Source organism: Dendrobates tinctorius, unplaced genomic scaffold (genome assembly GCF_039654945.1).
Source record: "Dendrobates tinctorius isolate UK_male_01 unplaced genomic scaffold, ASM3965494v1 ptg000022l, whole genome shotgun sequence".
NCBI classification, from domain to species: Eukaryota; Metazoa; Chordata; class Amphibia; order Anura; family Dendrobatidae; genus Dendrobates; species Dendrobates tinctorius.
The window spans coordinates 18,289,487-18,361,575 of NW_027361690.1; the positions used below are offsets into that span (position 1 = coordinate 18,289,487).

Sequence of the window (72,089 nt, forward strand, 5' to 3'; positions counted from 1 at the left end):
AGCGTCTTTCAGATCTAGGACCACCATGAAGCAGTTTTGAAACAGCATCTTTATTGCGGTGTTGATTGTTTCCATTTTAAATGGACGTACAACCAGGAATTTATTGAGGGCTTTGAGGTTAAATATAGCCCTAAATGAGTCGTCCGGTTTACGGACCAAGAACAGGGGGGAATAGAAGCCTTTCCCCCTCTCTTCCTCTGGCACTCTCGTCAGGACTTTTTTGTCCAGTAGCTCGAGGACCTCGGTCTCCAGGGCAGCTTGTTCTAGCGGGGAAGATTTGAGTGGAGTTACCTTGAACCGATCTTGGGGAACGCAGGCGAACTCTAGGTGCAGTCCTGTAGCTATCACCCCCAGTATCCAGCTGCTATTCGAGATTCTGGCCCAGGCCGGGTAGAAGGCAGATAATCTTCCTCCTACCGGAGCCACTAGTCATTGGGGCGGCTTCTTATTATCCCGTGATGGACCTTCTTGGCGCCCCCCTCCTCCATACATGAAGCCCGTACCTCTGGTTTTTTTGTTGTCCCATCTGTTCTGATCTCTGGCCTGTCTCCTGCGGGAATACCCTTTCCTAGAAAAGGGACGTCTCCAGGATGTATTCGGCAGACTCGGAAATTTCTTTTTCTCATCCCCGGCCTTCTCTAACAGTTCGTCTAGGACGGGGCCGAACAAGTATTCACCCTCACAGGGGATAGAACAGACGGGACCTGGCTTGGATATCTCAAGGCCAGCATTTTAACCAGAGGGCTCTTCGGGCCGAATTAGACAAACTTGCAGACCTAGCCGCCATTCTTACCGAGTCCGCCGAGGCATCTGCCAGAAAGGCAGCAGCATTCTGGATAATTGGTAGAGACTTACGGATGGAGGCTCGCGAAGTTCCATCCTTTAGCTGAGAGTCCAATTGATCCAGCCAGACCATCATGGATCTGGCTGCGCACGTGGCTGCTATTGCTGGCCTTAGGGCGCCTGCTGACATCTCCCATGTGCCCTTTAAAAAGGAATCTGCCTTTTTATCTAGGGGGTCTTTAAGGGACGCCATATCGTCGAAGGGTATAGATGACTTTGAGGCTTTAGCTTCCGCTGCATCCAGCTTGGGGGCCTTATCCCATCGACTTACTATTGGGTCCTCGAAGGGGTATCTACGTTTGAAAGCGGGCAGCATAGAACCCCTTTTTTCCACTCCCTGTCAATCAGCCTCTGGACTTTTTTGTTTAGTGGAAAAGTCTTTTGTTTTCTGGGGTCTAGACCCCCGAACATAATGTCCTGAGCAGACAGTTCTGTCTTTTTTTCTTCTACCCCCATGGTTGACCTTATGGTTTTAATTAATTTATCCATTTGGTCCAAGGGTAAGCAGAACCGGCTGGAATCCTCTTCGGAAGAAGAAGAGGAGGCCGAGGACTCTGAGGAGATATCTTCCTTTCTAGGGCCGACTGAAGACTCTGAGCCTGAAACACTAGCTCGTCTTCTTTTAGAAGAACCTTCTTTCGATAGGGCTTTTATTTCAGTACTGATTAATTGCCTCAGGTCTGTAGCGAAGCTTGGAGCTTCTTCCGCTACCTGTATAAATAGGAAAGAGTGTAAGAGTCTGATACTCCACTCACGTTCTACCCCTCATCTCCGTCCCTACCGTCTGTCTCACGCAAGACTGACACAATCTCTTGGGGTGGCCATCTGGTAAGGGGCAACTACAGAGGGCACATTCCTTGTGCTTCTGCTTCCCTGTGGCCTTCTTCCAGAGAATCAAACACATAAGGGGACACTGCATCAGGGTACATTCTCGCAGATCTCTTACCCTTGCAGATGAGGACAGGTACCGGATCATGGGGGGCTGCGGGAGGATCCTTTGACCTAGAGGAACTGCTGTGGCTCCGTCCACTTGAACGTCCCTCTTTCCTCTTAGGTTGGTCACTGGGGCGCTTTGCCACGGGCTGCACCTCTTGTGGGTCCATGGGGGCTTCTGTTGTGTCCATCGCTGGGCCTCCAGAAGCACCTCAGCAGCGATGCCTTCTGTCTTAAGAAGGCTCCCCCTCCGGATTAGCAGGACTCTGTCCGGTGTTCGGGCCCCCCATTGGACCGCTCCCCGCAATCCTCCCCCTCCCCTTCAGGTGCCCGGCCCCCTCAGGCGGCGGGCGCGCATCGGCGCGCGTTCACCACAACCGGAAGTCGCCGGCATCCGACTTCCGGTTTCGGCGCTAGGCCCCGCCCCCTTCGCCGCGTCACTTCCCCGCGCGGCAAGGGGGCTAGAACGGAACCGCCGCTCCCTTTGTGGGACACCGCCGGCGGCGCCCGTACGGACCGCACCCCCGGGGGAAGGAGACACAGGGGGACCCGCTTACCTCACCGGTCCCGTGGAGAAGGCGACCGCCGGACCCTGTCTCCGCCTGCTCTTACCACTGCCGTGGAAATCCTACCCGGACCCACCGTGGCGCATCCAGGGCCCCCAGCGAGACCGAGGTAGGAGAACCCCCCGCTACCTGAGTCGGTCCGCTGGCCTGGGATTCGGTTATCCATGACGGACGATCTGTAGGGAGTTCTGTCCTTGTTAGGAACAGGAAACCAACTGATGCGTGGGAGAGGTGCCGCCCTTTTTGTATCTGTAGGTTTTCCTGTTCCTAAGAAGGGCGGATCCCCTCTCTCAGGTGGTGCTGTCATGGACGACCGAATAAAAACACATTTTGGACAATAGGTAGATAAGGAGAAGTGTAGCGTGTTGTGCAACAAAAGCTGATTACAAGAGTGGTTAGGGTGTAGAAGTAGAGATATATATATTTTATATTTTAGGTGCCAGACAACTGCATTAAGCAATTAAAGCTGGCCATAAATGTAATATAGGAATGTAATTGTTTACTGGGGTGCCTAGTGTTTCCCCACAGACTCATTTGCTGACAATTACTTGGGAACCAGAAAGAATGATTCTTACCCTATTATAGGTTTGGGATACACCAAAGCTGGTGGCCAACTAGAAATAAGTAAAATTAAACATTTTCTGCAACTACAGAGCTGAATTTCCCTTGTAATAAATTAGGCTAAAATGTATTAACCCAGATCCCCATTTCAACCCTTAATCGCCCATTATGCCTGTGCAAAATTGTCAAGGTTATACTCCTCTCTAGTGGACAAGTTAAGTTTGTTACATCAGTGAAAAACTTGTTCAATGCAAGTCACATGTATACTTTAAAAAAAACAACAACCAACACACACTGAACAGACCAATATTTACCAGTTCCATTCAACCGATTTTATTTTGTCAACAGGGGATCGACTGTGCTGTGACGTCAAGACAAAATACAGCATTCGAACCCCACAATGTAGACTGTGAGAAATTGGCTTTATTAAAAACAGTAAGTCAATTCATATAAACTGAATGACTAGAGACATGGTGTTTAAAAATCAAAATATATAACAAAAAATACATTAAACACCACACTAGCACAGGCTTGCACTAAAAGTAAGGAATTTCTGCTCTAACAACGTTTACTAAAATGTATTTACCAAAAAGACGGACAAATGTGGGAATGCCACTGGGTAAAATAAGGAATTATGCATTGCGGTCAATGCGGACATCAATTTCTCTACCATTGATCTTTATTCCATTCATTAGTCTGCACGACTTCTCTGCAGTTTCTGGGGAATCATATCTTACAGTGCCACAGCCTTTGGATTTGCCATTCTCCGTTTTTATCTCCGCAAAGAGAACACGACCTAAAAGTAGTTGAGAATCGATTAACATTTAAAGCAAAAATCAGGACATTACAGTATGTGGAAAAACTATGACAGCAGTCCAACTTACCACACTGGCTGAACTTCTCTTTCAGTTTTTGCCAGGTCAAGTCAAATGGGAGCTAAAATTGGAGGAAAAAAATAAAAGTAAAAACCATGGTAACATAAGTTGAATACATCAACAATGATCAGCTGGCAACCCCTTACATTTCTAACAAATATTTGACATCCTTTATTTCCCCGTTCTCTTAAACCACTTCCTCCTAGTGGTGCGGAGCCAAACCCTCCAAATCCACGATCCATATCCATGCCTCTGTCCAAGCCACCTCCAATACGATCGAAACTTGAGCTCATTCTGTCCATTCCGAGCCCCATACTCATGCTATTCACAGCACTCATTCCAGAGCCTAGAAACAAGTTAACAAAAAACTGTTAAAGTATTGGTTCATAATATCCTCTTATGGAAGCTTTCATGACCTGGTGATTTTTGCATTTTTTTTTTTTTTTTCCTTTCCTACGCTGTAGATTGAATAATATGTCCATCCACTTAGCTGTATAAGCACTTGCTTTTGAGGGACAAGATTTGAATTGTTACCATATAATGTAATGGAAAACAGGAAAATTGAGGAAAGTGGGGGGTACATCTTGTAATCCAGATGTACCTCATCTTATACTCTGGCTGTGGAGAAAAGGCAGCAGAGCAGCAGGACACAGGAGGCGATGACTGCAGCTAACACTGCCCGCTGCTAAAGAAAATGAATCTTCACTGCTCCCACGCCAATAGTCCCTCCTATCTATGCACTGAAGCCAGCTATAAGGATATGTTCCCATGGTCAGTAAATACTGCGGGTTGGGCGCTGCATACATCCGAAGCGTCCAGATGTTACAGAATTGGATGGGATTTCATAAAATCTCATCTCCACTATGCGTACAGTGACGCCTCCTGCTTCCCTGTGTAGACGCACGTGCAGTGCGTCTTTACCGACCAGAGCATGTCTATTTATCTTGTGAAGACGCTCCGTCTCTGCAAGATAAAGTCACCCGTACAATGTAATGTGACGCAGCGAGTCCGAACGGTTCAATGAACACATGAGGAATCACCTGCGTTCAAAAGCCAGCACAGCCTTGGATGGAGCGGAGCGTCCAAAGCACTGCCGGTTTCTGCCCGTGGGAACATACCCTAAGAGGTGGGAGGGATTATGGGCGTGTGGAGCAGTGAATAAGCATCACGTGTGCCCACTATCCCCAGTGTGTCTGCTATTTTCTGTGATGAGAGTCACTATATGTATTCTTTATACAAAATCATTAAAAAAATAGAATAACTTACTCATGCCAGATCCTAGAGGACCGAGTGAAGAAGAGCCCATCCCACCAAAGCTTCCAACCATAGCACTACCTATGGAGAGAATAGTATCATTCACAGTGGATCAGAAGACCGATAAGGGAACTCACTGTTCGTGTTCATGCACGGAAGGATATCATAAAGTAGTTGACTAGAATGGCTATACAAAAAAATCATTAACTGAAAATTTTCAGGTCAGCGGTTAGATTAAACCTCCAGCCAGTCTGCATGCATTTTTGTCGGCCATTTTCAAGGAAATACTAGGTTTATTATACTGATCGATCAGTGCACTGCAACTTTCCCAGTTCATCAGCTCTGCAGAGATCAAAATAGTTACACATATAGGAAAGAAAAGCGTTACTTCTCACATTCTTGTTCAAAAGTCAATACTTCCCAGTAATGGGACATCCGTGCGGTGTGCAGGGGGGTCTATATGCAGGACAGACCCCGCATGACTGTCCGATTCCTGGGAGTAAAGGACAGAAGCAAGAATGTGGTGCAGCTTTTCTTTTTCCTACATGTGTAAGGATCAATAACCCCCACATAAAGAGGACAGACCTGGATTCTACAATTGGAAGCATTTAAAGTAGCATGTAAACAAATTATGCATCTAATGCTAAAAGTAGATTACTACTTTGGTTAGTTATATACAAGTGACAGCTCATTTACATCCTGCATTGTGAACACTGGAGATTATAGTTATCTGCGTCTTGTGATCCATTGATAAACTTCGAGTCTAGTACATGACATTATGTATAGATAGGTCACTACAACTTTCTGTATATCCCACCATTAGGTGAAGTGATTTCATTTTTTTTTTTTGCAAGAGTGGAAATACAGCAGGCGAGTCCATAAATTGAGTTAGCAAGATTCTAACCCCGCCCAAATGAGTCAATTACATTTTGCTGAATATTCTTAAGAGACATGGCAGTTACTACTCTACCCCTCCTCTTGTTTTTAAAAAGAGAGAGAAACCCATCACAGGGAGAACGGAAAGGCAAGGAGATACAATGACTTCAGTGCGAGTCAGGAAAGCATGTCTAGCCCCATGATCTATCAGTGCTGCCTGTAGATACAACATGAGAGAATCTGCTGGCGTGCCCCTAAGGCTATGTGCCCACATATGCATAAAATTTCTGCTTCAAAACCAGACTCCTTCCCAGAAAACGCACATTTTATTTCCACGAGTTTTTTTGCGGAAAAACCGCACGTATGTTTTTTTTCCAGCGTGTCTTCTGACTCATAGAAAATAGCTAAAAACACAGACTTTGCCGCAAAATTAATGAGCATGCTGCGTTTACTGCTAAGTGTTTTTTGCACGGAAAAAAACGCATCAATGTGCACAAAGTGCGGAATTCATTTATGATGCTTCTATGCATTTTTGAAGCGTTTTGACTGGGACAAACGCTTCAAAAACGCTTACGTGGGCACACAGCCTAAAAATACAAACAGGTATGAGGTCAACTTACTCATTCCTCCAAATGAATCGCCAAAGCCACGGCTCAAGCCAATGTCACTCCGACTGAATTCTCTGTCCATGCTACTTCCCATGCCTCCTCTGTACATGTCTAAATAAAATGCGTGTTAGATTAACAGACGCTAATTACAACCATGTAGTTCTATGTATATTTGAGCTCCTTACCTCCCATGCTGCTTGCCATGCTTCCCATTCCTGCCATGCTACTTGACATGCTTCCACTCATGCCAGATCCTATACTGCCCCTGAAGTCATCAACACCGCCCATTCCTAGAACAACATTCAGCAAAAGGAAGATGAAAAACATGGATCTTTAAAAGGAATCTGTCAGCAGGTTTTTGCCACCTTATCAGTGCAGCATAATGTAAAAAGAATCTGATTCCAGTAATGTATCACTTACTGGGCTATTAGTAAACATTGTTTTATCAGCAGAATATCACTAGAGGGCACCATCTAATCCTCATTCATGAGCCTTCTATAACACTGCCCACACCACTGATAGCCAGCTTTCTGCCTATGCACAGTGTTTACAGGAAGTTGCCAATCAGTGGTGTGGGCGGGGTTATACAGGGCTCACTCAGAATTCCTAGATCTATGGCACAGAAATCAGTTTTATTTAACCCGCTAATGACAGGGCCACATTTTTTTATTTTTAAATCTGACCTGTGTCACATTATGTGATAACTCTGGGAATGCTTCAACAGATCTCATTGATTTGGAGATTTTTTTTTCGTGACACATTATACTTTATGATAATGGTAAAATTAGATCAATATGGGTTTTTTTTAGGGATCTATCCATGTTTGAAGTGACTTTGGGGGTCATATTGGAAACCCCCCAAAAGTGATACTATTTTAAAAACAGCACCCCCTGACATTGAAAACTGCTGTCAGGTAGTTTATTAACCCTTTAGGTGATTTTCAAAAATGAATGCAAAGTGACATAACAGGAATGAAAAAGTTGATGTTTACAACCTAAATGTCAGTAACTTCTGAACTGACCGCTATAGCCGGCAGACTAAGGCCGCTCTTTGGCTATGAATTGCCAAGGCAAACATCAGGACCACACAATCATGATCTCAAGGCGCCGATGGGTATAAAGAGGGAGAAGCCACATCCTGTTAAACATTTATATGATAGTCACTATTGACAGCAGCATCTAAGGGGGTTACACAGATATGGATTGTGGCAACACTGATAGTGGCTGATGCAGTAAGTTGTCAGCTGCTGGGTTGTCGCCTGTATGGGGATGCTAGTCTCCTCTCAGTAAAAAGATGTATTGGCAGTCATTAAGGGGTTAATTGACAGCAAGCAAACCAGTAAGCGATAAAATAAAGTGTCTCTGCCCCTACATCATGCTGATCTCAGGTGGGGTAGCAAAAGCCTGGTGACAGATTCCCTTTGCCTAGCGTCAGCTGCATATTTACATTTCTATGAGAGCAGGCTTATAAACTAACATCTATGTAAAGCATCTGAAATGTTGATCACATCCATGCCTCTGTATTGTCAGTCTACACTCACTGGCCACTTTATTAGGTACACCATGCTAGTAACGGGTTGGACCCCCTTTTGCCTTCAGAACTGCCTCAATTCTTCGTGGCAGAGATTCAACAAGGTGCTGGAAGCATTCCTCAGAGATTTTGGACCATATTGACATGATGGCATCACACAGTTGGCGCAGATTTGTCGGCTGCACATCCCTGATGCGAATCTCCCGTTCCACCACATCCCAAAGATGCTCTATTGGATTGAGATCTGGTGACTGAGGAGGCCATTTGAGTACAGTGAACTCATTGTCATGTTCAAGAAACCAATCTGAGATGATTCGAGCTTTATGACATGGCGCATTATCCTGCTGAAAGTAGCCATCAGATGCCTGTTCTTAGCTGAGAGGAGTGGTACCCAGTGTGGTCTTCTGCTGCTATAGCCCATCTGCCTCAAAGTTCGACGCACTGTGCGTTCAGAGATGCTCTTCTGCCTACCTTGGTTGTAACGGGTGGCAATTTGAGTCACTGTTGCCTTTCTATCAGCTCGAACCAGTATGCCCATTCTCCTCTGACCTCTGGCATCAACAAGGCATTTCCGGCCACAGAACTGCCGCTCACTGGATTTTTTTTCTTTTTCGGACCATTCTCTGTAAACCCTAGAGATGGTTGTGCATGAAAATCCCAGTAGATCAGCAGTTTCTGAAATACTCAGACCAGCCCTTCTGGCACCAACAATCTTGCCACGTTCAAAGGCACTCAAATCACCTTTCTTCCCCATACTGATGCTCGGTTTGAACTGCAGGAGATTGTCTTGACCATGTCTACATGCCTAAATGCACTGAGTTGCCGCCATGTGATTGGCTGATTAGAAATTAAGTCTTAACACACAGTTGGACAGGTGTACCTAATAAAGTGGCCAGTGAGTGTATATCTGTTTTCTAGAAATCCATCAGTGAATGTTTATTCAAATTATCTCACAAAAGCAGGATGCTTGGCCTGTACTTACAGCTACGTACACACCAAGTGCTGAATTTAACTCCCATCATTTTCACCTGGTCACGCTACTCTCCGGAAGACCAGGTGACATTGATAAGGGCTGTCTTTAAGCACCTGGGAAAAGCGCAAACTGTACTGCTTTTCCCAGATGCCAGTACATGTCACATGGGCACACAGATGCTACACAGACCACTGATCTCACCTGTACATGAATCACCAGGACATGTGAATTTATCCATTTTCACATGCATTGTGGGGAAAAACCCTTCTTCAAAAACTGATTTATCCATGCTGAAGATGCACTTTGTTTTTCTTTAAACCCCCTTCACTACCTGGCAATTTCTCATTTATCCTCCCCTTCTTCCAAGAGCCATAACTTTATTTTCTGGCCATAAGAGTGCTTATTTTTTGCAGGACAAGTTGTACTTTTGAATGGAAAATAGTGAAACTGGAAAATAGTGCAGTTGCAAAATTGTGTTTTGGGTATATAATTTACTATGTTCACTATACAGTAAAACTGACCTGGAAATATGATTCCCCAGGACAGTAAGAGTATGCAGATAAAAAAAAAAAAAAAAAAACCTATACGTTTTGTAAGTGGTGAAAACTTTTTGGGAAACTTAAACTGGAGGTAACCTTCATGACGCCCTTGGCGATCTCATTGAGGTCTCCACAGTTCATCAAGCCACTCACAGTGAACTGAGCACGGGAATAGCTGGCTGTGACCGGCGGTAACCTTTATAACATAATGCTCGCCACTGAAGCTGCACCCCAAGCTCTGCTCAGTGTCTCCTGTATGTCAGGGTGAACGGTCGCATTATGACACCATTGATCAAGAGATCTAGAAGTAGCAGAGATTGATTACAGCATGGGACAAATGGATTCTCTTCTTGTAGGACAGGTGAGAACACAGTTTTAGATTTTCATTTTTAGAGTAATATATGGGGAAAAAGCTGGTCAGAGAATTTATTTCAAATAAAGGATTTTATTTTGGCTGTGTGTTTATTTCAAAATTTACTATGGGGTTAGTAATGGGGGCATGTTACAGACTCCCATCCATTACTAACCCATGGGCTTGATGTCAGGTGACAATTCAAAGGTGCCATCAACCCCATGGGAAGAGCGAGGCCGAATGCCAGTTTTGGCACATCTTATGGATGCGCCACTTCTGATGAGGCTGATGTTTGTCTGGGAGGTGGGTGTGTATAATATCATGCGTAAAATTCTTCATTGTACACAGCTGTAGTCGGTAAGCCAAACCTCAGACTCCTCAAAATTCCTCTACTATGACTCCCTTATACATACTTCACTGCTGAGCATGTACATAAAGTGTAAGACAGATTCAGCTCAACTAAAAGCCTAGATTCTTAGATCAGAAATAGAACATTTCACAACTTTCCCAAATTCGAGCACATACATAATTGCGTGCAGTAGTACAATGCAGTATTTTAAGAGTCTGTTTATTTTATTCCGACTTCACAGCCCTGCTGAATACAACTCCCACCATTGTCACCTGCTCGTGCTGATGAGACCCGGCGCCTGGGATCAGCACAAACCGCACCACTTCCCCCTCCACGTGTCCGTATTTGCGGTCCAAAAAAAAGTCGCATAAGGTCGGCTTCACATTGCAGAGGGCTGCGTATTTCCTCCGTGAAGCTCCGCCCACTGCCACACCTCTTCCTTCAGCTCTGCCTACGTCTGCATGCATCCTGCGTACCCATCTTTAACATTGGGTAAGCAGGCCGTGCAGATGTATGCGCATGCCTCTGCATGCATCGTTTTGACGCTGCGGCAAACTGCGTGGAACGCAACATGTTGCATCATGTTGCGGTCGCCGCATCGTAGAAATTACGCATGCGGACGCATCCGCATACATCAGTATGGCCTGCGTACCCAATGTTAAAGATAGGTACGCAGGTGGGGAGTGAATGGAGGTGTGGCAGTGGGTGGAGCTTCACAGAGGAACTAAGCAGCCCCCCGCAGCTTTGCTGAACGCTAGTGTGAAACTAGCCTAAACACGTGAAGGGGGCCTTCGAGACATCGGCATCTCTATCCTGGACACAATTCACAGGTGAAGCCTGTGTCTAGTGAATACATATTTACTCATTACTAAGGTAGGAAATGACAAAATGTGTTCATAACAGAAAACTGTTAGACTACAACTGGCAGCAGAATGTCTGCCCTAAAATGGAATCTCATCAGGTTTTGCCACCTATTATGAGAGCAGAACATAGCAACAAGAGACCCCGATATGTTACTTATTGGGCAGCTTAATCTAGTTTTGATAACTTAGCAGATCATTTGAAAACGAGTAAACCTGCTTTGTGTACACTGTACATGTGATAAAAGCTGCCAGTGATGTAGGCAGAGTTATATAGAGCTCAACTTTTAGAGCACTGATAGAACTGCAACATATAAAAGTGATACAATTGCCAGAATCTGTGTCTCTGCCCCTACCTACATTATGCTGCTCTCAGATGGGATAGTAAAAACCTGCTGATGTTGTAGCTATATATTTTTTGGTATTCTCATTTTATGATTCAAACAAGTTGTTTGCAAAAGTGAAAATACAGCTGTAAGAGTTCTACAATGCCTCCAGTTTTAAAAGAAATATACGCAAGGACAAATGCAGAGTTCATTATACCACTTGTAACCATCTTGATTTTAATTTTTTTTTTTAAAGGCAACTTTACATCAGCCCTAGCACTACTCTATTTTAACAAGCATTTGTATGTAGATTAGTGAATGCTTAATGTACAATAAACTTGAAAATCTTAAGGCGCCGTCACACATAACGACTCACCAGCGATCCCGACAACGATATCAACGTGTCAGGATCGCTGATGAGTCGCTACATGATCGCTGGTGAGCTACCAAACAGACAGCTTCACCAGCGATCAGCACAGCGATGCCGAGGGAGTGGCGTCGCTGTGTTCATTAGTTACCAGCGCGCTGATGCAGGGAGCTGGTAACTAAGGTACACATCGGGTATCCAAGGGATGTGCGTCCCTTAGATGCCCGATGTGTACGTTAGTTACCAGCTCCCTGCATCAGCGCGCTGGTAACTAACGTACACATCGGGTTTCTAAGTGACGCACGTCCCTTGGATACCCGATGTGTACGTTAGTTACCAGCTGAACGCTGGTCTCCCGCCTGTCACACGCAGCAATGCGTGCTGGCCAGTGGGAGACCAGCGACCAAAGAAAAGTCCAGGGCTTTCCTACAGCGATCAGCGATACCGGCAGGGGGGCCGATTGCTGTCACACATAGCGATCTCGCTGGTGAGATCGCTGTTGTGTCACAAAACTTGTGACTCAGCAGCAATCTCGCTAGCGAGATCGCCAAGTGTGACAGGGCCCTTAGGCTCGTACGATGCAAATAAATGGGCTGTTGAGAAAGGGGGGCATTGATTTCCCCACACTGATAGGGCGTGATTACTTATGTAATGAAGACTAATGGGCGCAAGTAATGAAGCGATGTCAGAGTCTGCCTCCAAGGAACGTACAATGAAATTTGGTACAGGTTCTTTGGCTTTCCTGGCACACACCCAGGGAGGCAGAACGTCTCAGACAGCAACGAGATCTGCAAAGAGTCAGGGGTGACATCACTACTCTGGGGACAAATGCTTTCTCAAGTCACCCAAAGATCTACATAGTGCAAGCAAAGGGTTTAAAGTTCACCCTGCTCTTACTCAGCAATCACTAAAGCAGCAAAGACAGGCTTGTTAGCCTGCAGTTAGTCAGGACAGCGGAGAGGTCTAAACAAAAAAAAAAAAAAAAACACACACACGACAGGTATAAATAGCATGATCTATGCTTCCCTAAAGTTTTAAAGAAATGTACAACACTTGACTAAAATCTGTTGTCAATTTTACAAGCTGAATCAAAATGAATAAAATACAGTTGAAGTAACCGCTGTCTTCATTATTTTAATTAAGCTATAATTCAGATAGAAAAGTAAAATAAAAATTGTTCATTGATGAAAAGTTGCTTGAAGAAATGTGTGTAAAATGTAAAGTTGGCATTTCCACATTATGGCTATGCCACAGAGCACCTACTTCAGAAAATATACAAGTATGAGAAACTAGGCACCTTAAAAGAGATCCGGTCATCAGGATTGTGCTCAGCAAATTACACACACTGTCAGGTTGGTGCCGTTACACTGATTAAAACCTGGATTTATGAAATCAGTCATGTGGTTCTTGTTTAATGTGTGTTCCTCCTACTTTAAATTATAGCAAATTTGCAGTTAATATTGTGGTCTTAAAAAAAATGGTCTCCAACAAAATGGATGTGGCACATGTGCAGTAGCATCTATTGGCAAGCAATGTTCTCAAACTGCGCATGCGCTGTCCACTATGTACAGAGGACAAGTGCAGGAGTGCGCACAAGAAGAGGACATCATCTCTGCGTTACTAGATTCAGTGAGTGACACATGCAGGAGGTTTTAAATTTTTTTTTAAACTACAATATTAAATGTGCAGGCGCTGTATTTAAAGTGGGAAGAAGGACACAATCAATGTTCAATGACCTGTCATTAAAGCCCAGAACTATGACAGAGGCCAGAGCAGGAAAAAAAAAAAAAAAAAAAGACCCGCCCACAGGCCACACCCAAAGCACGAGCACATCATTAACTCAAAACTTCAGACACATTAAATAAGAACCACAAGACTGATTTCTTCAACCCAGGTATCATTTTACTCAGTGTGAGGCCAGGGTCACACTTGCATGTGTAATGCGAGAAATTTGCACGAGTCTCTCGCATCAATACCCGGCACTGCCGCCAACACTCGGGACCGGAGTGTGCATGTATTTCTATGCAGCCGCACACTCCGGTCCCGAGTGCCGGCGGCAGTGCCGGGTATTGATGCGAGAGACTCGCGCAAGTTTCTCGCATTACACACGCAAGTGTGACCCAGGCCTCACAGCGCCAACATGACAATGCCTGTAGTTTACTTAGAAAACTCCTAATGACAGGTTCTCTTTACATTACAAGCACAGCTTGATTCTTAAACTATAGACCACATACCTGTCATTCGGTTCACACCACTAAATCCTGACATGTTACTCATTCCATCCATGCCGCCAAATCCACTAGCAGCTGTAAGAGTGAAGGAGTTCAAAAATTATAATCACCCACATGTTTTCACACCAATACTGCTGGAAAATGGTTATTTAACCACTTTGCGACACGCGCCGTACTAGTTTGGCACATGTCGCATCTCCACATTTGATGTAGGCTCTGGCATTGAGCCCACATCTTTCCCGTGTTATGTCAGCTGTTTTGACCAGCTGACATGTCCCCGCAATAGCCGTGGGTGGAATCACGATCTACCCAAGGTTATTAACCCGTTAAATGCCGCTGTCAAACACTGACAGCGGCATTTGACACACTCTTCAGGCCGGAAATCCGTCCACCAGTGACCCCGTCACATGATCGCAGGTCACTGATGGGTTGGCATGACAACCGGAGGTCTTCTGGAGACCTCTATGGTTGTCAGTGCCGGTTTGCTGTGAGCGCCACCCGGTGGTCGGCGCTCATAGCAAGTGACCAATTCTGCTATATAGAGGTGATCTTCTCATCGCCTCTATGTAACTGAGTCGAACAGGTTGTGGCAGCTTCTAGTCTCCCATGGAGACTATTGAAGCATTCTAAAAGGAAAAAAAAGAAAAAAAAAAAAAAAAAAAATGTACTCAATCGGTAAATGGCGTAATGGAGAAAGTCAAAATACCAGAATTCTATTTTTTTTTTTTGGGTCGCCACGACATGGAGTTAAAATGCAATAATGGGCGATCAAAAGAACGTATCTGCACCAAAATGGTGACATTAAAAAAAATCAGCTCGGCGCGCAGAAAAGCCCTCACCCAACCCGAGATCACGAAAATGTACACACTAAGGGTATCGGAAAATGGCTCAGTTTTTTTTTTGTTTAACAAAGTTTGGAATTCACCACTTGGATAAAAAAGAATCTAGACATGTTTGATGTCTATGAACTCGTGATGACCTGGAGAATCACAATGGCAGATCAGTTTTAGCATTTAGTGAACATGGTGGAAAAAACCCAAAAAACAAATTTGGGATTGCACTTTTTTTGCAAGTTCACCGCACTTGGAATTTTTTCCACCGTATTTGAGTGCACAATATGGTAAAACCAATGGTGACGTTCAAAAGTACAACTCGTCCTGCAAAAAAAACAAGCCCTCACATGGCCATACTGACAGAAAACAAAAAAAGTTATGGCTCTGAGAAGGGGAGCAAAAAATAAACGCAAAAACGAAAATGAGCTGTAGCGCGAAGGAGTTAAAATTGTTTACAACACATACCTCCCATTCTATTCATTCCACCAAAACCAGGGCCATCCATACCTTCAATAAAATTAACAGTGTTAGAATTCTCAATCTGTAAATCCTTTGGATTTCTGTTGTACATCGTGATGTGTACTTGCCTGATGGACCCATGTTGCCCATTCCGCCACCCATTCCCATCTGTGTAGCATTAATTGGTTGCCCGCCAGGTCCAAGTCCCATGCCTATACCTCCTAGGCCACCTACAAAATAAAAAGTTATAGAAGTCATTAAAGAATATGTGGCAAAAGACACATTTACAAAGCTAAACAAGATACTCTGTATCTGATATCATATGTGTGCCCCAAATTATAGACAAAGATTATGAAACCATGCCACACATCTACATTGGAAGAGACCTGCCTTATGACAAGGCCACTGGATCGTTCCAACACTACATGGCTAGAAGAGGATTTTACAATTACATTTCACAAAATCTACCAATAATATGTACGAGTAAAAGAAATGAAAACTAATTTGCTCATCACTACTAAATATATATATATATATATATATATATATATATGGAAAAACTTACATGCTGCAAATTATCCTGTCCCCACAAGATCATCAGCACATCCTTGTGTTGATCATGGCATAGGGACTAAATGTCCTTACAGTATTATGCTCTCATGAAAGTAGTAATGTAATTTTCTACTTACGAGGTAACTGAGGTGCTTTTTCCATAGCATGGAAGTCATCTGGAGGAAAAGACTTGTCGTCCTAATCAAAAGCAAAAGCATTGTTAATATATAACTGACTCGGTAACGAAAGAAGAAAGATTTTGTATGTTCTGTTTTAGCATTACCATTTTAACATGCATAGGACGATCGAACAAGAACTGTCCATTGAACATAGCTGTGAGAAGCCAATTAAGGAAGAGTCACAATACAATGGACTTCTGATTTATTTGCCCCCGGACCATACACATTCAGGAGTTGGCCACTAAGTCAGTCTACATTTGCAGTTTTGCACTTAATATCATCTGGAGGAAAGCAAGGTTGGAGGGGTGTAAAGTAGCAGATCGCAAAGCAACAACAACTAACCATTTGTCAAAGCGGTTCGCCCACATATTTTGCATTATTTAACCCCTTCACTACCAAGGGTGGTTTGCACGTTAACTACCGGGCCAATTTTTACAATTCTGACCACTGTACCTTTATGAGGTCATAACTCTGGAACGCTTCTATGGATCCCGGTGATTCTGACATTGTTTTCTCGTGACATATTGTACTTCATGTTAGTGGTAAAATTGCATTCAAATAACTTGCGTTTATTTGTGAAAAAAACGGAAATTTGGCGAAAATTTTGAAAATTTCGCAATTTTCCAACTTTGAATTTTTATGCCCTTAAATCACAGCGATACGGCACACAAAAAACTTAATACATAACATTTCCCACATGTTTACTTTACATCAGCACAGTTTTGGAACCAAAATTTTTTTTTGTTAGGAAGTTATAAGGGTTAAAAATTGACCAGCGATTTCTCATTTTTGCAACACCATTTTATTTTTAGGGACCACTTCACATTTGAAGCCACTTTGAGGGGTCTATATGATAGAAAATACCCAAAAGTGACACCATTCTAAAAACTGCACCCCTTAAGGTGCTTAAAACCACATTCAAGAAGTTTATTAACCCTTTAGGTGCGTCACAGGAATTTTTTGAATATTAAAAAAAAAAAAAAATGAACATTTAACTTTTTCACAAAAAAAATACTTCAGGTTCAATTTTCTTTATTTTACCAAGGGTAACAAGAGAAATTGGACTGCAAGACTTATTGTGCAATTTGTCCTGAGTACGCTGATACCTGATATGTGGGGGGGGAACCACTGTTTCGGCGCATGGCAGAGCTCAGAATGGAAGGAGCGCCGTTTGACTTTTTCAATGCAAAATTGGCTGGAATTCAGATCGGACGCCATGTCACGTTTGGCGAGCCCCTGATGTACCTAAACAGTGGAAACCCCCCCAAGTGACCCCATTTTGGAAACTAGACCCCCCAAGGAACTTATCTAGATGTGTGGTGAGAACTTTGAACCCACAAGGGCTTCACAGAAGTTTATAACGTACAGCGGTACAATTAAAAAATCATATTTTTTCCACAAAAATGATCTTTTCACCCCCAATTTTTATTTTTCCAAGGGTAACAGGACCCTAAAAGTTATTGTGCAATTTGTCCTGAGTACGCTGATACCCCATATGTGGGTGTAAATGACTATTTGGGAGCATAGCAGAGCTCGGAAGGGAAGCAGCGCCATTTGACGTTTTTGGCTAGAATTGAGATCGGACACCATGTCGCGATTGGAAAACCCCTGATGTACCAAAACAGTGGAAACCCCCCACAAATGACACCATTTTGGAAACTAGACCCCCCAAGGAACTTATCTAGATGTGTGGTGAGCACTTTGAACCCCCCAGTGCTTCACTGAAGTTTATAACGTCCGGGCGTGAAAATAAAAAAATCGTATTTTTTCCACAAACATGATCTTTTAGTCCCCATTTTTTTATTTTCCCAAGGGTAACAGGAGAAATTGGACCCCAAAAGTTGTTGTCCAATTTGTCCTGAGTACGCTGATACCTCATATGTGGGAGAAAACTACTGTATGGGCACACGTCGGGGCTCGGAAGGGAAGTAGTGACGTTTTGGAATGCAGACTTTGATGGAATGGTCTGCGGGTGTCATGTTGCGTTTGGAGAGCCCCTGATGTACCTAAATAGTGGAAACCCCCCACAAGTGACCCCATTTTGGAAACTAGACCCCCCACCGAGCTTATCTAGATGTGTGGAGAGCACTTTGAACCCCCAAGTGCTTCACAGAAGTTTATAACGCCTGGGCGTGAAAATAAAAAAAACATTTTTTTCCGCAAAATTATATTTTTGCCCCCAATTTTTTATTTTCCTAAGGGTAACAGGAGAAATTGGACCCCAAAAGTTGTTTTGTAATTTGTCCTGAGTAGGCTGATACCCTACATGTGGGGGTAAAACACTGTTTGGGCACATGGCAGAGCTTGGAAGGGAAGGAGCACCATTTGACTTTTTCAACGCAGAATTGGCTGGAATTGAGATCAGACGCCATGTTGCCTTTGGAGAGCACCTGATGTGCCCAAACAGTGGAAACCCCCAATTATAACTCCAACCCGAACCTCAACACACCCCTAACCCTAATCTGAGCCCTAGCCCTAACCCTAACCCTAGCGGGAAAATGGAAATAAATACATTTTCTTTTAGTTTTATTATTTTTCCCTAACTAAGGGGGTGATAACGGGGGGTTTGATTTACGATTTATGGCGGTTTTTATGTTTGGCGGCTGTCGCACGCTAAAAGACGCTTTTTATTGTAAAAATAGTTTTTGCATCACCACATATTGTGAGCTATAATTTTTCCGTATTTTGACCCACCGAGTCATGTGAGGTCTTATTTTTTGCGGGACGAGTTGACGTTTTTATTGGTACCATTTTCGGGCACGTGACATTTTTTGATCGCTTTTTATTCCGATTTTTGGGACGCAGAATGAACAAAAACCAGCGTTTCATGAATTTCTTTTGGGGGGGTGCGTTTACACCGTTCCGCGTGCGGTAAAATTGATAAAGCGGTTTTATTCTTCGGGTCAGTACGGTTACAGCGATACCTCATTTAGGTCGTTTTTTTATGTTTTGTCGGTTTTTTGCAATGAAAACTATTTTATATAAAAAATAATTATTTTTGTATCGCTTTATTCTGCGAGCTATAACTTTTTTATTTTTTTGCGGATGATGCTGTATGGTGGATCGTTTTTTGCGGGACAAGATGACGTTTTCAGCGGTACCATGCATATTTATATGCGTCTTTTTGATCGCGCGTTATTGCACTTTTTGTTCGGTGGTATGATAAATCATTTTTTGCTTCGTTTTTTATTTTTATTTTTTAAGGGGTTCGCTAAAGGGGTTAACTAATGGGACAGTTTTATAGGGCAGGTCATTACGGACGCGGCGATACCAAATATGTGTACTTTTATTGTTTTTGTTTTTTTTTATTTTGAAAAAATGGATTTATTGGGGAATATTTTTTTTTTTTTTTTTTTTACTGATTTATTTAGCGATTTTTTTAAAATTATTTTTAACACTTTTTTTTTTTTTTACTTTATTACCTTGTCCCAGGTGGGACATCACTGTCCTGTGACAGATCGCTGATCTGTCACATCACAGATCACTGTGACAGATCAGCGATCTGTCACAGGCACTGCTGCAGACTTCCTCATGCCTGCGCTTTGCAGGCAGTGAGGAAGTCAGCTCCCTGCAGGCCCCCGTCGCCATCTTGGATCCGGGGGCCTGTAGGGAAAGAGCCCCCCGCAGCAGCGCTGCACATTGCGCTGCCGTGGGGGGCTCAGGGAAGCACGGAGGGAGCCCCCTCCCTGCCGATGCTTCCCTTTAACCCCCGGTACACCGCGATCGCGTTTGATCGCGGTGTGCAAGGGGTTAACGTGTCGGGGGCGGTCCGTGACCGCCCCTGACACATTGTGGCGGGTGTCAGCTATGATAATTAGCTGACACTCGGCCGCGATCAGCGGCGCTCACCACGTGGGCGCCGCTGATCGCGATGACGTAATATTCCGTCCATGGTAATTAGGTCCATGGTCACATGGACGGAATATTACGTCAATTGTAGGTAAGGGGTTAACAATGAATAAATAACCGTAAACACAAGTTTTCAGCTGCAGTCATTAAAAGTAATGCAGCTAGTGCAGTAACATGCTTGTTATTGCGGCCCCACGCATTTGATTCCTGTGGCTGAACAGCCTGAGTGTAAGGGTGCAGTCAGACAGCCGTATAACAAGGATGACGACTGCCGTGCACGAACAGTCTATTGCGATGTGATCGTTGTCCGTGTTATACGGCCATCTGACTGAGTCATTCCAGTCAATGAGAATCAGTGCGCTAGTAGCAGTGATTTGTCATCAGCACAGGACTTGTGACATTGCTCTAGGAAGGGATTCAACATACCAGGGGACTCTTAATTGTCCAGTATGTAATATATGGCACAAGCTTTAAATTATCCCTAAAAGATTGTGAAATACAAATGAACAACATCTAGCCCCACTGTCCACATCCAACACTTAAATATTAAAGGATACAGATAGCTTGCACTGCTTCGATTGCTTGTTCAAAGGTAACTGTTCCCATTCCTCTGCTTTTGCCATCTTTATCCTCCTTAATATCTGCCCTTTTCACAATTCCAGCAATGCTGAAAACTTCTTTCAGTTTCTTCCAACCAACTTTAAAGTCCAGCTGTGAAAATAGAGAAACCCAACGGTAAAATTTGTTTGAATCCACCAAGTCAAATCTAAGGGCTCCTTGTCACCGATTACATACAAAGAAATTTACATTCATTATCACACATTTAAGGCTGGTTTCACATTCGCGTTAAAACAACGCTGCGCACTGCGTCGTTAAGCCCCGCCCCGGCTCCCTGCCCGCCCCATCCGGGATCAACGCCTACTTTCGCATTTGCACGCATGCGATCGGCGCACCCTATCTTTAGCATAGGGTGCACAGATCGTGCGCTGCCAGTGTGAAAGTAGCGTGCTGCGCACTTTTGACGGTGCGCGCCGAAATGCAGCATGTTGCATTCCTATGGGTGCGGAATCGCGGCAATTCTTTGCGATTCCGCACAAAAGAATGAGCATGCTGCGATTTTTTCCGCGATGTGATTCCGCCGCGGAAAAAAGCGCAGCATTAGCACAGCATGTGCGGAATGCCATAGGAATGCATGGGGGTGCGTTCTGTACACGATTTTTAAGCATTTTCGCGCCGAAAATCGCGGCAAAAACGCTTAAAAATCGCTACGTGTGCACATAGCCTAAAGGAGTATTTCCATCTCCATGACCCTATCCCAATATGTAGTAGGGAGTAATAATAGCAAATGCCTCCAAAAAGAATTTTAGTATAGTACCTTGTCCCTTTCCTCATGTGCAGGAACTTGGGTATCCATGGTTAGGGGCCCACTGATAGTGTGACAGTTAGCTAGTTGCTAGTGGTCTTAACCATGGATACACAAGGTGGTACAATACCTAGACATGAGTAAAGAGGCATAGAGAATCAAAAAGAACTATATATTTCTAACTGGAGGTATTTGCTAATGCTACCACTACATATTGGGATAGGATCTTGGAGATGGGAATACTTCTTTAAGCCAAGTATGAATCCAGTTCAGGAGCATAAATCACTTCATACCAGCAAATGCTGGTTGTGTAACATAGCCAGCATCTGCAGAAACTGAAGCTCTCCCAAATCTCTCTAGGTTAACTATTTAAATGCCACTATTGATCAACAGCAGGGGTTAAAGGACTTCATTGCCAGTCCATGTGCACCAACTCTCATTAGTCCATCGCGACGTGATGATGGGGAACCAGCGCGTTAGAACACTGCAGCCAGGGTATACTGAAGGTCCCGATCTTTTACATTAGTCATTCTGTGAATCTCAGCTATAGGCTGCGCTTCATAGCAGAAAAGCAATTTAGCTGTATATAGCAAAGGAGTGGTTTTGCAGTATATAAGAGGTGAAATAATCGCAGGTTCAAGTACCTTTGACAGGGGGGGGGGGGGGGCAGAAGAAAGAAAGGAGAAAAAAAAATAAAAGCACAGTACACCAGGATTAGTTTTTCTGTCGATACACCTCGGTATGCTTTGGGGTGACTAAAGGGTAAATCAAAAGACAGAAATCTCGAGTACTAGCATGCGTGTTGAGGTCTGAATAGTAGCAGCTACACAAGCAGATTACATCAACCTTTGAATATGGATTGAAAACCGATCACAACTGGTAATAAATTGTACAGAGAACAGCCAGGTAACATACATTTGCAACAAAAACCGTTGATCCAAGTCTTCCAGCTCTCAGTGCACTAATTAATTCTGGTGGGATGTTAGGATTGTTGACAATAGAAGGAGGGAGATTCATCATGCCTGGTCCCATGTCAGCGTTATGTGCCCCAGGAAACGGCCCTCCACTGCGCTGCAGAACTCTGCGGGCATTCTCGCCATCTGGATCCTATCAATAGAATTGTATACTTTTATTAAAAAGAGCTATGGATCATATAAGTTTGGTAATTGTGATTGTTCATCCTAAAAAAAAATATTAAGGGATTTAGAATCTTGTAATAGTTCAAAGCTTCCCACATGGCACGTTCATCTCTTATTCAGTGGATATACAATAAATGCAGATTGGACGATCCCTTTAAATTCTATTAAGCCAGTATCAGAGATGTGGCCATATTATATACAGCAGCGTTGTGTATACACACAGGAACATTAGCCAGCAGAGCCCATACTGTAATCTCAAGGTCTCCTTTCATAATGGGAGGTAACAAACGTTGGAAAAGACTGTTTGCATGAAGTATACAGGACTTCGCATAAAACCACTATGTACCAACATATCCCCATCAATGGAATCAGAAAGCAAGGTCTTACTGCTTTTATGTTAAGGGGTCGTCCGTTCAGATCGTGTTTATGCATGACTTCAATGGCCTTAGTAACAAATTCCATGTCTTTAAACTCCACCACACTGGAAGATAAAAAGAATGTTAGAAATTCGCAAAGCATATAATACAAAGTATTTACACAAAGTGAAAAAAGGAACACTTACCCACATCCCTAAATCCAAAACGTCACGAGAAAAAAAATAAATTAAAATAAAAAAATTAAAAAAAGACAATTAGTAAATCAGAAGTAGATGAGTGACAGTCCAGCAATGCAGTTACAGGTCACTAGAGAAGAACTTTGCTGCACATTTGGGGTATGACTGCTAAATAAAAACGGGATTGTCATTTACAAAAATTAACAGACATTTTGTCCTATATTTAATATTTATACAATTGTTGCATCAAAATTAAATTTACATATAATGTATACAATTTTTAGCAGTAATGTATAAAAAATTCCAAAGCTAAAAGTGATCCCGGGATACAGATTAGTCTCCTAAACCCTCCATACCCAATGACCTACTAGTCTCCTCAGAAAAATGGAAGCCTTCACCAGTTTATTCAGTTTCCATTTGAGAGTCTAGCTCAAAGACTCGAAACGTTTATATCACTGACAGTTGCGAGGCCCCACAAGCCACAACAGGCCTTTCATATAGTCTAGCCAAGTTCCGTACAATCCTGATAACTGGCTGATTTGCCAGTGAATTTTAGCAAAGAACAAGTTAAAGGACCAGCATACAGAACCGTACATGCGTCTGCATTGAGCTTTTGGCAGCAAACCAGAATTGTGCAAGAAAATGCTTGGAAACAATGGAAATGCAACCTCATGTAATCTGAATGGAGGCGGTGAGCCTTGGAACATTCAGACTGGAATACAGTATTGGAAAATGAAACTTACTTTCCAAATAAAAACTTGTACAGTGAAAACTGATGAGGGACTTCACACCTCAAACAGCTTGTTGCCCACGGCACTTACCCTTGATTTTCCTTCAGCATCCTTAAAGAGCTCCACGTATGTAACCTCACCAACTACATAAGACATACAAAGGAAAAATACCAAGAAACAAAGCATTTAACACCGGTAACTTTCTTTACTGTGCCCTGTGCACAGCTCTACAGAACAAATGACCTATTATTCACCAACACTCAGACACAGAACCAACATACCAATGGCTATTGTCATTTAGCTACTTGTCAGGATTGCAAAGCAGCCACATTGTCGAGAGCAATACAATCTACCAGATTTTTACACCCCATTACTGGATGTAGGGTTATTTGGTATGATATAGTTGGTGAACAAGTTCAGATATGAGAAGTCCCTATACAACTTGTTAAAATAAAGGTTAAAAGCGTTGAAGTTTTTCATCTGACTCACAACAACTGTTTTAAGGTGACTTTCTACCTGAATGTCTTCAAATGGTAAAGTTTGTCTTACGATCCAAATTAACAAAATCAATGTGTTTCACAGCAAGCTACAAGCAAAGAAATACAGTGAATAAAAACCAGTCAAATAGTCATGTCACCTTACAACAGAGACACCAGAGACAATTACAAGTGTTACAAAGTTGAACACGCTACCGTGAAACCAGGGTTTACGTTTTGGCTTTTAGCCATTTCCATTAAAAATCTTGCATGTCAATTGAATCCCGCCCAACCCAAATTTGGTAGAAATTAAGCCAATTTCACAACTGCAACAGGCACTAAACAAGAACTGCACAACGACAGGTCTTTTACATTAGAAGCAATAGCACCAAAATTGCCCCTTACAATATGTCACTACATGACAAACAGCAATCACTGCTTTTACGTTTATCAGAACATTTTACAATATTGGCCTGTTCCCTCACAGTAAATGCCAGACATTATGTAAGCCAACGCTTCAGTTAGCAGGCAATTTGATTATTGTGGAAGTTTACTTTACCTGGGTTACCTGCTGAATCAAGACTTTGGGAACAGTTTAATAATGCATTTATGAGTGGGAAAGCTCATTGATTTTAGACTCAACATTTACCTTTATCCCTCATGAGATCCTTGATTGCTTGCCACTTCATGTCATAAGGAATATTACTGATGAATACCCTATTCCGACTCAGACCCTTCTTGTCACCAGAGCCCGATTTCTCTTTTCCATATGGGTGGAATCTGTTTCCCTTTCTAAGCCCAGATTTTTCCTTTAGTGGCTTATCTTCTTTATTGGAATCTTCATTCTCCCTAAGTTAATGGGAAACAAGCAGATTAACATAAGTAATCCATAGTCACTGGACACGACAAGAGATATATTCCCTCTGAAATGTAAAGTGCTGTGGAATATGTCGGCGCTACAGAAATAAAAATGTATTATATATTGCACACACTAAAAGATTAAAGTGAAAAGAAAAATCCATCCAGAAAATAAGCCCCCCCCCCCCCCCCAATAATAAAAAAAAAAAAAAAAAAAAAAAAAAAAAAAAAGGAATTGTACCAGCCTGGAGAATCATCTTGCCTGATCATTTTCATATCATGAACGCTGTGAATCAAAACTGTGCGGAAAGAAAAGTGCGATTCCACCCTTGGAATTTTTTCCCCATTTTCTAGTACACCACGTAAAATGGATGGAGTCATTGAAAAGCACATCTTGTCCCGAAAAGTCAAGCCCTTACACGATTGTGTCGACAGAAATAGAAAAGTTATGGCTCAAAGAGGGGAAAAACCAAAGTGTAAAAATGGGGGCCAGGCACCATTCCAGCTGTGACAGGACTGGCTCTCCTAAGGACCGTGTGAGTGGCCACAGGAATTGTGTTACAATCAGTGGCCACTTCATTCTCCCTGCCTTTGGACAAATCACATGCATCAGCAGCTCTCACGTTCTGCAGATACATGAGATTTGTCCAAAAGGAGGGGAGAGTGAAGCCAGCGCTCACTGACTTCAGGTATAGCATGACATGTCACTTGGTCACAGAGAGCAAGTGCCAACATTGCAGGAAAGGCATCAGAGGAGAGCATAGGTGTTTTAGTGGACACCGACTTTACACTGAATATCGCTCTTCGGTTAGGTTCAGAAGACCGTATGTTTTCTCACCCGAGAAAATCAGGTCGATTACGCAAATCACTCGTCAATCAGAGCCTGAGCATAGTGTGATCAGATTCTTTCAGATGAGAAAATGGAAAAATAGATTCTTAATCTTCTTTATTCTGCAGAATTTGGACTGCACTCTGGTGTTTTCCACGCACTGGCTTGCCCCCAAAAAATATCAGATAGGAGTATGGGCCCCGTAGAACAACATGGATTAAGAATGCTCCAACGATTAAACGGTAGGTATAAACCTCACTTTTATTGCAGTGCTTTTAAAAATTGTGACAGACGTATCAGAGGCTAGGGTAGAGCAACACGCTTCAGCATTCAAGCCTTAACCCCTTCATGACCCAGCCTATTTTGACCTTAATGACCTGGCCATTTTTGGCAATATTGACCAGTGTCCCTTTATGAGGTAATAACTCAGGAACGCTTCAACGGATCCTAGCGATTCTGAGATTATTTTTTCGTGACATATTGGGCTTCATGTTAGTGGTAAACTTAAGTCGATAATGTTTGCATTTATTTGTGAAAAAAACGGAAATTTGGCGAAAATTTCGCAATTTTCACATTTTGAATTTTTATTCCGTTAAACCAGAGAGTTATGTGACACAAAATAGTTAATAAATAACATTTCCCACATGTTTACTTTACATCAGCACAATTTTGGAAACAAATTTTTATTTTGTTGGGAAGGGTTAAAAGTTGACCAGCGATTTCTCATTTTTACAACAAAATTTACAAAACCATTTTTTTTAGGGACCACCTCACATTTGAAGTCACTTTGAGGGGTCTATATGGCAGAAAATACCCAAAAGTGACACCATTCTAAAAACTGCACCCCTCAAGCTACATTCAAGAAGATTATGAACCCTTCAGGTGCTTCACAGCAACTAAAGCAATGTGGAAGGAAAAAATGAACATTTTAATTTTTCCAACAAAAATTTTCTTTTAGCATCAATTTTTTCATTTTCACATGGGCAACAGGATAAAATTGATCATAGAATTCGTTGGGCAATTTCTCCTGAGTACACAGATACCTCATATGTGGTCATAAACCACTGTTTGGGCGCACGGCAGGGCTCAGAAGGGAAGGAGCGCCATTTGACTTTTTGAATGGAAAATATGATGGAATATTTAGCGGTTGCCATGTCGCGTTCGGAGAGTCCCTGTGTGCCTAAACATTGGAGCTCCCCAACAAGTGACCCAATTTTGGAAACTAGACCACCCAAGGAACTTATCTAGATGTGTTGTGAGCACTTTGAACCCCAAGTGCTTCACAGAAGTTTATGACGCAGAGCAGTGAAAATAAAAAAAATATTTTTTTTTCCTCAAAAATGATTTTTTAGCACGCTATTTTTTATTTTCACAAGGATAACAGGAGAAATTGGACCAAAAAAGTTGTTGTGTAATTTGTCCTGAGTACACCGATACCCCATACGTCAGGGGAAACCACTGTTTGGGCGCATGGGAGAGCTCAGAAGGGAAGGAGCGCGATTTTGGAATGCAGACTGATGGGATGTTCTGCGGGCATCATGTTGCGTTTGCAGAGCCCCTGATGTGCCTAAACAGTAGAAACCCCCACAAGTGACCCCATTTTGGAAACTAGACCCCCCAAGGAGCTTATCTAGATGTGTAGTGAGCACTTTGAACCCCCAAGTGCTTCACAGAAGTTTATAAACGCAGCGCCATGAAAATAAATCATTTTTTTCCACAAAAATGATTTTTTAGCCCGCTATTTTTTATTTTCACAAGAGTAACAGGATAAATTGGACCCCTAAAGTTGCTGTTCAGTTTGTCCTGAGTACGCTGGCACCCCATGTGTGGGGGGGAACCACTGTTTGGGCGCACGGCAGGGCTCAGAAGGGAAGGAGCGCCATTTGACTTTTTGAATGGAAAATTAGCTCCAATCGTTAGCGGACACCATGTCGTGTTTGGAGGGGCCCTGTCTGCCTACACTTTGGAGCTCCCCCCCAAATCACCCCATTTTGGAAACTAGACCCCCTAAGGCAGTTCTCTAGATGCATAGTGAGCACTTTGAACCCACAGGTGCTTTACAGAAGTGTATAGCGCAGAGCTGTGAAAATAAAAATTTTTTTTTTCCCCTCAAAAAATGATTTTTTAGCCCGCTATTTATTTTTCACAATAGTAACAGGAGAAATTGGACCCCAAATGTTGTCCAGTTTGTCCTGAGTACGCTGGTACCCAATATGTGGGGAGGGACCACTGTTTGGGCACACGTCGGGGGCTCGGAAGCGAAGTAGTGACGTTTTGAAATACCGACTTGATGGAATGGTCTGTGGGCGTCGTGTTACGTTTGCAGAGCCTCTGATGTGCCTAAACAGTGGAAACCCCCCACAAGTGACCCCATTTTGGAAACTAGACCACCCAAGGAACTTATCTAGATGTGTGATGAGCACTTTGAACCCCCAAGTGCTTCACCGAAGTTTATAAGTCAGAAACGTGAAAATAAAAAAGTCATTTTTTTTTTTTTTTTCCACAAAAATCATTTTTTTAGCCCCCAATTTTTTATTTTCCCAAGGGTAACAGGAGAAATTAGACCCCCAAAGTTGTTGTGCAATTTTTCCTGAGTACGCTGATACCCCATATGTGGGGGTAAACCACTGTTTGGGCACACGTCGGGGCTCGGAATGGAGGGAGTGCTGTTTGACATTTTGAACGCAAAATTGGCTGGAATAAATCGTGGCGCCATGTCGCGTTCGGAGACCCCGTGATGTGCCTAAACAGTGGAAACCCCTCAATTCTAACTCCAACCCCAACACACCCCTAACCCAACACCAATAATAACCCCAACCACAACCATAACGCCAACACACCCCTAAACCTAATACCAACTCTAACCCTAACTACAAGCCTAACCCCCAATCCCAGCCCCTGCCCCAACCCTAAATGGAAAAAAAAATATTTCTTTTATTTTATTATTTGCGCCTGGCTATGGGGGTGATAAAAGGTGGGGTGTATTTACTTTTTTTTTTTCCATTTTGATCACTGTGAGAGTGTATCACAGTGATCAAAATGAAAAGTTAACAGGCAGCCAGCAAATTCATGGGCGCCGCCATCTTGGACAATGGCAGGCGCACTGCGCATGCGCCCGCCATTTTGCAAGATGGCGGCGCCCATGATCCGGACGGCGGGACGCCGGGAGCACCATTGGAGGTCCCGGGGGGGAAATCGGAAGGTGGGAGGGAGCGATAGGAAGGGGGAGCACATGATGACGGCGGCGGCCAATCACTGCCGTCCATCGGTGGCGGGGGCCGATCGGTGTCCAGCCATGTACGATGCTATTGCAGCATCAGCCATGGCTGGATTGTAATATTTCACCAAATTTCATTGGTGAAATATTGCAAATCGCTCTGATTGGCTGTTAAAAGTGAAACAGCCAATCAGAGCGATCGTAGGCACATGGGGGCTAAGCTACGCCCCCTGGGATTAACTGTAGCGTGTCCTCTGTGTGCGCGAGTCGGGTGACCTTTCAGTGACCCCAGTCACCCGACCCGCAGGGGGGCTATTTATAGCATGACGCCTACGTAGGCGTCATGGGTCGTGAAGGGGTTAACCCCTTCACGACCCAGCCTATTATAACCTTAATGACCTGGCCATTTTTAGCAATTCTGACCGGTGTCCCTTTATGAGGTAATAACTCAGGAACGCTTCAACGCATCATAGCGATTCTGAGATTGTTTTTTTGTGACATATTGGGCTTCATGTTAGTGGTAAATTTAAGTCAATAAATTTTGCGCTTATTTGTGAAAAAAAAAAAAACCCGGAAATTTGGCAAAAATTGAAACTTTTGCAATTTTCCAAATTTTGCGTTTTTATCCTGTTAAACCAGAGAGGTATGTGACACAAAATAGTTAAACAACATTTCCCACATGTCTATTTTACATCAGCACAATTTTGGAGACAAAATTTTCTTTTGTTAGGAAGTTATAAGGGTTAAAAGTTGACCAGCGATTTCTCATTTTTACAACAAAATTTACAAAACTATTTTTTTTTTTTTTTTTTTTTAGGGACCACCTCACATTTGAAGTCAGTTTGAGGGGTCAATATGGCTGAAAACACCCAAAAGTGACACCATTCTAAAAACAGCACCCCTCAAGCTGATCAAAACCACATTCAAGAAGTTTATGAACCCTTCAGGTGCTTCACAGCAGCAACATGGAAGGAAAAAATGAACATTTAACTTTTTAGTCACAAAAATGATCTTTTGGCAACAATTTTTTTTATTTTCCCAAAGGTAAAAGGAGAAAGTGGACTCCAAAAGTTGTTGTCCAATTTGTCCTGAGTACACTATAAACCACATATGTTGAGTGCACGGCAGGACTTGGAAGAGAAGGAGCGCCATTTGACTTTTTGAATGGAAAATTAGCGCCAATCCTTAGCGGACACCATGTCGTGTTTGGAGAGCCCCTGTGTGCCTAAACATTGGAGCTCCCCCACAACTGACGCCATAAGGAACTTATCTAGATGCATAGTGAGCACTTTGAACCCCCAGGTGCTTCACAAATTGATCCGTAAAAATTAAGTACTTTATTTTTTTTTTTTCTTCTTCACACAAAAATTTGATTTTAGCCTCAATTTTTTCATTTTCACATGGGCAACAGGATAAAATGGATCCTAAAATGTGTTGGGCAGTTTCTTCTGAGTACACCGATACCTCATATGTAGTCATAAACCACTGTTTGGGCGCACGGCAGGGCTCAGAAGGGAAGGAGCGACATTTGACCTTTTGAAAGGAAAATTAGCGCCAATCATTAGCAGACACCATTTTGAGTATGGAGAGCCCCTGTGTGCCTAAACATTGGAGCCCCCGCACAAGTGACCCTATTTTGGAAACTAAATCCCCAAGTGCTTCACAGAAGTTTGTAACGCAGAGCCGTGAAGAAAAAAAAAATAATCTTTTTTTCCCCCTCAAAAAAAAATAAAAAATAAATCATTTTTTGGCTCGCAAATTTTTATTTTCACAAGGGTAACAGGAGAAATTGGACCCCAAAAGATGTCCAGTTTGTCCTCCTGAGGACGCTGGTACCCCATATGTGGGGGTGAACCACTGTTTGGGCACACGTCGTGACTCGGAAGGGAGGGAGCACCGTTTGACTTTTCGAACGCAAAATTGGCTGGAAACAATGGTAGTGCCATGTCGCGTTTTCAGACACCCTGATGTGCCTAAATAGTAGAAACCCCTCAATTCTAAGGCCTCTTTCACACATCAGGTTTTCACCGTCAGGCGCGATCCGGCGCTTTTGACAGAAACCGGATCCGGCGAAATGCAATGCCGGATCCGGTTTCCCCCCCCATTGACTTGCATTTTCGCCGGATGGCCATGCGTTTCATCCGGTTTTCGCCGGATCCGGCAATGTGTCGCGATCCAGCGTCTGGAAAAATCGTCTACTGTAACGTTTTTTGTCTCCGGCGAAAAAGCCGGACACGCCGGATCCGGCGCGTCCGGCTTTTTCACACAATGAAAGCCTATGAGCGCCGCAATGCGCCGGATCCGGTTTTTTGGTCTGAGCATGCTCAGTAGCTCTGCCCACAGGAGATATATAAAAGCAAGACAATGGGACCCTCAGCCACACCCAACATGCCACCCAAGCCAAGAACCAGGAGAAGGCAGCAGACATCTGCAGCAGCAGCACCATCAGCACCACCCCAAATGGAGCAGCAAATGGAACATGCTGAGGGGAGTCCAGCAGCAGATGAGAGACGGTAATTATCAAATCCCCCATTCCTCCAAACTAGGGTCATGGAATATCAAGATATTCATTGGCCCTTTGTTTCTCTTTATTCAACAGCCGCCAAAGAGATGCAGCAGCAGCAGCAGCAGAAATGGCATCACTGGCAGCAGCAATACCCACAGCCATGGAGTCTGGCCATCAACAGGCCAGCACATCTTCTTCTGGGAGCCCTCCCTCGCATCGTCAGCGTTTGACGGTAAGTTTTTATTTCCAAAATCCATCATCTCTGTAATATATGTCTATTCATTGCCTTTTATTTCAAAACAGGAATCACAAGATGAAGAGGAGCTCCCAGAAGAAGAAGGAAGGGGTGGACAGACACCTGGAGTGGGCTCACAATTTGTAAGTTTTTTGCATCAAACGCAGAAACACAACATCACACTACACACAACACATAGAAAACAATGTTCTGCAGACAACACACAGCAAACAAATGCCTACATCCAAAGACATAACATTTTTTGTTTTCTTCTCTAGTCTTCCCAATCTGGTGCTCGGCCAAGAGGTCCTCGCAGTGCCTCCCAGGGTCGTCGGCGACAGCAACGCGGCGGTCACCAGCGTGTAAGTATAAATATTTTTGCATTTTTTTTTGCACTTTTTATTTCATTTCTTTTGTGGAGGCTAATTATGTAATTTTTGTCTTTTTCTTTAACAGCCTTCACAGCGTGCTCCCGACTCGGACGGTGAGGATGGAGGGATTGATGTGGACCGCCTCATCGATCTCGTCAGAGAAAGGGAGCCGCTCTGGAATATGGCTGACCGCCGCCACGCTGACCTGATCGTTACCCGACGACTCTGGGAGGAAATCTGTTCTCTCCTTGTGGGCCGCTGGGAGGACCTCGAAGCTCGGGCCCAGATTAAAGAGCGTAAGTATATACAGTACCGGTTGCTTGATGTAAACCAGTGTTTCCCGAACTCCAGTCCTCGTGGTCCCCATGGATCATGTGTTCAGGATTTCTATTTACTATGGAAATCCAGAAAACATGACCCCTGTGGACCATGAGGACTGGAGTTTGTGAAACACTGATGTTGTATACTAACCACTCCTTTCTCGTTTCAGGGAACAGAATTGTGAATCGGTGGCGGTCTGTGAGGGATCGTTTCAAGAAGGAGTTCAATAAAGAGATGCGGGCCCCGAGTGGATCTGGAGGACGCAGGAGCAAGTACAAGTACGCACAAGCCCTGTCGTTCCTCCGGGAAACAATGCTCACCAGAAGGTAAATATTACACACCACATGTGATAAAAATGTTAGATGTAACTTTTTTTTTTTCAGCCAGGGCCATACCATGTCAGTATTTTAATTGTTTTTTTTTCTCTTTATTACACAGCACGGTGAGCAGCACTCGGGAGCCTGCACGATTGGACCCTTCTGAGGCGATCCCTGAGGAGACCGGCACCGAGGGACACTTCGACCGCCCCGGTACATCTGCACCTTCCCAGCCTTCCCACACATTCGACCCATCTGTCCCATCCACCAGCACAGGAGCATCGTGGCCGCCTACATTACATGAAGCCGCTGGTGAGGAGATCGCTTTCCCTTTACCCCACCCTTCTGCCCCTACCACCTCTAGTACACCTGCGGGTACTGGGCGGCAGCGGCAGAGGGGTCAGGAAAAGAGTTATGCGCAAGAGTTCTTGCATCAGAATGCATCTTTCCAGAACTGTCTCAAAGTCTTGTCAGAGCAAATCTCCGCAGGCTTTCAGCAGATCAACTCCAGCATTCTGGAGGTGAAGACACTTCTGCAAACCATGCATTCAGAAGCAAGATCTTCGCCAAACCACACCTTTTTCAGGTCTGTTGTGGAGCGCATGGCAACACTATCTCCTACCCAGCAGATGCATGTAATGCATTCGTGCCACGGTGCTCTACAGCAGGTTACCTCCCAACCTCCACCTCCCACCACTGTAGTTCCTCCACCTGCACCCCCTCCAGCCACTTTCCATCCTCCCCCTCCTATTACATCTGCACCCCCTCCAGCCACTTTCCATCCTCCCCCTATTACATCTGCACCCCCTCCAGCCACTTTCCATCCTCCCCCTCCTATTACATACCAGCAACCTCACCAGTACCAGCAACCTCCCCAGTACCAGACATCTCCCCACTTCCAGCAACCTGCCCCGTACCAAACTCCTTCCCCGTACCAAACTCCTTCCCCGTACAACTTTCCATCAACATCATCTGCTCCTACAGTCCCTGCCCAACACTCCACCGCCCACCACCTCTTCTGCCTCCCACATGTCCACCCATTCTGTAGCTTTTTCCACACCTTCACCTCTAACTGTTCCTTCCCCACCACGATCCCAGTCCTCTCTCCACACACCCAGTGTCGAAGTGTCCCGCAGCCCCTCCAGCAGTATTTCCACCACACAGTACACAGATTTGTAATGTGTGTTTTTTGTAATAAAAATGCCCATTGGGTTTAAAACCTTTATTAAAAAAGTTTTTTGCACTTTAAAAACATTTTACAAAAACAAAAAAAAAAAAAAAATTTAAATAAAAGTTAAATTATCGTTTCACAATGGTTGTCTGTCATTTCTTTCTGCGGCGAACTATGTTTTAAAAAAAGGTTAAATACAGGGTATTTCAAAGGTAAAAAGGTATTCAAAACCAGGTATATAACTGTGGGTAAATTTTAGCTTTTTGCCACAGTTGTGTTCCTGGTTGTGTTTGAAGCAAAGTATTTCACCTAAAAAGTTGTGTTTATTGTTGGTGATTTCCTACCAATGTACACAACTTTTGTTAAAAGGTGAAATACTTTGCATAAAACACAACCAGGTACACCACTGTGGCCTAAAGGTAAAAATAGTAAGACCATGACAAGATAGCCAACTTTGGTTGGCAAAGGTATATACTGTTGGTCCAGAAGGTACACAAGTTTAGGGCACAAATCTTTCACACTCTGTCATCCCAGTGTACTCTGCCTTGAGGTGACAAAGTATAGTGGAAAATTGTCCCTGAAACCGTCACAGAACTTCTAGTGGTAATATTTCCAATGACAACATCCATCTTCGCCAGTAACTTGCTCTTCTCTCCAACCTGCACTTTCTTCTCTACAACCTGTCAAAGAAGGGCTGTAGGAACATGCTATATCTAGTTTTCCAGTAGCCAATCCCGTTCGGAAGGCCACAAGGGTCAATTTTAAAAACCGGATCCGGCGTAATCCGTCGAAAAACGGATGAACCGGATGAGACGGATCCGGTTTTGTCTATCAAGAACAAGACGGATCCGGCAGAAAACCGGATCCGGCACTTCAGGTTTTACAAAACATTTGCCGGATCCGGCATTCCGGCACGACGCCGGATCGCGCCTGACGCCGAAAACCTGATGTGTGAAAGTAGCCTAACTCAACCCTAACCCCAATGCACCCCTTACCCTAACCACAAGCCTAACCATAATCCCAACACACCCCTAACCTCAACCCTAATTCCAAACCCAAGCGGGAGAAAAAAAAAAAAAAAAAAAATGTCTTTATTTTATTATTTGTCCCTACCTATGGGGGTGATAAACGGGGGTTTATTTACATTTTATTTTTATTTTCATCACTGATCAAAATATACTTGAATGAATCTGCCAGTCGGCAGATTCTGCGGGCGCGCTGCGCATGCGCCCTCCATTTTGGAAGATGGCGGCACCCATAATGGAAGACGGAGGGACACCGGGAGTCGGGAGTGAAATCGGAAAGCGCGCCGTCAGTCGGTGGTGGTGGATTGTCGGATCTAGGTCTCCAGCCGTGGCTGATGCTACTGCTAAGCCACTACCCGGGGTGCAGTACAAAGCCCCCTGTACCTGCAGGTCGAGTGAACTTTCAGTGACCCCGGTCACCCGACCCGCAGGGACACGATCCCCCCATGACATAGCATATGCGTCACAGGTCGGATTGGCACCGACTTTCATGACACATACGCTGTCACAGGTCGGGAAGGAGTTAAGGGAACCTGTCATCAGAAACACCACAGTTAATTGAAGATATGTGGCTAACAGCATTATTATACTGTCTGGCGCCTGAACATAACCAAACGCAGCAGGGAGAAAATGAACTTTAGTCTCCCTGGCAGCATTCGATTCTCAGTCATGGAGGCTGTGCCGGTTCAGTCACATTTCTGAGAATAGAGCGGCTGCTTTAACTGCGCCCCGGCCATGAATGACTCTGGCTCTACATTAGGGCCCAGCTGTCAAACAGGGGTACAGTTACAGTGGTGTCTCTGCATTCTGAAGAGCAGTGACAAACGGCGTCACCATCCCAGCTGCGTGCAGATGCCGGACAGCATATCTTTATTAACCTGCAGATTAATGGCGTCATTTCTGGCGACGGGTTCCTTTTAAATGACAATGGCTGTATATTTAGTTTCACTGTCCTGCTGCCAAGAAAGTTTGGAGCCAATCAAATGCCTCACTGATTGTACTGCATGTTTATTTCACAGTGCAGTATAAGCATATATATTTAAAAAAAACACAGCCATGTTCTTCACTCCCCCTGCACAGGTCCACTGCTATCCATGGCTGGTATTGGCATCATGAATTACCTATCACAGTTACTGGCTGCAGCAGTGTTGGCTCAACATCAGCACAGCAGACAATAAAAGAACTGCAAAATGCAGCAGACTCTACAATGGACCGGGGTGAAGAGTCAAGAAGTTTTTTTTTGTTAAAAGCAAACTGCAGATGAGGGGGGGGGGGGGTCCTGTAGGGTTCAAACCAAAACTCCCAACGATCTGTAATCGCCAGTTTTACAGTGGTGTTCCACCTGTTGATGTGATTGGGAACAGAGCTGCAGTACATTAGAACAGGCACAATAGTCATGCTGTTGTGTCTGTGTAATGCTCATTCACATGTCCACATTTAAACACGCATGTTACAAAGATTTGTGCTTATGTTAGTGTTTGGTACATGTATCCATTGATTCTATCAGTGTGTTCTTTCAAGGATGGATAACTACAAAGCTTCTCCCATATTTTGAAGTGTTAATCTAGGACAGCACATTGTACAGCGCATGGATGGCATCAGTGTGGAATCATATTTTTTACAGACCCACAGACTTGCATTTGTCGTTTTCATCTGCGATACTGGAGATACCGAGGATTCTGTTTGGATGACGCAGACACGCTTCAACCACACGAAGCAAGCAGGAGGGTAGCGATCATAAGTTGGGAGGCGCCGGACCTAGAAAAACGACACCCCTCAGACCGGAGCGCCCTGCAGGCAAGTATAATAAGTTATTTTCCGACTGGGGGCAGATATACAGCATTATAGAATGATGCATATCAGCCCTGAAAGGGGATGGCTTTCGGCCAAAACTGGGGACAGGTGCCCTTTAAAGGGAATCTGTCAGCCTTTTTTTTGGGACTATGAGCTGCCGGCATCGACATCATGGGCTTACCTACAGCAATCGGTAATGCTGTAGATAAGCCTCCGACGTAACCTAAAACATAAGAAAAAGGAGTTCTATTATACTCACCCCAGTCACTACAATACAGAGAAGACAATGACTACAGCTGGGTCACCCCTGAATGGGACACTGGCAAAGACACATCCGGCACAAACGTGAGGTAAAAATACCCCAGTTACTGCCTGCCCGCCACACGGCCGCGCCTGCCTCCCCAACCCCTCACGGCGGCCATTTCCTTCACAGATGGCGGCACCTACTTCTTCATCCCATTGGAAGGGCTCTCCTCCGCCATGCTCGCGTCACACTGATCATCGCACAGGCTGTTGTTCTCGCTTCCGTTGTTCAGCGCGTCCTGGGAGTCATGCTGGTCGAGTTCCGCCATTCTCTCGCTGGTGCAGGCCTACCACACGGTGCCACAGTCGACGAAGAAAGATTCAAAAGGCCGCAACGCCTCTTCTTCACCAAGTGCGCAATCAATGCGAGTTCTCGCGAGAACGCACGCCCCGCCCACGGAATGTCCTCACACAACTTTATTGTCCACGGACAGTAATAGAACAATAGATGGAAATGAAGACGTGAGCGGGCGTTGGTCTACCGAGGCGGCAACGGCCTCCAGTCCCTACCCGCATCATGTACTCTGCTCTCAGCGCCATGTATTATGTCTAGGCCCTGTACTCCCCTCTCTGCGCCATGTAATCAGTACTGCCTGCGCCATTTACTCTGCTCTCTGGGCCTTGTGCTCCCCTCCCTGCACCATGTATTCTGATCTGTAGGCCGTGTACTCTGCTCTCTGAATGCACCAAGTACTCTACTCTATGGGCCGTGTACTCTGCTCTCTGAATGCACCAAGTACTCTGCTCTCTGGGCCGTGTACTCTGCTCTCTGAATGCACCAAGTACTCTGCTCTCTGGGCCGTGTACTGCCCTCCCTGCACCATGTATTCTGATCTGTAGGCCGTGTGCACTGCTCTCTGCCTGCACCGTGTACTCTGCTCTCTGCACCATGTGCTGTGCTCTCTGGGCCGTGTGCTCTGCTCTCTGCCTGCACCATGTGTTCTGATCTGTAGGCCGTGTGCTCTGCTCTCTGATTGCACCAAGTACTCTGCTCTCTGAATGCACCAAGTACTTTGCTCTCTGGGCCGTGTACTCCCCTCCCTGCACCATGTATTCTGATCTGTAGGCCATGTGCTCTGCTCTCTGAATGCACCGTATGCTCTGCTCTCTGGGCCGTGTACTCCCCTCCCTGCCTGCACCATGTATTCTGATCTGTAGGCCGTGTACTCTGCTCTCTGAATGCACCAAGTACTCTGCTCCCTGCCTGCACCATGTGTTCTGATCTGTAGGCAGTGTGCTCTGCTCTCTGGGCCGTGTACTCCCCTCCCTGCCTGCACCATGTATTCTGATCTGTAGGCCGTGTACTCTGCTCTCTGCCTGCACCATGTGCTCTGCTCTCTGGGCCGTGTACTCTACGTGTGACTTTTACTCTGCTCTCTGGGCCGTGTATTCCCCTCCCTGCCTGCACCATGTATTCTGATCTGTAGGCCGTGTACTCTGCTCTCTGAATGCACCAAATACTCTGCTCCCTGCCTGCACCATGTGTTCTGATCTGTAGGCAGTGTGCTCTGCTCTCTGGGCCGTGTACTCCCCTCCCTGCCTGCCCCATGTATTCTGATCTGTAGGCCGTGTACTCTGCTCTCTTAATGCACCAAGTACTCTGCTCTCTGGGCCGTGTACTCTACCTGTGCCTTGTACTTTGCTCTCTGGGCCGTGTACTCTGCTCTCTGAATGCACCAAGTACTCTGCTCTTTGGGCCGTGTACTCTGCTCTCTGAATGCACCAAGTACTCTGCTCTCTGGGCTGTGTACCCTACCTGTGCCTTGTACTCTGCTCTCTAGGCCGTGTGCTTCCCTCCCTGCCTGCACCATGTGTTCTGCTCTCTGGGCCATGTGCTCCCCTCCCTGCCTGAACCATGTATTCTGATCTGTAGGCCGTGTACTCTGCTCTCTGAATGCACCAAGTACTCTGCTCTCTGGGCCGTGTACTCTGTTCTCTGAATGCACCAAGTACTCTGCTCTCTGCCTGCGCTGTGTACTCTGCTCTCTGAATGCACCAAATACTCTGCTCTCTGGGCCGTGTACTCTGCTCTCTGGGCCGTGTACTCTGCTCTCTGAATGCACCAAGTACTCTGCTCTCTGGGCCGTGTACTCTACCTGTGCCTTGTACTCTGCTCTCTGGGCCGTGTGCTTCCCTCCCTGCCTGCACCATGTGCTCTGATCTGTAGGCCGTGTGCTCTGCTCTCTGGGCCGTGTGCTCCCCTCCCTGCCTGCACCATGTATTCTGATCTGTAGGCCGTGTACTCTGCTGTCTGAATGCACCAAGTACCCTGCTCTCTGGGCCGTGTACTCTGCTCTCTGAATGCACCAAGTACCCTGCTCTCTGGGCCGTGTACTCTGCTCTGTGCTTGCACCATGTGCTCTGCTCTCTGGGCCGTGTACTCCCCTCCCTGCACCATGTATTCTGATCTGTAGGCCATGTGCTCTGCTCTCTGAATGCACCAAGTACTCTGCTCCCTGCCTGCACCATGTGTTCTGATCTGTAGGCAGTGTGCTCTGCTCTCTGGGCCGTGTACTCCCCTCCCTGCCTGCACCATGTATTCTGATCTGTAGGCCGTGTACTCTGCTCTCTGAATGCACCAAGTACTCTGCTCTCTGGGCCGTGTACTCTGTTCTCTGAATGCACCAAATACTCTGCTCTCTGAGCCGTGTGCTCCCCTCCCTGCCTGCACCATGTATTCTGATCTGTAGGCCGTGTACTCTGCTCTCTGAATGCACCAAGTACTCTGCTCTGTGGGCCTTGTACTCTACCTGTGCCTTGTACTCTGCTCTCTGGGCCGTGTACTCCCCTCCCTGCCTGCACCATGTATTCTGATCTGTAGGCCGTGTACTCTGCTCTCTGAATGCACCAGGTACTCTGCTCCCTGCCTGCACCATGTGTTCTGATCTGTAGGCCGTGTGCTCTGCTCTCTGGGCCGTGTACTCCCCTCCCTGCCTGCACCATGTATTCTGATCTGTAGGCCGTGTACTCTGCTCTCTGAATGCACCAAGTACTCTGCTCTGTGGGCCTTGTACTCTACCTGTGCCTTGTACTCTGCTCTCTGGGCCGTGTACTCCCCTCCCTGCCTGCACCATGTATTCTGATCTGTAGGCCGTGTACTCTGCTCTCTGAATGCACCAAGTACTCTGCTCTCTGGTTCGTGTACTCTGCTCTCTGAATGCACCAAGTACTCTGCTCTCTGGGCTGTGTACTCTACCTGTGCCTTATACTCTGCTCTCTGGGCCGTGTACTCCCCTCCCTGCCTGCACCATGTATTCTGATCTGTAGGCCGTGTACTCTGCTGTCTGAATGCACCAAGTACTCTGCTCTCTGGGCCGTGTACTCTGTTCTCTGAATGCACCAAGTACTCTGCTCCCTGCCTGCACCATGTGTTCTGATCTGTAGGCAGTGTGCTCTGCTCTCTGGGCCGTGTACTCCCCTCCCTGCCTGCACCATGTATTCTGATCTGTAGGCCGTGTACTCTGCTCTCTGAATGCACCAAGTACTCTGCTCTCTGGGCCGTGTACTCTGTTCTCTGAATGCACCAAGTACTCTGCTATCTGCCTGCGCTGTGTACTCTGCTCTCTGCCTGCACCATGTGCTCTGCTCTCTGGGCCGTGTACTCTACCTGTGCCTTGTACTCTGCTCTCTGGGCCGTGTACTCCCCTCCCTGCCTGCACAATGTATTCTGATCTGTAGGCCGTGTACTCTGCTCTCTGAATGCACCAAGTACTCTGCTCTCTGGGCTGTGTACTTTGCTCTCTGAATGCACCAAATACTCTGCTCTCTGAGCCGTGTGCTCCCCTCCCTGCCTGCACCATGTATTCTGATCTGTAGGCCGTGTAATCTGCTCTCTGAATGCACCAGGTACTCTGCTCCCTGCCTGCACCCTGTGTTCTGATCTGGAGGCAGTGTGCTCTACTCTCTGGGCCGTGTACTCCCCTCCCTGCCTGCACCATGTATTCTGATCTGTAGGCCGTGTACTCTGCTCTCTGAATGCACCAAGTACTCTGCTCTGTGGGCCTTGCACTCTACCTGTGCCTTGTACTCTGCTCTCTGGGCCGTGTACTCCCCTCCCTGCCTGCACCATGTATTCTGATCTGTAGGCCGTGTACTCTGCTCTCTGAATGCACCAAGTACTCTGCTCTCTGAATGCACCAAATACTCTGCTCCCTGCCTGCACCATGTGTTCTGATCTGTAGGCAGTGTGCTCTGCTCTCTGGGCCGTGTACTCCCCTCCCTGCCTGCCCCATGTATTCTGATCTGTAGGCCGTGTACTCTGCTCTCTTAATGCACCAAGTACTCTGCTCTCTGGGCCGTGTACTCTACCTGTGCCTTGTACTTTGCTCTCTGGGCCGTGTACTCTGCTCTCTGAATGCACCAAGTACTCTGCTCTTTGGGCCGTGTACTCTGCTCTCTGAATGCACCAAGTACTCTGCTCTCTGGGCTGTGTACCCTACCTGTGCCTTGTACTCTGCTCTCTAGGCCGTGTGCTTCCCTCCCTGCCTGCACCATGTGTTCTGATCTGTAGGCCGTGTGCTCTGCTCTCTGGGCCATGTGCTCCCCTCCCTGCCTGCACCATGTATTCTGATCTGTAGGCCGTGTACTCTGCTCTCTGAATGCACCAAGTACTCTGCTCTCTGGGCCGTGTACTCTGCTCTCTGAATGCACCAATCACTCTGCTCTCTGGGCCGTGTACTCTGCTCTCTGAATGCACCAAGTACTCTGCTCTCTGGGCCGTGTACTCTACCTGTGCCTTGTACTCTGCTCTCTGGGCCGTGTGCTTCCCTCCCTGCCTGCACCATGTGTTCTGATCTGTAGGCCGTGTGCTCTGCTCTCTGGGCCGTGTGCTCCCCTCCCTGCCTGCACCATGTATTCTGATCTGTAGGCCGTGTACTCTGCTCTCTGAATGCACCAAGTACCCTGCTCTCTGGGCCGTGTACTCTGCTCTGTGCTTGCACCATGTGCTCTGCTCTCTGGGCCGTGTACTCCCCTCCCTGCACCATGTATTCTGATCTGTAGGCCATGTGCTCTGCTCTCTGAATGCACCAAGTACTCTGCTCCCTGCCTGCACCATGTGTTCTGATCTGTAGGCAGTGTGCTCTGCTCTCTGATTGCACCAAGTACTCTGCTCTCTGAATGCACCAAGTACTTTGCTCTCTGGGCCGTGTACTCCCCTCCCTGCACCATGTATTCTGATCTGTAGGCCATGTGCTCTGCTCTCTGAATGCACCGTATGCTCTGCTCTCTGAGCCGTGTGCTAGGGCCCCTCCCTGCCTGCACCATGTATTCTGATCTGTAGGCCGTGTACTCTGCTCTCTGAATGCACCAAGTACTCTGCTCCCTGCCTGCACCATGTGTTCTGATCTGTAGGCAGTGTGCTCTGCTCTCTGGGCCGTGTACTCCCCTCCCTGCCTGCACCATGTATTCTGATCTGTAGGCCGTGTACTCTGCTCTCTGCCTGCACCATGTGCTCTGCTCTCTGGGCCGTGTACTCTGCGTGTGACTTTTACTCTGCTCTCTGGGCCGTGTATTCCCCTCCCTGCCTGCACCATGTATTCTGATCTGTAGGCCGTGTACTCTGCTCTCTGAATGCACCAAGTACTCTGCTCTCTGAATGCACCAAATACTCTGCTCCCTGCCTGCACCATGTGTTCTGATCTGTAGGCAGTGTGCTCTGCTCTCTGGGCCGTGTACTCCCCTCCCTGCCTGCCCCATGTATTCTGATCTGTAGGCCGTGTACTCTGCTCTCTTAATGCACCAAGTACTCTGCTCTCTGGGCCGTGTACTCTACCTGTGCCTTGTACTTTGCTCTCTGGGCCGTGTACTCTGCTCTCTGAATGCACCAAGTACTCTGCTCTTTGGGCCGTGTACTCTGCTCTCTGAATGCACCAAGTACTCTGCTCTCTGGGCTGTGTACCCTACCTGTGCCTTGTACTCTGCTCTCTAGGCCGTGTGCTTCCCTCCCTGCCTGCACCATGTGTTCTGATCTGTAGGCCTTGTGCTCTGCTCTCTGGGCCATGTGCTCCCCTCCCTGCCTGAACCATGTATTCTGATCTGTAGGCCGTGTACTCTGCTCTCTGGGCCGTGTACTCTGCTCTTTGGGCCGTGTACTCTGCTCTCTGAATGCACCAAGTACTCTGCTCTCTGGGCTGTGTACCCTACCTGTGCCTTGTACTCTGCTCTCTAGGCCGTGTGCTTCCCTCCCTGCCTGCACCATGTGTTCTGATCTGTAGGCCGTGTGCTTTGCTCTCTGGGCCATGTGCTCCCCTCCCTGCCTGCACCATGTATTCTGATCTGTAGGCCGTGTACTCTGCTCTCTGAATGCACCAAGTACTCTGCTCTCTGGGCCGTGTACTCTGTTCTCTGAATGCACCAAGTACTCTGCTCTCTGCCTGCTCCAAGTACTCTGCTCTCTGGGCCGTGTACTCTGCTCTCTGGGCAGTGTACTCTGCTCTCTGAATGCACCAAGTACTCTGCTCTCTGGGCCGTGTACTCTACCTGTGCCTTGTACTCTGCTCTCTGGGCCGTGTGCTTCCCTCCCTGCCTGCACCATGTGTTCTGATCTGTACGCCGTGTGCTCCCCTCCCTGCCTGCACCATGTATTCTGATCTGTAGGCCGTGTACTCTGCTCTCTGAATGCACCAAGTACCCTGCTCTCTGGGCCGTGTACTCTGCTCTCTGAATGCACCAAGTACCCTGCTCTCTGGGCCGTGTACTCTGCTCTGTGCTTGCACCATGTGCTCTGCTCTCTGGGCCGTGTACTCCCCTCCCTGCACCATGTATTCTGATCTGTAGGCCATGTGCTCTGCTCTCTGGATGCACCAAGTACTCTGCTCCCTGCCTGCACCATGTGTTCTGATCTGTAGGCAGTGTGCTCTGCTCTCTGGGCCGTGTACTCCCCTCCCTGCACCATGTATTCTGATCTGTAGGCCGTGTACTCTGCTCTCTGAATGCACCAAGTACTCTGCTCTCTGGGCCGTGTACTCTGTTCTCTGAATGCACCAAGTACTCTGCTCTCTGCCTGCGCTGTGTACTCTGCTCTCTGCCTGCACCATGTGCTCTGCTCTCTGGGCCGTGTACTCTACCTGTGCCTTGTACTCTGCTCTCTGGGCCGTGTACTTTGCTCTCTGAATGCACCAAATACTCTGCTCTCTGAGCCGTGTGCTCCCCTCCCTGCCTGCACAATGTATTCTGATCTGTAGGCCGTGTACTCTGCTCTCTGGGCCGTGTACTTTGCTCTCTGAATGCACCAAATACTCTGCTCTCTGAGCCGTGTGCTCCCCTCCCTGCCTGCACCATGTATTCTGATCTGTAGGCCGTGTACTCTGCTCTCTGAATGCACCAAGTACTCTGCTCTGTGGGCCTTGTACTCTACCTGTGCCTTGTACTCTGCTCTCTGGGCCGTGTACTCCCCTCCCTGCCTGCACCATGTATTCTGATCTGTAGGCCGTGTACTCTGCTCTCTGAATGTACCAGGTACTCTGCTCCCTGTCTGCACCATGTGTTCTGATCTGTAGGCCGTGTGCTCTGCTCTCTGGGCCGTGTACTCCCCTCCCTGCCTGCACCATGTATTCTGATCTGTAGGCCGTGTACTCTGCTCTCTGAATGCACCAAGTACTCTGCTCTCTGGTTCGTGTACTCTGCTCTCTGAATGCACCAAGTACTCTGCTCTCTGGGCTGTGTACTCTACCTGTGCCTTATACTCTGCTCTCTGAGCCGTGTACTCCCCTCCCTGCCTGCACCATGTATTCTGATCTGTAGGCCGTGTACTCTGCTGTCTGAATGCACCAAGTACTCTGCTCTCTGGGCCGTGTACTCTGTTCTCTGAATGCACCAAGTACTCTGCTCCCTGCCTGCACCATGTGTTCTGATCTGTAGGCAGTGTGCTCTGCTCTCTGGGCCGTGTACTCCCCTCCCTGCCTGCACCATGTATTCTGATCTGTAGGCCGTGTACTCTGCTCTCTGAATGCACCAAGTACTCTGCTCTCTGGGCCGTGTACTCTGTTCTCTGAATGCACCAAGTACTCTGCTATCTGCCTGCGCTGTGTACTCTGCTCTCTGCCTGCACCATGTGCTCTGCTCTCTGGGCCGTGTACTCTACCTGTGCCTTGTACTCTGCTCTCTGGGCCGTGTACACCCCTCCCTGCCTGCACAATGTATTCTGATCTGTAGGCCGTGTACTCTGCTCTCTGAATGCACCAAGTACTCTGCTCTCTGGGCTGTGTACTTTGCTCTCTGAATGCACCAAATACTCTGCTCTCTGAGCCGTGTGCTCCCCTCCCTGCCTGCACCATGTATTCTGATCTGTAGGACGTGTAATCTGCTCTCTGAATGCACCAGGTACTCTGCTCCCTGCCTGCACCCTGTGTTCTGATCTGGAGGCAGTGTGCTCTACTCTCTGGGCCGTGTACTCCCCTCCCTGCCTGCACCATGTATTCTGATCTGTAGGCCGTGTACTCTGCTCTCTGAATGCACCAAGTACTCTGCTCTGTGGGCCTTGTACTCTACCTGTGCCTTGTACTCTGCTCTCTGGGCCGTGTACTCCCCTCCCTGCCTGCACCATGTATTCTGATCTGTAGGCCGTGTACTCTGCTCTCTGAATGCACCAGGTACTCTGCTCCCTGCCTGCACCATGTGTTCTGATCTGTAGGCCATGTGCTCTGCTCTCTGGGCCGTGTACTCCCCTCCCTGCCTGCACCATGTATTCTGATCTGTAGGCCGTGTACTCTGCTGTCTGAATGCACCAAGTACTCTGCTCTCTGGGCCGTGTACTCTGCTCTCTGAATGCACCAAGTACTCTGCTCTCTGGGCTGTGTACTCTACCTGTGCCTTATACTCTGCTCTCTGGGCCGTGTACTCCCCTCCCTGCCTGCACCATGTATTCTGATCTGTAGGCCGTGTACTCTGCTGTCTGAATGCACCAAGTACTCTGCTCTCTGGGCCGTGTACTCTGCTCTCTGAATGCACCAAATACTCTGCTCTCTGAGCCGTGTGCTCCCCTCCCTGCCTGCCACCATGTATTCTGATCTGTAGGCCGTGTACTCTGCTCTCTGAATGCACCAGGTACTCTGCTCCCTGCCTGCACCATGTGTACTGATCTGTAGGCAGTGTGCTCTGCTCTCTGGGCCGTGTACTCCCCTCCCTGCCTGCACCATGTATTCTGATCTGTAGGCCGTGTACTCTGCTCTCTGAATGCACCAAGTACTCTGCTCTCTGGGCCGTGTACTCTGCTCTCTGAATGCACCAAGTACTCTGCTCTGTGGGCCTTGTACTCTACATGTGCCTTGTACTCTGCTCTCTGGGCCGTGTACTCCCCTCCCTGCCTGCACCATGTATTCTGATCTGTAGGCCGTGTACTCTGCTCTCTGAATGCACCAAGTACTCTGCTCTATGGGCCGTGTACTCTGCTCTCTGAATTCACCAAGTACTCTGCTCTCTGGGCCGTGTACTCTGCTCTCTGAATGCACCAAGTACTCTGCTCTCTGGGCCGTATACTCTGCTCTCTGCCTGCACCATGTGCTCTGCTCTCTGGGCCGTGTGCACTGCTCTCTGCACCATGTGCTGTGCTCTCTGGGCCGTGTGCTCTGCTCTCTGCCTGCACCATGTGTTCTGATCTGTAGGCGTGTGCTCTGCTCTCTGGGCCGTGTACTCCCCTCTCTGCCTGCACCATGTGTTCTGATCTGTAGGCCGTGTACTCTGCTCTCTGATTGCACCAAGTACTCTGCTCTCTGAATGCACCAAGTACTCTGCTCTCTGGGCCGTGTACTCTGCTCTCTGCTTGCACCATGTGCTCTGCTCTCTGGGCCGTGTACTCCCCTCCCTGCACCATGTATTCTGATCTGTAGGCCATGTGCTCTGCTCTCTGAATGCACCGTATGCTCTGCTCTCTGGGCCGTGTGCTCCCCTCCCTGCCTGCACCATGTATTCTTATCTGTAGGCCGTGTACTCTGCTCTCTGAATGCACCAAGTACTCTGCTCCCTGCCTGCACCATGTGTTCTGATCTGTAGGCAGTGTGCTCTGCTCTCTGGGCCGTGTACTCCCCTCCCTGCCTGCACCATGTATTCTGATCTGTAGGCCGTGTACTCTGCTCTCTGAATGCACCAAGTACTCTGCTCTCTGGGCCGTATACTCTGCTCTCTGCCTGCACCATGTGCTCTGCTCTCTGGGCCGTGTACTCTACCTTTGACTTTTACTCTGCTCTCTGGGCCGTGTATTCCCCTCCCTGCCTGCACCATGTATTCTGATCTGTAGGCCGTGTACTCTGCTCTCTGAATGCACCAAGTACTCTGCTCTCTGAATGCACCAAATACTCTGCTCTCTGAGCCGTGTGCTCCCCTCCCTGCCTGCACCATGTATTCTGATCTGTAGACCGTGTACTCTGTTCTCTGAATGCACCAGGTACTCTGCTCCCTGCCTGCACCATGTGTTCTGATCTGTAGGCAGTGTGCTCTGCTCTCTGGGCCGTGTACTCCCCTCCCTGCCTGCCCCATGTATTCTGATCTGTAGGCCGTGTACTCTGCTCTCTTAATGCACCAAGTACTCTGCTCTCTGGGCCGTGTACTCTGCTCTCTGGGCCGTGTACTCTACCTGTGCCTTGTACTCTGCTCTCTGGGCCGTGTACTACCCTCCCTGCCTGCACCATGTGTTCTGATCTGTAGGCCGTGTGCTCTGCTCTCTGCCTGCACCATGTTCTCTGCTCTCTGGGCCGTGTACTCCCCTCCCTGCCTGAACCATGTATTCTGATCTGTAGGCCGTGTACTCTACTCTCTGGGCCGTGTACTCTGCTCTCTGAATGCACCAAGTACTCTGCTCTTTGGGCCGTGTACTCTGCTCTCTGAATGCACCAAGTACTCTGCTCTCTGGGCTGTGTACCCTACCTGTGCCTTGTACTCTGCTCTCTAGGCCGTGTGCTTCCCTCCCTGCCTGCACCATGTGTTCTGATCTGTAGGCCGTGTGCTCTGCTCTCTGGGCCATGTGCTCCCCTCCCTGCCTGCACCATGTATTCTGATCTGTAGGCCGTGTACTCTGCTCTCTGAATGCACCAAGTACTCTGCTCTCTGGGCCGTGTACTCTGCTCTCTGAATGCACCAATCACTCTGCTCTCTGGGCCGTGTACTCTGCTCTCTGAATGCACCAAGTACTCTGCTCTCTGGGCCGTGTACTCTACCTGTGCCTTGTACTCTGCTCTCTGGGCCGTGTGCTTCCCTCCCTGCCTGCACCATGTGTTCTGATCTGTAGGCCGTGTGCTCTGCTCTCTGGGCCGTGTGCTCCCCTCCCTGCCTGCACCATGTATTCTGATCTGTAGGCCGTGTACTCTGCTCTCTGAATGCACCAAGTACCCTGCTCTCTGGGCCGTGTACTCTGCTCTGTGCTTGCACCATGTGCTCTGCTCTCTGGGCCGTGTACTCCCCTCCCTGCACCATGTATTCTGATCTGTAGGCCATGTGCTCTGCTCTCTGAATGCACCAAGTACTCTGCTCCCTGCCTGCACCATGTGTTCTGATCTGTAGGCAGTGTGCTCTGCTCTCTGGGCCGTGTACTCCCCTCCCTGCCTGCACCATGTATTCTGATCTGTAGGCCGTGTACTCTGCTCTCTGAATGCACCAAGTACTCTGCTCTCTGGGCCGTGTACTCTGTTCTCTGAATGCACCAAGTACTCTGCTCTCTGGGCCGTATACTCTGCTCTCTGCCTGCGCTGTGTACTCTGCTCTCTGCCTGCACCATGTGCTCTGCTCTCTGGGCCGTGTACTCTACCTGTGCCTTGTACTCTGCTCTCTGGGCCGTGTACTCCCCTCCCTGCCTGCACAATGTATTCTGATCTGTAGGCCGTGTACTCTGCTCTCTGAATGCACCAAGTACTCTGCTCTCTGGGCCGTGTACTTTGCTCTCTGAATGCACCAAATACTCTGCTCTCTGAGCTGTGTGCTCCCCTCCCTGCCTGCACCATGTATTCTGATCTGTAGGCCGTGTAATCTGCTCTCTGAATGCACCAGGTACTCTGCTCCCTGCCTGCACCCTGTGTTCTGATCTGGAGGCAGTGTGCTCTACTCTCTGGGCTGTGTACTCCCCTCCCTGCCTGCACCATGTATTCTGATCTGTAGGCCATGTACTCTGCTGTCTGAATGCACCAAGTACTCTGCTCTCTGGGCCGTGTACTCTGCTCTCTGAATGCACCAAGTACTCTGCTCTCTGGGCTGTGTACTCTACCTGTGCCTTATACTCTGCTCTCTGGGCCGTGTACTCCCCTCCCTGCCTGCACCATGTATTCTGATCTGTAGGCCGTGTACTCTGCTGTCTGAATGCACCAAGTACTCTGCTCTCTGGGCCGTGTACTCTGCTCTCTGAATGCACCAAATACTCTGCTCTCTGAGCCGTGTGCTCCCCTCCCTGCCTGCCACCATGTATTCTGATCTGTAGGCCGTGTACTCTGCTCTCTGAATGCACCAGGTACTCTGCTCCCTGCCTGCACCATGTGTACTGATCTGTAGGCAGTGTGCTCTGCTCTCTGGGCCGTGTACTCCCCTCCCTGCCTGCACCATGTATTCTGATCTGTAGGCCGTGTACTCTGCTCTGTGAATGCACCAAGTACTCTGCTCTCTGGGCCGTGTACTCTGCTCTCTGAATGCACCAAGTACTCTGCTCTGTGGGCCTTGTACTCTACCTGTGCCTTGTACTCTGCTCTCTGGGCCGTGTACTCCCCTCCCTGCCTGCACCATGTATTCTGATCTGTAGGCCGTGTACTCTGCTCTCTGAATGCACCAAGTACTCTGCTCTCTGGGCCGTGTACTCTGCTCTCTGAATGCACCAAGTACTCTGCTCTCTGGGCCGTGTACTCTGCTCTCTGAATGCACCAAGTACTCTGCTCTCTGGGCCGTGTACTCTGCTCTCTGAATGCACCAAGTACTCTGCTCTCTGGGCCGTGTGCTCCCCTCCCTGCCTGCACCATGTATTCTGATCTGTAGGCCGTGTACTCTGCTCTCTGAATGCATCAAGTACTCTGCTCTCTGGGCCGTGTACTCTGCTCTCTGAATGCACCAAGTACTCTGCTCTCTGGGCCGTGTACTCTGCTCTCTGCCTGCACCATGTGCTCTGCTCTCTGGGCCGTGTACTCTACCTGTGCCTTATACTCTGCTCTCTGGGCCGTGTACTCCCCTCCCTGCCTGCACCATGTATTCTGATCTGTAGGTCGTGTACTCTGCTCTCTGAATGCACCAAGTACTCTGCTCTCTGAATGCACCAAGTACTCTGCTCTCTGGGCCGTGTACTCTGCTCTCTGAATGCACCAAGTACTTTGCTCTCTGGGCCATGTGCTCCCCTCCCTGCCTGCACCATGTGTTATGATCTGTAGGCCGTGTACTCTGCTGTCTGAATGCACCAAGTACTCTGCTCCCTGCCTGCACCATGTGTTCTGATCTGTAGGCCGTGTGCTCTGCTCTCTGGGCCGTGTAGTCCCCTCCCTGCCTGCACCATGTATTCTGATCTGTAGGCCGTGTACTCTGCTCTCTGAATGCACCAAGTGCTCTGCTCTCTGGGCCGTGTACTCTGCTCTCTGAATGCACCAAGCACTCTGCTCTCTGGGCCGTGTACTCTGCTCTCTGGGCCGTGTACTCTGCTCTCTGAATGCACCAAGTACTCTGCTCTCTGGGCCGTATGCTTCCCTCCCTGCCTGCACCATGTATTCTGATCTGTAGGCCGTGTACTCTGCTCTCTGAATGCACCAAGTACTCTGCTCCCTGCCTACACTATGTGCTGTGCTCTCTTGGCTGTGTGCTCTGCTCTCTGGGCCGTGTACTCCCCTCCCTGCCTGCACCATGTATTCTGATCTGTAGGCCGTGTACTCTGCTCTATGCCTGCGCTGTGTGCTCTGCTCTCTGGGCCGTGTACTCTACCTGTGCCTTATACTCTGCTCTGTGGACCGTGTACTCCTCTCTCTGCCTGCACCATGTACTCTGCTTTCTGCGTGTCCTGAGAACATTGTCCAAATTCACACTGACTAAGGCTAGGTTCACATTAGCGTTTGTGTACACAGCGTATCGTCTGCAAACGCATGTTTACGGAGTGTTTTTTATCTGCATCAGCTTAGGCTAGGTTCACATTTGCTGATGCCAAGCAGCGGAGGGATGTGTAGTTCCTCTGTGGATCTCCGCCCACTGCCGCACCTCTTCCGGTCAGCTCCGCCTAAGTCGGCATGCGTCATGCGTACCTATCTTTAACATTGGGTACGCAGGCCGTGCGGATGCCTCCGCATACGTCGTTTTGACGATGCGGCGACCGCATCAAATTGCAACATTCGTTCGACGCGGGTCGTCACAACGACGCATGCAGAGGCATCCGCACGGCCTTCGTACCCAATGTTAAAGATAGGTACACATGACACGTGCCGACGTAGGCGGAGCTGACCGGAGGAGGTGTGGCAGTGGGCGGAGCTTCACGGAGGAAGTCCGCATCCCTCCGCTGCTCGGCCATCCACAAATGTGAACCTAGCCTTACACATGACGGCAAAAAAATGCGTTTGCATGCGTTGCGTTTTTTCAGCGCATCGTTCGGAGAATCTCAACACAAGCCACACCCAATGGGCGTGTTTCATTTCCCAGATATGATTATTTGAAAAACGTATGCATTTCGAACGCATACGTACGCACGGACATGTAATGCTTATTTTAACGCACTAATGCACATGTTTGAGGGAATTTTGACGCCTCAAAAAATGCAACCTGATGCGTTCGCCGGCCCCCGCCGCACACCGCGAAATGACGCATGCAAACGCATGTCCCTGCGTACACCATGTTAAAGACAGGGAAACATGACGCGTGCGGATGAAACGCGTACACAGAGGCAAATGTGAAAGTGGCCTAAGGCTTAATTAACACCTCAGTATTTGTAGGCCACAACCAGGAGTGTCTACAAAACCCAGAACAGGCGTCCATCTTACAATTTTAGTAAGTTCCACTCCTCGTTTTGTCGTACAAACACTGATGCAAAAATCTGACGTGATTCAGCCTTTCTACGTTGTAGTTTCTCGTTCTGAAATGCTCTTAGCACAATGTGCCACCCTGTAAAGACCGCCAATATGCATTAAAATGGCTGTCAACGGGCCATATTCCTCCTCAGAAATAAGTAAATAGCGGCCCCTTGGTGGGCGAAAATCCCACTGGTGACGGTTGTGTTTTGGGACTGATTAGGGCAGTTTAACCCCTTAAATGCTGTCAATCACGACATCAGCATTTAGCTGGTTAAAATACTTGGGGACCCCTCTATTCTTGAGAACCAACCTTGATGAAGCTGAGAGCTGCAGCCCCCAGCTGTAAGTTTCGTCTGGTTGGTTTACAAATAGAGGGGGACCCCACGTCGGATTTTCATTCATTATTTCTCTCCTGATCGCTGTTGCCGGCAGAGCAGGAGAGCAGAATGACAGCAGCGTTCAGCACCAGCCGCCGGGAACAGCGCTTACTGTAGCGCTTCTTCCCGGCGCCGTCCTTGTGGTCCTGATGCGGCACACGGTTGCCACACAGAGGTACCACGTGTCCACACGGACAAGGATAGCTCTGGTACCGGAATTATCTGGACGTGTGAGACCAGCCTTACACGAGTACTGCAATACATTGATCACCGATCAAAGTGAAAAATATTCATTTCCCACACTGGAACTAAGTAAAAAGTTAAATTAAATATGTAAAAAAGAAAAACAGCGCACACAAATCACAAAAAGCCGTTTTGCCACTACAAACGCAGCCTTTGTGTTAAAAACAAAATTAAACAAAAAAGTGCACATAATTTGTATCTCTATGTCCGGAAAGACCCGCTTTCTATAACTGTAAAAATATATTATTTATTCCGTAAGGCGAAAACCGTTAGAAAAAAACAAAACCATGCCCAAAATGACGTTTTCATCATACTGACACAAAAAATTGAATAGAAAGTGAATGTAAAAATAAATGGTGTAAAGGAAAGCGCTAAACTGTCCTATAAAAAAAAACAAGCCCTAATTTGTAGAAAATCACAGTGGATTATTAAGATAAAATGTAACTTTTAATTATTTAGTAAAAAAGTATTAGTACAATTCCATCGTGATATGAGCTGGTCAATCTGGCAAAATTATTTTAGAGACCAAAATAGCACATGTCCAAAAATATTATAGTTATTTTTTGCCAGAGCAAAATAATAACAGACTCCTGCCCATCATTTCTTTACATTCGGGGTTATACAGTTGAGCGCTGACAGCCCCTCCCCCAAGACGTACGTGTCGTCACCTGGACTTGGGGGGAGGGCTGTCAGCCTTCCACAAATCGCCTCTGCCAGTAAGTCAATCTGCTGCTGGTGTTGCTGATGCTTTGCTGCATTTGTTGTATAAGGAACTTAATGGTCTCTTGTTGAGCCATCTGTTGCTGCTGTAATTGCTGATGTTGTAGCTGTTGTTGCTACTGGGCTTGTAACAGATGTTTGAGTAGGTCCCTCATATTGCCTGACATCTATACTGGTTTGTGGCCGCCACACGTGTTTGCTGTGAAACTGCCTGCACCTCTCACACCACCTGTTGTAAAGTGGCTCACTCGGCTGGACACAGAGGTAAAACTGGACACTGTCTCTTTAAGAAAAGACTTAGTTTATTGGAGCAGCATTGACCAAGCTGGGAAAAGACAGCCCTCTGGGCAAAACAAAGAAACAAAAAAAAAGTCCTTTTCTTAGCGGGATCAGCCCGCTCACAGACACCAATGTCAACGGTTCAGTTTGAGCACACACCTTCCTGGAGTCCTATCGCTCCAGTAACCACTGAACGCTGAAGACTTTGGTGGTCAGCGATTTAAACTCAGACCTTGTAATCCCTCCATCATATGACTGGTCACATGATCCTGACATCACACAGGTCCTGTAACAACATTGCAGGGGAGATTTGTGGACCTCCTCCCCAGGGCTGTGGAGTCGGAGTCGGTGCTCATTTTGGTGGAGTCGGAGTTGGGGTCGGTATAAAATGGACCGACTCCGACTCCTAAAATATATAATAAATTGGGTACAGTAGTTCAATGCAGAATATGCTGAATATTTTTTCATAGAAATTTGGGAAAGTTATGAAATGTCCTATAAATGACTGTTCTATTCCTGATCTAAGGCTACATTCACACACAGCGTTTTTCCTGCATTTTTTGAGGATATGTTTTTCAGTTGCAAAAGCAGATCAGCTTTTTAAAAAACCACATCACCTGAAAGTTTTTTGAGCTCATAGATAATGTTTTCAATAGCAAAAGCAGATTAGAAATCTGCTCTATCTATATATCCATTTATCCATATCTGTCTATCCATATCTTATCTGTACCGAAAAGAATGAAAGCCGGATAGCACACAGACTAACACTCCTTTTTTTAGCACCAGTCAGGTACACCTCATAGCTGCCCAAAAGGACGCCCAGGAAAGGCATTGCTCGTCTTCAGTAACATCAACTGATAGTTGGAATAAATAGACTGCATTCATCACCACATCTTCTTAAGGTGCAGGCTTTATTTTCAAGTGTAGGGGTGTGAAGTATGAGGTTCTGCAGCAGCTGAGGTGTGCAGTATGAAATTCTGTGGAACAGTATGAGATTCTGCCCCCCCCCCCCTTGGTTTGATCCTGGCTACGCCCATAGTGTGAATGTAGCCTGAGGATCTAGGCTTTATCTTAGCCGAGATAAGTCATAGTGTGTGTGTGTGTGTATATATATATACACACACACACACAGTACAGACCAAAAGTTTGGACACACCTCAATCAAAGCGTTTTCTTTATTTTCATGACTGAAAATTATAGATTCACTCTGAAGGCATCAAAACTATGAACACATGTGGAATTATATAATTAACAAAAAAGTGTGAAACAACTGAAAATACTGTATGTCTTATATTCTAGGTTCTTCAAAGTTGCCACCTTTTGCTTTGATTTCTGCTTTGCACACTCTTGGCATTCTCTTGATGAGCTTCAAGAGGTAGTCACCGGAAATAGTTTTCACTTCACAGGTGTGCCCTGTCAGGTTTAGTAAGTGGGATTTCTTGCCTTATAAATGAGGTTGGGACCATCAGTTGTGTTGTGCAGAAGTCTGGTGGATACACAGCTGATAGTCCTACTGAATAGACTGTTAGCTGCTTTTTTCTTGCCATAATACAAATTCTGAGTAAAGAAAAACAAGTGGCCGTCATTACTTTAAGAAGTGAAGGTTAGTCAGTCCGAAAAATTGGGAAAACTTTGAAAGTGTCCCCAAGTGCATTGGCAAAAACCATCAAGCGCTACAAAGAAACTGTGACGCTTCAGGGGTATGGACTGCGTCCGAGAGTGGACCCTCTGGGTCGCGGAACTGAGGCCCCCGGGACGAGTGCACCAGGTGGAACCGACCCCTTTACAGGGACCGTTAGGGGCAGGTCCACGGAGGGTCAGACACCACGACAGCTGGAACCAAGAGGGACGGCTCGAGGGACTGGAAAGACTACAGGCAGAAGAGGCTTACCAAGGAACGGGACTCCGTGCAGGAAGTGAGGGGAGGCAGCACGGACGACCAACAGGCAGAGGCAGGAGTACAGGACAGGGAACAGAGCAGACACTGGGGGAACGGAACAGAGACAGGGGAGCCGGGGAACGTAGGCAGTGGAACCCGGACAGACAGGACAGAGGAAGGCAGGACGACAAGACTGGAACTAGGACAAAACACGAGACAAGGAAGACCTATAGACAAGCTATAGGCGGCCAAATTGTAGACGCACAATAATCAGGCGTCTTTCCCTTATGGGAGACACCTGATATATCCCCTGCTGGCGGGCGATTGGCTGACCGCTAATTGGCCGCCGCCCACCGCAGGGTTAAACCACCCGACGGCCGCGCGCCCGCGACCTAATGCGCATGTGCGGGCCAGCAGCTGTCGGGAGACCAGGGAGGCGAGGCGCACGTGAGCAGGAGGAGGAGGGAGGTGCGTGTGAGCCGGAGAGAAGAGGAGGCGGCAGCACGCGACAGGCCGGGTAAGAAGCAGCCGCGGGGGGACCCGGTGATAGGGGGACGGCGGAGGGCACGACCGCTGCCGTTACAGAAACTGGCTCACATGAGGACCGCCCCAGGAAAGGAAGACCAAGAGTCACCTCTGCTGCGGAGGATAAGTTCATCCTAGTCACCAGCCTCAGAAATCGCAGGTTAACAGCAGCTCAGAATAGAGACCAGGTCAATGCCACACAGAGTTCTAGCAGCAGACACATCTCTACAACAACTGTTAAGAGGAGACTTTGTGCAGCAGGCCTTCATGGTAAAATAGCTGCTAGGAAACCACTGCTAAGGTCAGGCCACAAGCAGAAGAGACTTGTTTGGGCTAGAGAACACAAGGAATGGACATTAGACCAGTGGAAATCTGTGCTTTGGTCTGATGAGCCCAAATTTGAGATCTTTGGTTCCAACCACCATGTCTTTGTGTGACACAGAAAAGGTGAACGGATGGACTCTACATGCCTGGTTCCCACCGTGAAGCATGGAGGAGGAGGTGTGATGGTGTGGGGGTGCTTTGCTGGTGACACTGTTGGGGATTTATTCAAAATTGAAGGCATACTGAACCAGCATGGCTACCACAGCATCTTGCAGCGGCATGCTATTCCATCCGGTTTGTGTTTAGTTGGACCATCATTTATTTTTCAACAGGACAATGGCCTCAAACACACCTCCAGGCTGTGTAAGGGCTATTTGACCAAGAAGGAGAGTGATGGGGTGCTACGCCAGATGACCTGGCCTCCACAGTCACCAGACCTGAACCCAATCGAGATGGTTTGGGGTGAGCTGGACCGCAGAGTGAAGGCAAAAGGGCCAACAAGTGCTAAGCATCTTTGGGAACTCCTTCAAGACTGTTGGAAGACCATTTCTGTTGACTACCACTTGAAGCTCATCAAGAGAATGCCAAGAGTGTGCAAAACAGTAATCAAAGCAAAAGCTGGCTACTTTGAAGAATCTAGAATATAAGACATATTTTCAGTTGTTTCACACTTTAATTATATAATTCCACATGTGTTAATACATTGTTTTGATGCCTTCAGAATGAATCTACAATTTTCATAGTCATGAAAATAAAGAAAACTCTTTGAATGAGAAGGTGTGTCCAAACTTTGGTCTGTACCGTATACATGTACATGTATACAGTGTATTACATATTTACAATTTATTACAGTTTTTTGTGTTTTAAAGTTGTATTCCAATAAATAGAACATAATATCTATCTAAATATCTTGATTATTGGATCATAGAAATGATTAAATGTCTGATGTTCACATTGTACTACAATAAATTTTTCACTTAAATATAAGCAATATATGTGGGAGTCGGAGTCGTGGAGTCGGAGTCGGTGTAAGGGAAATTGAGGAGTCAGAGTCGTAGGTTTGGCTTACCGACTCCACAGCCCTGCTCCTCCCACCCGCTTTATGGAGGTCCACTAAAACGAGCCCATCATATAACGTTATATAAACCATCCCAACATGCAGTGTGCTGGAGGAAACTTCTGGTTTTACATCACTGACGCCATCTTGCGTAGTTACACGTATCTCCCCTCCATCACTTCACCAGTGATTCTGTCACAGTAGTAATGTGCGCAGTTAATGTAATGTACTGTTATAAATGTATAATTTGATTTAGTGTAGTATATAGGGTAAGTACAGGGTTAAGTATAGGACATACAGTATGTATAGCATAGGATATAGGGATTAAGTTACAAATAAAAAGGTTCATTTGTGGGCACGTTAGATACCGGAAGTGGGTTTACAGGTTAGGAGAAACAGATGCTACAATTACTTACTAAATGGGAAACTGCTGGGGAAATCAGACATGGAAAAAGACTTAGGCATCTTTGTCAATAAGAAGCTAAATTGGAGTGCCCAGTGTCAGGCAGCTGCCACCAAAGCGAAGAGGTCTGGGGACACGAGATGAAAACATAATTCTCCCTCTGTACAAATCACTCGTCAGACCACACTTGGAGTATTGTGTGCAATTTTGGACGCCGGTGCTCAAGAAAGACATTACTGAACTTGAAAGGGTTCAAAGGGGGGCTGCTAAAAGGATAAATGGACTTGGTTCACTACAATACCCAGAAAGGTTATCAAAATTAGGTCTATTTACTCAAGAAAAGAGAAGACTTAGGCCATGTGCACACGATGCAGATATCCAGCGGATCCGCAGCGGATTTTACCGCCCAGAAACGTTGCATATCCGCATTGTGATGTACAGTAGCATGTTAGTCAATTGGAAAAAAAAACGCTGTGCAGACGCTGCAGATTTTTCCACGCGGTTTTCTTGTGGTTCAAAATATGCAGCATGTCACTTCTTTTGTGCGGTTTTCCATCTGCTCCATTCTCCAAATCCGCAGGAAAAATGCAGGTCATTAGACCTGTGGATTTCTTCAATTCTGTGCGGAAAAATCCGCAGGGCTAAAAAGTACATCTGCACTTAGCCTTAGTGGAGACCTATTATATATGTACAAGTATATCAGAGGGCAATACAGAGATCTCTCCAATAAACTGTTTGTACCAAGGACTGTGAAAAGAACAATGGGGCATTCTCTTCGTTTGGAGGAAAGACAATTTCTGCACCAGCATAGAAGAGGGTTCTTCACGGTAAGAGCAGTGAGGCTCTGGAATTCTCTTCCTGAGGAAGTGGTGATGGCCAACTCACTGAATGAATTTAAGAAAGGAATGGATGCTTTTCTTGTGAGTAACAGTATAGAAGGTTACGAATAACAGAATATTATAGGTAGATGGTTGACCCAGCTTAGGAGAAGGAATTTTTTTCCCTATGGAGAAAATTGGCTTCTACTCTGTAGGTTTTTTGCCTTCCCCGGGATCAACAATGCAGAACAGCTGCATTAAAAATAGGCTGAACTAGATGGACATAAGGTCTTCCTTCAGCCTTCAAAACTATGTTACTATGTTAATATACAGTTAAATGCTTCTTGGTTTTAGTTAGACAGATGAGAGTTGGAGATTAGTTTTAAGATAAATAAAGGGTTATCAGGAGTTCAAGGCCAGAGGGCTGGAGGGCATGAGAAGTACAAACTATTTGGCAGTATGAAAACATTGGTGACTATCTTCAGTGGACATTCCTGTAATGTCCCTGGCCTATGGCCTGAACTAGGCTCTGAGAAGCGTGCCTTATTTTCTTCCTACAAGGGGAAACCGTACGGGGAGACGTTTGAGGGAGATGGGACGAATCTTATGTAGTGTTGAGCAAACATGCTCAGATAAGGTCTTATCTGAGCATGTTCTGGTGCTAACCGAGTATCTTCCACATGCTCAAAAAATGTGTTCGAGTCCACGCAGCTACATGTTTTGCACCGCAACACATGCAGAGATTACCTAATAAACAGGCAATCCCTGCATGTGATATGGCTGTCGAATAGCTGCCAGTCATGCAGCCGCAGGGTCTCTACAGCTATGTAAAGTTGAAATGTTTGTTAAGAAGCGAGTGTCCTCTGATTTGTGTGTGGATGTTCCTGATTCCAGGAGCCTGGAGACAGCAGAGGTCTGCAGCCAATAAGTGAGTGTTCTGCACCACACATACAGTACATAGAAATCGGGACACTTTTTTTGTAAAGTGCCAGGGTGTGGGAATACAGTATCCTCTGCCCATGACTAAAGCCCTGTGCACCTTACAGTTCTATTTATAATAAAAGTGATTAAAGGATCACATGTCCAAGATCCCTTAGGGGGACATACAAAGTATAATCATAAATGTTTAATATATATATATCCTGGTAGATAGAGCAGCTGCTCAAGACTCAAGTCCAAACAGACCAATCTCAGCACAGCTTGGATTGACTACAGGAATGCTTATGACTCAATGCCACACATGTAATGTAAGATATGATTTTGCAGAACTTTCTAGAATCTCCCATTGCTACACACTGAGGAGACCAGCCAGTCATGCAGCTGCAACCCCCCTCTTCCCCCACAACACACACCAGCATCTTCCTGCTTGCAGCTCAGTGAAATCTGAGATCACAATGAGGATTCTATCTTCCCCCTCCCTACACAGCCAGGAAAGGAAGTCCTTTGTTCTCTAGACATGTGCTGGGATCAATATGAGTAGTATTAAAACAAGTCATATTGCAAAAATCATACACAACAAAGATATAATAATTACATTTCTGCGACGGGCATGAAACCAGCTTTTCTACCCCTAGTTTTCACGATTCTAGCACCCCCAGAAACTGAGATATGGATTCCTTCTAAACAGTGTGTCCGAACTACTGCATATTTGGTTTTGAATTATTGTAATCCACAAACTACAAAGAATGATACCATGTGCGTGTTTGTGCAAACTTCCTTCCAAGAGATACAGTTATATTAAGTTTTGTAGTTTGATTCTAAATCCAAGAGAAGGGGGCTGCCCCTTCCGTGATGTCACACAGCAGAGGCTATAAGGCATTCCCTTGGAAAAATCAGTCAGTTTGAGCTGGAGTTTGGTGCTGACAAGACGTGCGGATGTCTTGGGATGTGTGGTTGGCCGCCCATTCCCCGAGCCACATGGGATGCCTAATACCAACTAAGCACATGTAAGTGTAATTTCTCTTTTCATCCATGTTATTTTCATATTTACATTGTACATATTTACTGTCAACTTTGTAACAACTTGTAATCACTGCCCGACTTTGGGGAATAAATTGTAAAATTATCAGTTTGACGCCATGCTCTAAGAAACGAACTATGCGCCTTTTTTAGATAATCGCTACTAATTTGGGGGTTTGCCACGGACCCTCTTAATTGTTTGATTAAGTGAATCGTGGCTGGTGGCCGCATGGTGTGTTCGGTTGGTTGGGCTAGTTGGCAGTACGGAAGGGTCTTATATGCTGAATAAGGGGGGCTGCGGCCACAGCATTGATAATTCCCTCACTGCAGTAGCCTAATTGCCCGTGCACAACAAGCAGCCGTCCGGCGACTAATTATCCTAGGTGCAGTTCCCTGACTGACCTGAGGGTAAGGAGGGCGCCAGAGAGCTGCGAGTTCCAAAGTGGAATTGAGAAAGTGGGATATACATAAATCCCCGCAGTTCTTAGAAGGTTGTTAGCAGTGGTGGGGCATCCAAAATAACCCCCCTGCAGTAAATTGTTAGAGCGAGATTAGCTTGCTGTATATTTTTGTCACATGGTGCCAGTGGTGGGATAACTAAGATATGCCCCCACTGTGCCTTTGATAGCCGTGTGCCGGCAGTGCGTCGCATCCCTCCATCCGCTGACCTACTGGTGCCAGTGGTGGGATCGTGATGTTTTGGTGGCACAGGGTGCTGGCGCTGTCATCACATTGGTGGCGGCAGCGGCGTGCTTTCTTCGTCACATTGGTGGCAGCGGTGGGATAATCAGAGCATTAGTGATTTGGTTTGAGCAATCATTCCTCTCACTAAAGACCTGCATGGTTCCTGCGGGAATCCTGCATCATAGGTTTTGGAGAACAGACTCAGTGGTTACTAGTCCTGAGACATTTGTGTGTAATTGCAAGTATTCCCTCCCTTTTTCTTCATTTTTCTTTTCTATCTTTTATTTTGCAACCATGGCAGCAAAAGGAGAAGGCTGGTACAAACAGCAGACAAAGGAAGTTCTTGCTGGGTTATGCACGTACCAAGGCCTTGATGCCGCGAACAAAAACAGAGCCCAACTGATCGTGGCTCTGATGCAGCTGGACAACACCCAGAGTCCAGCGGACTCAGAAGCTGGAACAAGTGACAATGGGGCTGCAGCAGAGGCTCCACTCCTGAGCGCTGGCCCCACATTCAACCAGAGCGGGCTGGACCCCTACCTGCAAGCGGCCTTGGACGCACTCCCTGCCGAAGACCATGATGGTCGTCTGAAGCTGATCCAGCAAGCTCGGGAGAGAGCAGAACAACAAGCCAAGCAGGAGGCGGAGCAGCGAGCCGAGCGGGAGGCGGAGAGAGCTGAGCACCAAGCCCAGAGAGCCCACGAACTGAAGATGCTCCGACAAGAGGGAACATCCTCCACAGCCCAAAGCAGTGAGCCCAGCAGCGTCCAGACTCCTAAACCCCTGCCAGAGCATTTTCCCATGATGGAAAAGGACGGGGACTTGGACACGTTTCTGTTTATTTGTCATCATAAACCACAGCAATATAAACAGCATTACAGGATAGCGTCCATTATACAGGCTATTCAGCCTCATCCTTATCTCACCCATGTCAGGGTTCCCACATGGCTGTTTCTCCAGGCTGCAGAAATCCACTCACTCCTCAGGGACTCTCAGACGCTGGCCGCCATTACACACACAGCCGCTCCACAGTCTGTTAGTGAGGAGATCCTTCTCCTCACGGGACCTTCCAAACTGGACCAATCAGGTCCCAGCATTCACCCCTTGTGACCTACCCTGGCCACCTTATATGGTCTGTAGCCACGACCACTGGGTCACATGGCTATCACCTCATCACAGGTCCTTCACACACTCACAAAGCCTTTTACTATAGGCGTTTTCAGACACACCCCTGGGTGGATTTGTAGGTAACCAGAACCCGCCCATCTCTCTAGTTACCTGAAGACTTCTCCCTTACACTTGGAAACAACACCTCAGCAATGATATTGCTGATCACACATACACAAGTCTCCATCTCAAAGCCACCCACTTTGAGATACATAACTATCCTTCAGGATTCTGCCACTCATCCGTTCTCTTGGAACATCCATACAGCGCCCCCTAGTGGACACAGTGGTCATTACACCACATACCCCGCCCCTCTGTTCAAACTTGTGGGGTTGAACACACAATCTTACACCAGGATCTTGAGACCGGGCACTCATTACACCTTGCCCCATATGTCGAGAGAACCGTCTCCCTCTGTCATCCAGCCTCATTTCTACGTTAGGCCTCCCCCGCCCCCAGCGGTCAAAATATCGGTCATTGTCTTTGACCCTCCAGTTGCAGTCTGTCTGCGTCATCGTCACCACCCTCCTAGAGTGCGCTTCATCACCTGACCGTTCTCCCACTGACCGGCTCTCCCGGTTGGTACGGTCATCAGTCTTAATCGGTCCTACTGTCTGGCCTGAGTCTGACCCATTCAGTGTCTCACAGGAACTGCGGTCTCTCCGCCTCGCACAGCCCGTCGAACTGCCACTTGCTGACATTCGGCCACCTGCCATGTCACTACTTGGAGGAACCCTTCGGGTCCTTACATCTTGGGTTGGAGGCGGCCGCCACCTGGTATTCCGTACTTCTTTATTAATTCGCTGACGGTCCAGCCTCAACTGCTCAATTTCTTGCAGGTACCCTACTCGATACTCCACGAGCATCCGAAAGTCTCTCAGGCTCTCCATGGAGCCAACCGCCATGATGGGAATTCTACCCACTTCACTGGATACCTAGTCTTCATCATCAGGAGGGATCCTCACCCTCACCACACCGGAAATATTCACAAGGTCTTGCATTACCTTCCCGGATCTTCCAATGATTCTCCCAATCAGAGCTTTGGGTACCGGAACCACGTCTTTCTGCAAACCCAGCCGACCCATAGCCTCCCTGGCTAACTCCAGGCGTCGAGCAGCTTTCACATTACTCTGCCTGACCAACTGTTTGATGTGGAGACACTGCAAATGCATCTCTTTTAGGACAGTTACCCAGTTTGCTGTATCTTCTCTGGCGAATATTATCACTAACTGCCGAATCTCAGGTGCCCAGTGCACCTCATACGCCTTGACCGCCTCTTTGAAAGCCTCATGTACACCTTCCTCCGCACAGGCATCTTGCATGTCTTCTGGAACGTCAATCACAGTCTTGAAGGACATGGTCTTTCTCTCTTCCAGGCCAGGAGGCTCTGGCCTTACCACGGACACTTCCCTCACTACAGTTGACCTGACTGGGTGACTGTCTTCTTCAGTTCTTAACTCATCAACTCCACACGATAGGATCACTTCATGACCCTTGGCCACTATGGCTACTGGCAGTTCTGTCTGTTCCGCGGTAAGTCTTCATCCAATTTCTCCCGCAGAAGACTGTTAACTACTCCTCTGAGTTCCTCCATCTCTTCCTTGAGGTTCTTGTTCACACTTTGCCAGGTGGACAGGTGACCTCTGAGCTCCAAGATCTCTTTCTTGAGCTCCTCGACCCTGTGCTCAGCCGTTTGTCTCAGGAGTCAGACTCTTTCTCGTTTGACACATTCATCCACCTCCTCTCTGAGGGCCTTATTCAGTCCTTGCCACCTTACCATGTGGCCTTTGAGCTCAGAGACTTCTTTCTCTAGCCCTTCTATTCTGTGCTCCCTTTCTTTCTCAGAGCCACAGTCACCCCCAGAGATTAAGTCATCCCTCCAGTTACTCACTAACCGTGTGACTACTTCCGCCGTCTTATCCACCAGGTCAGCGTCAGTTTTGTCACGAGTTTCAGTCAGCACAGCACTAGATTCTGTCCTAGTGGTGGCTACTGGCAACAACATGTCACAGTCACACCACATCATATGGTGAACCCTCAAGACACTCTCTATCCGTGTGTCAGCTCCGCTCTTTTTGTTTACCACACCATTCTCATTCACACTGTGGTACCCTTCAGGTGACGTCGGGTCAGTAAATTCATCTGACGCAATTCTTTGTCTGGTTGCCCCTACGTCTGGCCTGTCCACGTTAGGAGGCGTCAGCGTCTTCGTATTGGTTAGTCCAACAGTAGGAATGTCTCCACCCTTGTGGCATATATCATCAAACCTGACAAAGTCCCGGCCCCACTCCAAGGCATACACTAAGTCTGATGGTATACTGCGCCCTTGGCACTCACTGCCTCCAAGCCCCTCAAACATTATTCTGTCTACCGCGCAGCTCACTGTGACCCCATGTGCACAGCGAACCTGGACCATTTTCTCGGTCAGACAGAAAGTGAGAGGAGTTCCTACCAGAGTCACCTGACTCTTTGAGTCCAACCGTCCCGATATCCCTTCCCAGTGTAGCATCACGGTACACACTTGCGGTCAGTCATCACTCGGAAAGAATATCCCACATTCTGGAAATGACATACATGAACACTGCAGTTTCCCAGACATACCCACTGAGCCAACCAGGGCTGCCACTTCATCAAACTCGGCCCCTTTCTGGACCACCACCCCAATTTGGGTTACCTCCTCCTTCTGAGACTCCACCCCTTTTTGGGTTACCACCCCCTTTTGGGACTCCACCCCCTTTTGGGACTCCACTTCTTTTTTGGTTACCACCCCAATTTGGGACTCCACCCCCTTTTGGGCTACCACCCCGATTTGGGTCACCGCCCCCTTTTGGGACTTCACCCCCTTTCGGGATCTCCCCATGTCTGTTATACCGGTCTTCTCAGACCACAGTTCACACTACACAGTTTATGTCTCTTACGATACCACACAAGTCTTTGTTGGCACCACCACAGCTCCTGCTGTCACCGATCACCGGCACCACCGGCTGCTGTTCACACACAGCGGCTGGTGTCACTGTAGCTCCTGCTGCGCCGTCTTCATGGACCCGCCGATCCACCGGAAGCCGCTTGTCACCTTCGCAACCCCGCCGAGTTACCAGAAGCCGCTTGTCACCTTCGTGACCCCACTGAGCCACATCAAGCCGCTTGTCACCTTCGTGACCCCACTGAGCCACATCAAGCCGCTTGTCACCTTCTTTACTCCACTGAGCCACCGCAGGCTGAGTCGAGAAAAAAGAAAAAAAAACACACCACAAAAAACTCACGTGTCCTGACTGTGTGCTATTCAGGACACTCCTGTCTCCACCTGAGACCGTCCAACACACAGGGCGCACCGGGTGCGATTCAGGGAGCAACCCTCCTCCCAGGGTCTCCCCACACACTGGCCTCACCAGGTCCAGGGGCTCGGCGGGTGCTCTTCAGGACATCTGTCTCCACCTGAGACTGCCCAACACTCGTGCCTCACCAGGTCCAAGGTCACACCACGTGCTCCTGGGATCCGACTCTTCTCTCAGGGCTGACCCTCCAGGACCTTTCTTCACTGAACCCTCCAGGTACACTGTCTTCCTCACTGACCCAGGTCAGTACCACACGAACACCTGTCCGATACCTGTGTCGGCCACACGGGTCACCGTTTTACTCATTGACCCAGGTCAGTACCACACGAACACCAGTCCGTTTCTCCTGTGTTGCCCACACAGGTCCTCGGGTAACTCTTCTCTGCAGAGGCACCCTAGCAATTACCAGTCTCTTTCTCCTGGGGAAGCAGCCGCACTGGGCTCACCGATCTAGACAGTGCCTTACTCACTAGGCCGCCCCACGGTTTTCCAGAACCACAGCCGGACAGTGGCTTCCCCACTTGCAGGCCGTCACAGGCTCTGCTCACACGTGGCCAGTCAGCAGCAAATCACACGGCTTCCACATCCGTCAGCCCTCCTGGCTCAGCGTTGCTCTTTGCCACCGAATTTTGCAGTCCTTATCCGTTGCTCCCAGCAGCAAGGCTACACCACTGCCCATAGCGTTCTCCACCAATTGTGAGGTAGCTCTGTCATTTAAGGTTGGGGGACACTCGCTTGGCAGCCACACAATCAGATCCAGCTCAGGTTTTCATAAGCCAAACATAGTCCATGAGGTTTATTTGTCATCATAAACCATAGCAATATAAACAGCATTACAGGATAGCGTCCATTATACAGGCTATTCAGCCTCATCCTCATCTCACCCACGTCAGGGTTCCCACATGGCCGTTTCTCCAGGCTGCAGAAATCCACTCACTCCTCAGGGACTCTCAGACGCTGGCCGCCATTACACACACAGCCGCTCCACAGGCTGTTAGTGAGGAGATCCTTCTCCTCACGGGACCTTCCAAACTGGACCAATCAGGTCCCAGCATTCACCTCTTGTGACCTACCCTGGCCACCTTATATGGTCTGTAGCCACGACCACTGGGTCACATGGCTATCACCTCATCACAGGTCCTTCACACACTCACAAAGCCTTTTACTATAGGCGTTTTCAGACACACCCCTGGGTGGATTTGTAGGTAACCAGAACCCCCCCATCTCTCTAGTTACCTGAAGATTTCTCCCTTACACTTGGAAACAACACCTCAGTAATGATATTGCTGATCACACATACACAAGTCTCCATCTCAAAGCCACCCACTTTGAGATACATAACTATCCTTCAGGATTCTGCCACTCATCCGTTCTCTTGGAACATCCACACAGCACCCCCTAGTGGACACAGTGGTCATTACACCACAATCCATGGACTGTCCGTTGATTCCTTTGAGCTGCTATGGGACCTGATGATCAATGACCAGTTCCTGCATCTCTGCCCAGCTGACAGTTAATCCTGGACCGCGAACCAACGAATGCGGACAAAGCGGCGCAGACCGCCGACAACTATGAAGCCAAAAGGAAGCCAGAGACGCGGAGGCCAGTCACCACCAGCTGGAGAGGGGGTAAGCCTGCAACCAACCCCAGTGCCCCAGTTATCCAACCCTCCGGAGGCCCTGTCCCTGTCGCCAAAACCAGGCCTACTACTGACAGTTGCCAGTGTTACAACTGCCAGCGGCCTAGTCACATCAATTACACCTGACCGGTAAAGCCGAAGAACCCCCCAGCCAAGGCCCCTGGGCCCAACGCCTCTGTTCTGTTGGTGGGAGGTGTGGTTGGGAGGATGGACGACAACGTTCAACCCATCCAGGTGGAGGCCCATCTTGCTACAGGCCTCAAGGACCCCGGGGCTGAACGAAGCCTCATCCATCCTGGACTGGCGGCCCCTGAAGAGTTTGTTGAGGGAGTAAAACCCTGACTGTCATTGGGATCGGGGGTACCATCTGTCCCTTGCCAGTGGCCCGGGTATTCCTTGATTGCGGTGCTGGGAGTGGGTTGAGGGAAGTGGGAGTGTCTGAAAACCTGCCCACTGATGTTTTATTGGGGACTGACTTGGGGAGGATGGTTGCATACTACGTCCCTGACACCCTTCCCCAGTCTGATAATAAGGGTAACGTTAACCCTGGTGATGATGATGATGATGATGGGAAACTGAATGTGTTACCTGCTAAAGACTTGATGAGTAATGATGCAACTAACAACCATTCTTTCCCCAGGAATGATGCTGATGGTGATGTAAATGCACCAAAGAAATCTGATAACCATTCTTTTCCTAGGAGTGATGATGATGATGATGTATCTGTGCCGACTGAACCTGTTAACCATTTCTTTGAAATGGTAGATGTGTCCACAGGTACCGAAGTGCTCAGTCCCATCACTCTGCGGAGTGAGCCGGCTGAGAAACCCCTGGCAGGAGCAAGCAACAGTGCTCAAGGAAATGGGGAGGTGCATGGGGACCATGGGGAAGGTAATGCCATGCAACTGACCAGTGCCACCGAGGAAGGTAACTGGCCCATAAGTAGCACTGCTCCTGAAGTGTTGGGGGTGGATGAGGAGGTAGAGCCCATAGCAGCACCGACTGGTGGGTCTGTAGAAATCCCCAGGGAGACAGCATACGTAGCAGCTGTCACACGCAGTCAGAGTGCCCAGATCGCAGGTAGCGCCCTGTCTTCTGGACCCTCTTCTGCTACAAGAGAGAATGAACCAGAGGTGAACCCAGAGCAGGTTCCAGTAAGGAAGGAACCCTGACATCACTTCTGGCTGCCTCCAGCAAGGAGTTCCAGGCTGCTCTGCACTCAGATGTAAGCCTGGAGAAATTGAGACACCTCGCCGAGACGCCCACCTCCGAGCCTGATAAGGAGAGGGTGTTCTGGGCACGAGGAAGGGTTACCGGGAGACAGTACCCAGAGAATCCCAAAAGGAGTGGTTGAGGGAAAGACAGCTGGTCGTCCCCCTACAGTTCAGAACTGAGTTGTTGCGGATTGCCCATGAGATTCCACTCGCTGGACACTTGGGGATCAGCAAAACAAAGGCACGGCTGTCTCAACACTTTTTTTGGCCCGAGATGGGGACAGATGTAACACAATACTGCCGCACCTGTACCACCTGTCTAAAGGTGGGTAAGGCGGGGCCAGCTCTTAAAGCTCCCCTTATTCCTTTGCCGGTGATAGAGGAGCCTTTCCAGAGAATCGCGGTGGACATTGTAGGCCCGCTGGCCGTCCCTAGCAGCTCTGGAAAGCGATATATTCTCACCGTGGTAGACTACGCTACCCGGTACCCAGAGACAGTAGCTCTGTCTTCAACCAGGGCAGATAAGGCGGCTGACGCACTGGTGACCATCTTTTCAAGGGTAGGATTTCCCAGGGAGATGCTTACCGATCAAGGGACCCAATTCATGTCTCGCCTAATGGAGGCTCTCTGTGAGAAAATTCAGGTGAAGCATCTGGTATTGAGTGCGTATCACCCACAGACTAATGGTTTGTGTGAATGCTTCAACGGTACCCTCAACAGATGCTCCGCATGCTGGTTGAGACCCAAGGGCGTGACTGGGAGCGGTACCTCCCACAACTGCTGTTCGCTTACAGAGAAGTTCCGCTGGCCTCGACCGGGTTCTCCCCCTTCGAGCTCCTGTATGGCAGGTGAGTCCAGGGACCCCTTGGGTTGATAAGAGAATCCTGGGAAGATGAGCCAAACCCCACAGAAGTGTCCATCGTGGATTATGTCATGCGCTTCCGTGACAAGATGCAGACCTTCACGCAGTTGGTGCATGACAACATGACGCAGGCTCTGGCTGACCAGAAGCACTGGTACGACCAGAACACCCGGGAGCGGACCTACCAGATGGGTCAAAAGGTGTAAGTACTGGTCCCTGTACCAACCGATAAGCTTCAGGCAACCTGGGAAGACCCATACGTCGTCCACCAACAGCTCAACCCGGTCACATACGTGGTCACGCTTGACCATGCTCGGGGTAGGCGCAAGGCCTTTCATGTCAATATGCTGAAGGTGCACCATGAACATGAAGCTTGCGTCCTACCGGTCTGCAACCTGCCCTAGGATGGGGAGGAAGATCCCCTCCTGGACATGCTGGCCCAAGCCAAGGCCAATGGGTCCATTGAGGACATGGAGAAAAGTGGTTTGCTAACCGTATCCCAGCGGTCGCTGTTGGTGGAAACCCTGGTACCCTTCCGGGTCGTGTTCACCAACCATCCTGGGAGGACAGAGTTAGCGGTTCATGAGGTGGACACCAGGAATCACGCCCCACTACGGCGAACACCTTATCGGATCTCTGAGGAGGTACAACAGGTCATGCACCAAGAAATCGATGAGATGTTAAGGCTGGAGGCGATTCGACGGTCAAAAAGCGCGTGGGCCTCACCTGTAGTCCTCGTGCCTAAAAAGGATCGAACCACCCGGTTCTGCATGGACTACAGGGGGCTCAACGCCATCACAACCTCTGATGCCCACCCGATGCCGCGCATCGAGGATCTGCTTGAGCGGTTGGCGAAAGCAAGGTACATATCCATCATGGATTTGAGTCGGGGATACTGGCAGATTCCCCTGAGCCCTGAGGCGCAGGAGAAATCCGCCTTTATCACCCCCTTTGGACTGTACGAGTCCACAGTCATGCCCTTCGGCATGAAAAATGCCCCTGCCACTTTCCAGCGGATGGTCAACCACCTGCTCCGGGGACTGGAGGAGTACACAGTGGCGTACTTGGACTACATCGCCATCTTCAGTTCTACCTGGGAGGAACACCTTCAGCATCTCCAGGAGGTGCTCAAGCGTCTTCACCAGGCAGGCCTATCAAACCGGGAAAGGGCCAGATGGGCATGAGCGAGGTCCACTACCTGGGGCACCGGGTAGGCGGGGGTTTCATGAGTCCAGAGCCAGAAAAGGTGGACGCAATCGTGTCCTGGCCCACCCCCAGGACCAAGAAACAGGTGAAGTCCTTCTTGGGCACTGCTGGGTACTATAGGCGGTTCGTACAAGACTATAGCGCCCTTGCAAAACCCTTGACCAACCTCACCAAGCAGAGGCTACCCAAAACAGTCAACTGGACAGATGACTGTGAGGAAGACTTCCAAGCTTTGAAAACAGCCCTGTGCAACTCTCAGAGTGTTGAAAGCAGTCGACAGCAGTCACCCATTCCTGGTACAGACCGACGCCAGCGAGTTTGGCCTCGGTGCTGTGTTCAACCAGGTCGACTCGGGGAACCAGGAGCACCCCGTGTTGTACCTGAGCCGGAAACTTTTGCCGAGGGAGGTGGCATACTCCACAATCGAGAAGGAGTGCCTGGCCATGGTGTGGGCCCTGCAACATTTGCAGCCCTACCTGTACGGGTGCACCTTCACGGTGGTAACCGACCACAACCCTCTGAGTTGGTTGCACACAGTGTCGGGAACCAATGGAAGGTTGCTCCGCTGGAGCCTTGCCCTTCAACAGTACGATTTTACGGTACAACACAAAAAGGGCAGCGAACATGGTAATGCCAATGGGTTGTCCCACCGGGGCGAACCCGCTGAGGTGTGCATGGCCGATTACCGACAGGTAATGCCTCCGTGGCACCCTCTAAGAGGGGGAGGTATAATGTAAGATATGATTTTGCAGAACTTTCTAGAATCTCCCATTGCTACACACTGAGGAGACCAGCCTGTCATGCAGCTGCATGCAAAACACAAGCCGTGGAGACACCATCACATGTTTCTCAATGCAAGCAAAGACTAATCAGGTCTTTCCCCGGGAAGGAACAACCAAGGGAAGGGCAGTCTCCAATGAAGGAAACTACCTATGCCAAAACATGGTATCCATCCACAGACAGCTGTTTCGGGGTATTGCCCCTCATCAGTGTGGAGAAGGAAACTGGCTAGTAGGAGCAATGCCAAGTAAAAGACTGTGAAAAATTAGGATGAATGAACTCATGGAGATCAACATCCAACACTGCGGAGACACCATCACATGTTTCTCAACGCAGTGATTCTATGGCAATGCCCCCATCGCTTATGGGAAATATGCAAAAACATGCAAAACACCAGCCGCGGAGACACCATCACATGTTTCTCAACGCAAGCAATGACTAGTCAGGTCTTTCCCCAGGAAGGAACAACCAAGGGAAGGGCAGTCTCCAATGAAGGAAACCACCTATGCCAAAACATGGTATCCATCCACAGACAGCTGTTTTGGGGTA

The 72,089-nt window shown here is 47.7% G+C and overlaps 1 protein-coding gene across 1 annotated transcript; it reads right to left on the reverse strand.

Moving 5' to 3' along the window:
* Positions 1–3,212: 3,212 nt before the first annotated feature.
* MYEF2 (myelin expression factor 2) lies at positions 3,213–37,506 on the reverse strand. The gene is made up of 18 exons (XM_073568453.1): positions 37,269–37,506; positions 24,827–25,026; positions 23,792–23,844; positions 22,980–22,987; positions 22,805–22,898; positions 22,194–22,385; positions 20,473–20,626; positions 16,171–16,220; positions 16,025–16,085; positions 15,464–15,565; positions 15,342–15,383; positions 14,047–14,118; positions 6,702–6,806; positions 6,529–6,627; positions 5,045–5,113; positions 3,925–4,124; positions 3,788–3,839; positions 3,213–3,699 (listed from the first exon to the last, which is right to left on the reverse strand). Exons 1-18 carry the CDS (start codon positions 37,391–37,393, stop codon positions 3,536–3,538), a joined length of 1,842 nt encoding a protein of 613 aa, XP_073424554.1. The 5' UTR covers positions 37,394–37,506; the 3' UTR covers positions 3,213–3,535.
* Positions 37,507–72,089: the final 34,583 nt, after the last annotated feature.

What these genes read in the sequence shown, in the direction of transcription:
- MYEF2 (XM_073568453.1), bottom strand. Translation starts at nt 37,393, where the DNA reads ATGGCGGAACTCGACCAGCATGACTCCCAGGACGCGCTGAACAACGGA. An exon ending in TGGTGTGAACCGAATGACAG is followed by an intron (nt 6,807 to 14,046) that starts GTATGTGGTCTA and finishes ATGTTGTTCTAG; the next exon opens with GAATGGGCGGTGTTGATGAC. An exon ending in CGATTCATTTGGAGGAATGA is followed by an intron (nt 5,114 to 6,528) that starts GTAAGTTGACCT and finishes TTCTCTCCATAG; the next exon opens with GTAGTGCTATGGTTGGAAGC.